Raw genomic sequence first — 72,089 nt, 5'->3', positions numbered from 1 at the left:
GGTGTCCGGGGCTGTCAAATTATTTATTTGAATATTTATTTATTCCAAACGTGTTGCGCCTTCTTAAAAGTCCCCCCCCCCCGGGAGGCATCATCATCATCGTCGTCGCCGTCGTCGCTTGTGTCCACAGACTTTTTCATCATCTCTCTTTTTTTTTTGCTGGAGTTTCGTGGTGGGGATTTCTTTTTGTATTAGTTGCTGAGTTCGTCAAGAAGACTGCAACTAACAAGCGAACAACATGACGGTGGAGAAGGAGAGAAAGCGGTGAGGTTTTAAAATAATGATGAACGCACGCGTACGAGCACATTAAGTCAGAGATGTGAGCCGCGCGTGACCAGCTGTTGCTGAATGTTGAATTGGGGAAGGAAAAGTTTTCATGATAAAAGTGAATAAAAGTGAAATGTGTTAAAGCGTGCATTGAGAGAGGGCCACTTTGGCATCACGGTGCCGTGTTGCTCTCCGCTAATCCACGGTGCTCACTGCAATGCTATAGACTGCACGGGCAGTACCTGCACATCGAATAATCGAGACAAGCTAAACACACACAAACGGCGTTTGTACAACGCCGTGCTGCATTGCACACCGCTGTGATGTGCATGCACAGCCACTGCTGTTGTCAATCAATCCACTGCTGGATGAGGGCCTCCCTCCCCCACGGCTTTGCGCGGGGGGGAGGGGGGTAATATTTTTGACCATACTTCACCACGCTGGTCAAGTGTGGTGTGGTCGGTGCTCATCGACGAGCCGGAGACGCTGCCAGCGGTGGCACAGTACAACAATGTGGATGTTAAATTTTGATTGAAAGCTTTCGTGACTGCAGGGATTCATGTTCTTGGTTCTTTCGGTAAAGTCACGTAGAAGGGAAATAATAAAATAGTATAAATATAAAACAGTAAAAATTCTCACGACGTTTCGACTGCAACACAAGCAATCATCATCAGGTGTAAAATCCACAGTGTGTGTTGCAGTCGAAACGTCGTGAGAATTTTTATTGTTTTATATTATTTTATAATTTCCCTTCTACGTGACTTTACCGAAAGAACCAAGAGTATGATGTGGATGTTGCTGCACTTGCTTTATGTGGACAATGTCGTCTGCAACGCATCTACTGCGTCGTTCAAGTGGCCGCCAATGCAAACAAGCGCCACCCAGGCTGAAACCTGCTGAGCTCCCAAGGTCTTGACTGGCCAGTTCAATCTTGGCCATGGGGCCATTACTTCTGATGCAATACAGTAACTGTGTGGTGTATGTAAGAAATGTATCTGTGCATTGTCAACATTGTTACCATTTGAATGGCTCGAATTATTTTTTAAAGCCCGTGCAAGTTCCGTGGCTTTGGCATCTCCGTGCAAAGTTTGCTACTCGTGACTTCAGAAGTGTGGCAATTTCACCTTCAGCTTCCTCGTTGAATGGCTCAAAGAGCAAAGCAGTTGTTGTTGTTGTTGTTTTCCTCATCGGTTCAGTTACGGCAACAAACACTGCTTTAACACATTTGACAATTCTAGGTGGGATTAAGTAAGACGCATCACAACACGTGCGCCCGTTGTCGGTGAAGTTACATGAAACACAATCTCATCATATCTGTCAACCCATACGGTTTACCCTTATTCTTGTACAGGGAAATTGTCAGGTCCATACGGCGTAAAGCCGTTTCAATACGGGAATGTTATTTGTCTATTCGTTTGTGTGTCTCCCTTTTGATGGAACTTTGTCGGACGAACGTTGACATTGATAGGGCACGGGGTGACCAATACGGCCTGACTTGGTCTGTAAAAAGGTAGGCACCGATACGGGGTTGACAGGTATGCAATCTTTGCCGTAAAATACTTGGGAGAGCGGCGGGGAGGGGGGTGGGTGGTTAAGGATTCAAAGTGCGTATTATAATCCGGTTGATTCGATCACTTGTGAGCCCATTGGCCAGAGGCGCGTGGCGTGATCTGTCGTGGGGAGTCGAAGAATCGTTGATGGCGAATTGACAGCCGGCATTTGCCTTTAAAGCGAATGAGGTCTTAGGCGCAACACCGAAGTTTCTACCGAATTCACTGAATTAACCACCTGCCTAGATTGGCCCAGTTGTTCGCATTTGCGGATGAGAGCAAAATCCGCGGCGTGTGGGAAACACGAGAAGATGTAAATGGCAACGCTAAGTGTGCGTGTGTTTGCGTGTATGTGTCTTTGTGGCATCGCTGTACATTGGTATGACATTTTCATTGCAGGGTCGAGGTTGTTTTTTTTCGTCTTTGTCTTCCACTTGAGTGAAGTATAAACACAGCACTGTACATCGTATCAACCACTTGTCCAGTATTTGATAAGCTGTGGAGCAATACTTCAGCATCCAGCCAACCAAAGCAGGCAAGCAGGCAGGCCACTGCAATTATTTATTTAGCTCATGGGAAAAAAACACATATAGTGGTCTACTTTGTTAGCCTACAATACACGACTGTACTTGTGCAAACAAGCATCTGATAGGAAGCAACATCTTTTTGCACGCAGCAAAATCTCGCAGAACTCTACAGACTCACTCGGACTGCTGCCTGGATGTTTTAGCTCTGCTGAATGCGGTGTTTGTGCACTTACTTGCACGACGTGGCGTGCGTTACGTGGTGGGATTCTTGGCGTGTAAAAGTTAGAACGCGAATGCTGGCTTGACAGTCTCATGAATTCGCGTTTTTCTTAAAAGGTTTTGGAATTCGTTATACTTTGCATAGGGTGCTCCAGAACGACATGCAGTAGAGTATTTTGCGAGTGCTGGGCTGTGGATATCGGAACAGTTTTAAATCGTTTGGTGATGCAACTGCATTTGGTGATAATTTCATATGCGTTTTGATAAAATTGACGATTTCATATTTGATACTCTACAATGTGGATCACCAACATAGTCTTAGTTTGGAAGCAGAATTGTTCTTGGCAGTTTTACATGTGTCTGTGTTTTTTTCCCGTCAATTAATAGAGACTGCCTGTTGTACATGTCTATTATGTTGTCCATAATTGATTACTAATGTCAGTCTTTGCTGTACATAATGACTACTAATGTAGGCATTTATATATCCACAGTATTGTCATATTTCCTGTACTGAGAAGGTGTATTGGCTATATTAAAAAAAACACTTTTTAAAGTTAACTACAGGTTAGAAAACGGTACTGTATTTTCATTCCCAGCTTTCCAGGGTTTAGCAGGTGTTGTAGACGTGGCTATGTGAGGTTGCCGGGAGATGGCAGTGGCTGAATATTACCCCTACGTATGGTTGGAGTTTCTCCAGGCATTGCGGTTTCATCACACATGCCAAGCTCAATGGATTTGGCCAGACATTCCAATGCTGGACCATCTTGAAAAAATATATATCGGGACTCCTGGGTAAATAATCTTGATTACAGTGTTATAAAGTTATCAAGCTCGACATTTAACTATTTCACCTGTATTTCTGTTTTTGACTTGTGTCAGTATTTCACAGATTGTGTTGCAGTGCTGTGTTGGATTCCGCATGGCTTTTAGCGTCATAAAATATATTATGTAACCTAGCACACTGTTGTAATAATCTAATTTTAGTTTACATGGCCACGTTGGCCCAAACATTCCTCCATTTCAGGTGGCCCCTGTGTATGTTTGAAAACAGATCAAACTGTACTGCTGTACAGTACCGTGTTTTTCATATCCTGTTTATTATTGCAGCAGTGGAGAAGTGGTGCAAGTTGTTAGCCCATTGCACTGAACCTTACTACTCGAGTTGTATTCCCTCTGTCGAGGAGAGGGGATGGGATAGGTCTGGACGAGTCCAACGTATATCAAAATATGAGCCAGCCTACATCGATTATAAAAGAGCCACACAGTTTTTGGCCAAAGCATCGAATTGAATCAAGGCCATAGCCATAGAGTCAACATTGGGGCGGGGACCAAATCTTCCAGGGGGTCTAAATTTGAAAACGAATTTCCTGCCTAAAATATAAAAAAATTAATTCACATATGGGATGGACTTTTTATTTATTTTTTACAATAATGTCTATAGTATATTGTATTACATTGCTTTGTTTTTTTTCTTCTTACCTTTTCTTGTTTTATTGTATGTAATGGCAGAGATTAGGGATTAATAAAGTACAACCATAACCACAATCATATAAACAGAAATCTATTTTATAGCGATATATTGGGGGGGGGGGGCATTTTTAGCATCTTTGAATACGGCCTTGAATTGAATGAATTTAACAGTTGACTGGATGTTGGTTTGACATTTCATCTGAAGTCAGGACTTCATTCAGCACAGCGTCCCTCTGTACTGTGCTGAGACATTGGTTTGACCTCTGACCCAGAAGGCAGAATGGCCCCTGCTGGGCAATGAATAGATTTTAGTGACGCTCATTCCAAATATTACAGTTGAATAATAGTTACACTATTCGTTCATCTCCAATGGATGATGATGAGAAAATTACGCATTTAAAGTAGGTCTCGTCCCAATTACTGTACAACACCGTAATTCTGAAAACTGGGGCGGTGCAGTGGTGGTGCTGTCAACCTGGTGACCTGAATTTGACCCCAGCTTTGGGTATCATTAGTGGCGAACGGTATCAAAACCGGTCCGTAAACCCCACCAGCATAAACTCACACTGACCAGCGTGAAGTATGACAAAAACGAATTCCACAGGAATTACACGGCATGAGGAGACTTTCATCCAGCAGTGGAGTGACAAACTGTACATTTTATCTCAGTACTGTACATATACAGTATTGTGATTTTATGGAGTCTATAGTGAACTGGTAAGTATCCTATACAGTTTCCAATACCCATGAAATAATAAGTATCCGAGTAGAGCAGCTGAAGTGCATCTTTGAATACATTGGGTATACAGTACTATAATGTGTTTATATGTCGGCATTAACATTCCAATGTATTTTTTTCCACAAACTCATTTGAGGACAGCTGCCAGTTTTTCAGGGCTTCTACTTTACCAGTGGAGGGTCTGAAGGTTTTATGGTTGTGCAAATAAAAGAGGAGTTATATTCTTCTTTTTAGCTGATCTGTCAGAATAATTCGACGCTACCATTCAACTGTATTGTATAATTTTAATGTGCAATGGGACATTTGTTTGCAAAATCGCCGACGAAATGTATTTAATCGAACCTTTTTTCCCCTTGTTAAGTTAAGATAATAGGCACAACACTGTATATACGCACTGCAAATATACGTACTGTAGATTTTTATCAAACAACTGGACTTGTGGCGTAAGTTCATGCTTACATTCCTTCTAACCAAGTACTTTAAATACCATTGCTTAACAATAATATTTGTATTTCTTGTGGATCGCATGATATTGTAAATAATTTCCCCCTTTACAGTGTGAAACATTTGTAATAAACAGTTGGTTTATTTTGGAGTATATTGCTACTGCTGTAATTTCGTTCTATTAATAGTTAAACTTAAGGTCATTTTTAACCCACGTTGTTTACTGAGACCTCCGATATATGTACTTTGTCACCGAACAAGGTGCAACGCGTTCCCACAGCAGTTTCAGCAAACCCTAGTATTTTGACGTTAAATTTCAGTCTTGAGAGTTCGAATGCAACCAGTCAGCTTACCTGGTCAGAATTTGATTAATGTGCATCGGTACGTAAATAAATACTATCTTTGTAAACGTCACAGTATTGTCCAGTGGTGGGTAAATTAACATGAATATTGGCATAAAACTACTTACTGATGGTCCTAACCACATGCCTGTGTATTGGTAACATCAACCTGGATTGTTGGCTTTATGTTGTCGCGAAATCGCGTTTCTTACTTTGCGTTGAGGGATGGTGCAAACAATTATCAAAGCTGGCTGTAGTTGGATCACTTTTCAAAAAGTTTAGTCAATCACCACCACTCTGGCTAGAATTGTGTTCTCTGGTGGACAAGTTACCTATATTTTTTTCCAACAAAGCTACTCAGAATATACACTGCAAAATGCAGTATTGCACATTAAATACATCTTCCCACAATACTTTTATACGAAGTCCCACTGAGGAAAAAACAATGATGGCAAGATCATACGATCCGCATTATCTGCTCCACCGCTTTGCGTGTTGATTTTACTCAGATGCCCCCTCAGGATTATGACAAAGGGTTTCAGCACATTGCAGCACAGCTTATCAGATGACCTATACATGTGTACTCTTGTGCTTGTGTGTGTGCGTGCAGGGCCACATCCGAACGACGCAAAGAGAAATCTCGAAATGCGGCGAGATGCCGGCGCAGCAAGGAGACGGAGGTGTTTTGTGAACTGGCCCGTGAGCTGCCATTGCCGCAAAGTGTCAGTGCCAGTCTTGACAAGGCGTCTGTCATGCGCTTCGCCATAAGTTACCTGCGGATGAGAAAACTGCTCGCCTCTGGTACGTGACCTAAGCAGAGAGGGAAACAGGACCCTGCGGGGTGGGCTGGTAGGAACGAATAACCAAAGAATATAAACATAATGTATTATTACACTTGTTTAGCCAGGAAAGCCCCACTGAGTCGAAAGGTTTTTGTAGGGTCCTGCCAAGTGTTTGCAGTAGGGGGCGATGTTGATACACGGACGGACGGACGGACGGACAGACGGACGATATAATCTATTGGTGGTCTGGTCCACTTCGTTCCTACCAGTATAAAGCAGCATTATAGCAGAAAAGAAAACGTGCTACGTAGCTCTATGTGTTACGGTTATGAAGATATAATGTATTTCTTGAGTAAATGAAATTGTTATTTGTTGTTATTAAAATCCACTCACTATACTAAATAGTTAAATTTGGAAATGTAACAAAATGCAGCCTTGATTTTACAAGTGAAGTTATGGCTTCGTACTTAAAATATTATCGTCTTCGCATTCACCGTAAAATTGCCTGCATTAAGCACGTAACTTTTTTTTAAACTTCACATCCATCGATTGGCAAGTGACGTGTGGTGTGGGTAAAAACGTGGGTATTCATGCTTCTTTCAAGATGTCCAGCCAATGTGGAAAAGTAGGCCAAATACCCTCGAGTGGGGCTCTCGAGAGCTCTGCCAAGCGGCGGCCTTTACCGGCAGTAGTGGCGTGAACGAGCGAGTGTAGGACTGCACCTTTGCGTAATTTTATTTAAAGTTTTTTGCAAAGTGCAATCATAGTATATTACGAAACATTTTGCTGGCTGGATTCCTGCCTGTGTTCCCGGCCGGCACGCGAGCATGGTAGTGAATCCCCTGTAGCCCACAGCGTGGAGCCCAGTTCGTGCATCGCTCTGGCGTCACGCCCGCCCACCCTCCACCCTGGCCGTGTATCCCACACGAATGCGATAGAGGAGGGAGATTAGGCAGGGAGATAGAGGAGGGAGGAAGGGACGGAGAGGGGTGGGGAGAGAGTGAAAGGGCATAAAACAGAGGAAATAGAGAGTGCAAAATGGAAAGAGGAAAGCGAAGGAAAGCGACTAACAGTGGGACGGAGGATTTGATGAGAGGCAAGAGAGATTGAGATATAAAAGAGAGCGGTGGGAATAATGGGAGCTAGGGTGAGAAGGTGAGAGAGACAAACAGGGAGAGAGGATAGGGGGAAGAATGTGGGTGAGATAGAGTATCAGAATCGGAGACAAAGTGAGAAGTCGGATACATTGGGATGTACTGTACAGAAAAGGCAAGATAACGGTGGAGAGAGACGGGGCTCAATATGAGATGAAGCAAAGTTTTGCTGGCTGGCTGGGAGGACGGATAGACGGTCACATCCAAAGGATGTGCGGGTTGCTAGTTATTTTAAAAGCTAAATCCGTTGAGCGCTGAGGCAAAAAAAAGTGTTTTATTGCAAGGGAGACCTGAGAAATCTGCACAGCGGGGAAACAACACAACAATAAATACATTTTACATCCAAAGAACACTAAGGATGTCCTTAATATACAGAGCAAGCCAAATTTGGCATTTGACCCTTTGATGCCTAAGTTATGGAGGGCGATCTCCTTTCAATGCGGAGACAGGAAATGTCTCAGTGGCAGGATGTTTATGGAATTTCTGGGGACACTGTTGGTTTTTCTCATGCGTGTAATTTTAACCTCTTTATAGGATTTTTGTTGTTTCCCTTTACTGGAATAAAGTGAGCAGTGCTTGTTAAAAAAATATTGAACATGTTTATATGTTAACATCAACTAGTTTAGAAAAACAATCGATTACTCTTCAGGAAATCTTAACTTGTTTTATGTTGTTTTACATGACATTTAAGCATATGAAAACATTTCATCATAAGTAAGCACATTCGGCTATTAACTACAGACCTGGTACAATCAATTACGCCACTCAACACGGACTAAATGACATTATAAAATGTTCCGATCGTAAAAAATGGTAGATAGCATAAAAAATATTTGTAATAGGCATTAGTAAACTTAAAGCTCACCAGTACAGCCGTCTTAAAACCAAATGCAACGGTTTTTGGAAGTGCAGTTGTGGATTTTATTAAATGTGGAACAATCTATACAATAATTTAGTTTTAGTTTGGCCCGGTAGCTGTGATGAAGAGCCATTTTTAGTGGAAATGTCTCTTATCTGTGATTAGGGTGGTGGACGAGATGGATATTCATCCTGTGACTTGTAAAACTACTTTCTGTGAGAAGAGTGTGTGCCGCTATAATCACAGGTAGTAATAGAGCGAGTTGACCGGGTGTTGGTCATCGTTTAACATATTACCTTTTGGTTACGGCGGTAATATGAGATCGCCACATTGAAAAAAATCCATCATCCGCATCGTAATTATCTGTTTTGTCCAAACATCATTGATCATCGAAGTATAAATGACCATCTTTGTCAACCTTGTGTTAGCGTTTGATTGGGTAAGGGAACTTGCAGTGGTTTGCTGTAGTTCCATTCCCATTATTAGCCTCTTATTAGCCTCTTATCTAGAGATTAATCGCAGTGAATGTCCAAAGTTCACCTTGCTTGTGAATCTCCTAAAATGAAATGTTGGGTGCCCCTTAGTTTCACTGTGTGTCCAAATAATTATGGACAAAATTCATACTCAGCTTCCTGTCGGGGTTGCATCTTAGCCGTTATCAGCATACTGGACGGATATTAATAATGTTTTCTTGCCCTTCCTGTCGTAAAAAATTAACAGTTAAAAAGAAGGGTTAATCCACATAATGGAATGAAACGCGTATTGATAAGTGCTACTTTAAAACGTCATCCTTAAAACAGGTGTACATAGTTTTACAACAGATCGCATGAGAACATGGCGTACTTTGTAATTCAATCAATGTCATTAAGTATGGAATGTGTGGACTGCTGTTGCCAACTTTAGGAACAAAGTTTGTTTTTCCTGTTGCTCGTCAGGGACCTTGTTTGAGACTTGACTCCGTCATCAGGATATACATTGGAGCCAGACTAAAGAACTACACGGAAATGGTTGCAGTTTTCTAGAAAACAAAGCCTGAGACAATAGTGGGGTGGACAATGTTAAGAAACACAGTTTGCAGTACGTTATGTCCACTTATGTAAGCAGTAATATTAAGTTAGGGTTTGGTACACATTCATACGAACAAAGTGTTGTGGCTCGTTCGTGTTTGATGTGGTCAGAAAATCTAAATAGTAACCGTAATGAAAGGTCAATTGTCATTTTTTAAACTATATCCTGAAAATGAAAACGATTTGGGCCATGATTGACATTTGTATTGTACTGTACGCTCTTTAACGCTGACTCAAGAATTAGTGGCAAGCCATTTTTCATCCCATCAAAGTAAGTGGCTTTAATACCTGACTGTTGTTATTATACCGTATTGTGAATATTCCTGTTATTACACCTTACTGGTATAAATACAGAACCTGTACTCCAAATATACTAAAAATACAGCAGGGTAGTCTATGAAGTGTGGTTTAAGTCTATATAGAGTGGGTCACCACTACAGTGTACAGTATTTTATTTTGTCTACTTGTGGATGAACATGACAAATAACATTGCCACTATGTGTCACATTCCATGTATTTACTCAACGTTTAGTCTTAACATATTTCTGTCATTGTCGGTACATATAGTGTGGCCATGTTTTAAGAATGTGACACATTCCTCATTATCGTGAAAGTTCACATTACGTTGGAATTTATTCGTAGGTATGTGTGGATGATACATTATTTTAGTGTAATAACTACACGTAATTAAATACATTAAAGATGCTCATTGGTAGCTGTAATAAAATACAGCAGTTTCAAATGATACATTGGTTATCGTGAATTAAATGGCCAATAATTGTTTATGCACGAAATCATATTACATTTAATAGGCATTTGGTTAGGATTTTCACGTCACCAAAGTTATGAGTGGTAAGATAACTGTTATTTGGCTTGTTGGGTTTTTTGGGGAAATAATGAGACACACTTACAAAGGGATCGTTTGCATATGTTTCAAATACAGTCACCAATCAAACACTTTTACAATGGCAGGTTCTAACAACGGTAGCATGTCCTTTTACAACCGAAGGATGTTCTACTGGACATCTGTGAAATAGAGCTTCATAGCTCATCGGATTTCTCCAGGATAAATAAAGATTCTGATTCTGAGGTTCAAAAATATAACGAGTCATATGACAGAGCAATGTCTAACTTCCCTCTGCCCGTATGCTATGGAAACAAATAGCATTCATTTAATTATGCTGTGAGATGGGATTTTTTTTATTTTTGAAAGTATGTTATACGTACCGTGTTAGTACACTGTGTCCAGTACATGTGCATACTTTTAAAATATAAAGCAATTATGTGTAAACTATCAAAATGACATGTGATCATATATAATGGTCAAACAATAATTAATTTCAGAATGCTTCAATATATCAGTATTTTTTTCAGTAGCATCATTACTTTGAGATGTTAAGTTAGTTCTGTTAATGGGTGGCTTACATTTATTTGTAAACGGAGTACCAGGAATAAACCCACACATTCATGAAGGCCACAAAAAAGTGCACAAATTAGCTCTCAGCACACTTTCTGTACAGCCATCTGCTGGCTGCATTGCAGGCCAGCGGGTTTAGGAGTCTCCCAGATCTATGCGATCACCCGAGGGTTTGGGAGTCTCCCAGATCTATGCGATCGACCGCCTCCTTGCCTCGAAAGTGCTGGATCACAGACATGCACTCACACACCCGGCTCTTTTTTTGTTGGACAAAAAAATGCTTTGAATCGGTATACGTGTACAGACCACTTAACCTAGTGTGTATTTTCACCTGAGAAATCCTTATCCAGCACAATAATTTAACTTATCAGGCAGGTCTGAATAGTAAGTCGAAGTGTGCTTTCATAACTTTTTTTTATTAAACTGCATTTGAGAGTGCAATGTTTGCAACTTTTAATAATGATTTAGTTTCCAAGTAAAATGCTCCAGTTATTGTTGCTGTATGTTATCCGCGTGGAACATAAGCAATATGCACGTTCCAACCTCTCTAATGAATCTTGCAACCTCCAGCTGCTCATGAATTGTGAATAGCTTTGTTTAACATGCAGAACGCAGGGAATAACACCACACGTTGTGTCCTCTGAAGTACAACACAAGTGAAAGGCATACCGTAGTAACGAGTATCAAGTATCTCAAGAATTATTTAAATGGATATGCCCATCTATAAGGGGTGTGAGGGCGTTTTTTTGATCTTGTTAAATATGTTATTTGTATGTATGTATGTTAAACTTCTTCTGCTCAGAGATGCGGGGAAGGACAACATTTATCAGAGGGTTGCTTGAGACAATGGATGTTGGACAACAATGCATTTTAACTGAACCCTTTAAACAATGAATCCACATTATTTAAATGAAGTTAAATATTGCAAGCATTTCATAATTACTGCTGTTATAAGGACAGTCATACTACATTCTCCTTTGATGTTTTGTAATGTAGCGTTATGCTTTTTGAGACATACGTTTATTTGGACCAATGTTTGCTTCTGAGAAGGTTACAGTGAATTATATATTAATATTTGACTCCATAAGTATTGAAGCTTTTAAATTTTACATCAGTATATGTGGTTACTCTTCTGGAATGGGCATGACTGCTAACGAAGGCTAAACGCAACACTCCACGCATGTAAATCTTCAGGATCTTTTTCTGCTGCTCTTCTGCATTCCATAAATGTACCATTGTAAAATAAGTCTGGTTAAAATATTCATGTAGTCGGATAGAGCACTGTAATTTAAAGTTCTAGATGGCTGTGATCCACATGTAATACAACCCAGTAACAGCTGCTAAATACTTTTATTACTTTTAAATTTGCGTTTCTTTTATTGGCTACCAAATACAGTTTGACAATTCAGGTGCGAGACTTTAAAGAAATCAAATGCAGTACTGCACATCATCGCTTGTAACAAGATACAAAATTATATTTTCTGGCATTAACTTTACCTATTTAAATCCTGGTCTCCTTGGCAAACATACTCCTGGGTCAACGTGCTCCGGTTACAAAGGCTGTAAAAATGCACCTGTATAATATGTTACGGTGTTCACAAACAGAACTTAAGGGAATCTGTGGGAATTGCATGAGTAATTTGAAGCACTTCATTTTATATACGCTATGCGTGTGAACATATGGCGTATCCGTAATTTTTTATACATTGGGAATTGGTTTTCATTTCATGGTGTCATCCCTTTTCAGATGGATCCACTGAACAAATTGATTCAATGGGCGACATCGATCCAGCTTTTCTCAAGGCCTTGGAAGGATTTATCTTGGTCATGAATCACGATGGAGACGTAGTTTATCTGTCAGATAATGTCAGCAAGTACCTTGGAACAACACATGTAAGATGTACTACTTTTATTTTTACAGAACATAATTTATAATTGTTGCAGATTGTGTCTATATATCATGTTTGTTTACTATACCAATTTATATGATATTTTTTCTGTAGGTTATTATTAGTTTCTCTCACAGGGAGATACTTCTATTCAATTCAGCATCTCATATATGCTGTATACAGATATCACATTCTTCTTCATCTGCACATTGTCTACAGATGTAAGGTTTATACCAAATGAAAAGTCTTAGCTTCTAGTTGTCACGTGCAGAAAATACAATATCCAGCACATGTAATTTGTTCAAATTTGTGATTCTTAAATTTCCATTTTACACTCTTAATGAAAAGGGAGAATTTTCTAAGCGACAGTGCCGCATAGTGGTGATGCATGGGAAGAAATTAACGCGAGACCCGTCAAGCAGAGAGCCAGCGTACTTACACAAGCTACATGAAGAGTGCAAGAATTGTTATGTAAAAAAAACGACAATACCTTTTCAGCCATTGCATTTAAGCACTGTATTACTGCAAGTTGCCCAAGTCACAGCAAACATTGTTTAGGGTTCATTAGGTTCAAATCCAACAGTCTACGTAAAGAATATTATCAAGGCTACCAAGAGTAGTGGAAGAAATGCCCAAGTCCATTCCCAGTTTAACATTTACTGTTCAAATATTTTGCAGGTGGATCTTGTTGGGCAGAGTATTTTCGATTTTACCCATCCATGTGACCATGAAGAAATTAAAGAAATACTCTCATGCAAACAAGGTAAGAGTTTACCAGCAGTATTTCTATAACTCTGGTTCATAATTAACTCTGCAGTGGATCTCCAGAACTCTGCGGTTTGACGGTGTTTGTAATTCTGGATAATGACATAATAGAGCATGTCCTCCGAAGATTATAGATACCAAAATTCCTCGCTGCGTTGCTTGTTTGCTTTAGATGATTCCAAAATTATAAGGTCATACTTATCGTTGCCAAATGGGGAAAAGACATCATGTACGACAGATAAAGCAGGGGAAAATATCCAGCGGATGGTTTTCTCTCATGGGTATAGATTATACAACGAATGGGGATCAATGCGATTGTTGCATTGGAAATACTTTGCTTGTTACTTAAAATGTATACGGCATTAATTTCTATGCATGCAATGATATTAACACATTGCACTTGTACAATGATTAAAATATGAGAGCTTGAATGTTTAATGCCGCATGTCCTGCCTGATCATTTTACTTAACAGTGCATACGTTGCTTAGTTACTATTTTTAGTAAAGGGTTAATTCGCTGCAATTGCTTGCTCGCACAACTGCCGGGGGGAGGGAGGCAATCCACGAGAAGATATAATAAAGTCGACTACAGTGGCCGAACATCTTGGAAGAGGCGGCAGGAGCCCTGACTTTACTCCATCGCACGGACCTGCGGATCAACTAAATCTTCAACACTGTTGACGTATAAAAAAAAAGAATACCCTTATACAGCCGTACTGTTACGTAGCATGCATCTGAAGTCTTGTCTCAGATGAGTTGTTGCATTATACCCACTAGGACGTTTTGCAATGCGAATCTCGTTTAAGCCATCAAGGCTTTTGTAACTCCCAGCAGAAACACATTCATTTGCGATTGCGAAACAGGTGGCGTCGAATTTGTTTTGCTCTCTGCTCATTGTTATAGAATACACGAGCTCCTTTGTCAGTGGTGTCTTTCTTTTTTAATGTTTCTGTTCACAGAGGCCTTGAGGCCCAAAACACAAAGCAGTCGGTGAAACAAAGCAACATTTAAGTTGAAATAGATACTAGTTACTGCGTTTCTTCAATTGAGTGCATCAAAATGTGTCAGAAATGTCATATTCAACTGGTATGCACATGTGTTTTGGTTGATTTATATAATAGAGTAAATGTGCATTATCTCCTTTGGTATTCTATAAAGTGGCATGGGTATGCCCTCATCCAGCAGTGGATTGATAAGAGGGCTGTACGTGTATGTTATTATTGTATTGGTTGGAAATGTTGGATAAAAAAAATCCACTTTCATTTCCCCCAGGTTCGGCAAAAAAAAATAAAGAGACCCCAACAGAAATTGACTTTCTGATGCGTATGAAGTGCACTGTCACGAGCCGGGGCAGAACTGTCAACCTGAAATCTGCGTCATGGAAGGTATGCTCACTCCACAACGCACAATTGTATGATATATATATATCACACAATTGTATGATATATATATCATACAATTGTATGATATATATATCATACAATTGTATGATATATATAATTGTATGATATATATATCATATATATATCATACAATTGTATGATATATATATCCACATATTCCTTAAAATACCAAAAACACGGATATATTAGATTTCCTGGAATAAAAGTCGCTTTAGAAAGTAAGATGCATACCAGATTTTTGCCCGGTGTCAATATAGTTATCCACATCTGGCCCCACAAACACACACAAGCTTACTGGATTCTAAGATGCACTCCCACTTTTTTTTTATTAAAAATGCCAAAGGGGGATTTGGGAGGGGGGAGTTTGTATTTTAATTAGGAGAACACGGTGTATTTTGGTTTAGCCTTCCATGTCCAAATACGTAATTTTCTTTTCGTAGGCTTGTGAACAATTAGTATGTGACCTAAGTTTATGTATTTATGATTCAAGGTGCTCAACTGCAGTGGGCACCAGAAGGTGTGTGGCAGCAGCAACTCGACACAAACGGAAAGTTCCCGTGGCTTCAAAGACCCGGCACAAACTTATTTAGTCCTCATATGCCAGCCCATCCCACATCCTGCCGAGTTGGAGGCTCCTCTGGACAGCCACACCTTTCTCAGCCGCCACACCCTGGACATGAAGTTCTCCTATTGTGATGACAGGTTTGGAAAGTTCGAGCGCTTCATGCTTTGTTGCCATCTCCACCGATTGTTGACATGTACAGTATGATGCTTGGATGTTGCCCAAGGATGACATTGCAATGTGAAAGTAACTTGTAAGAAAGTATGTGGGTATTGCAGATTATGAGCTTTGGATATTTACTGTAGATACTGTATAGGATCATTTTGGCCACAAGACAAATTTCCATCAATATATTTTTACAATTTTGTAACATGTGAGATATAGATTTAAAATTATACAGCACTGGAATGGAATGAGAGAATACGTAGTTAACTAAAGTAGGCAGCTTACCTTCGTTACATTTTAGAGGACTTGGAGGTTATTTTTGTTGCAAGAATATGTACTGAACGGTTTAAAATGATTGCTTATGTTATAGTCTGGGCACTATTTCCATTTTAAAATGTTTGCCTTGCAGACCCTGGGAAATACCCTCATATTCTCTTTCACCAGTGCCAATGGTCGTGTTTGCACGTAATTCAGTAAATATTGTATTCATGTAATATTAGTTCATGTAATCGTCTCATATTTAATAATCATTGTGAAGCTTTGTTTAGCATCAGAATGTGAATGAAAGAAAGTGAATAATGTAACTGAGCATATTGAACTTTGCATTTTTAACATATAGTTTGATGAAATGTTTTCTTTTTTAGAGTCGTTGACCTGATTGGATACCGTCCAGAGGAGCTTTTGGGAAAGTCTGTGTATGAATACTATCATGCATTAGACTCTGATAACATTACCAAAAGCCACCATAGCTGTAAGTATTGGATTTTCATTCATTTTGATGATTAAAATGTTGAAGTCAAATGACATATATCTCCCTGCTCAGTATGAGCAATGTTCTGGTGGTCATCTCTGTTCGTGGCCCTGACCCTAATGGTGATTTCACATTCCTGTGGCCGTGGTTTCTTGTTAGTTGGGATGACCATTGTTGGCTTATTACAAAATAATCATTTCCAGCCCTTTTAAAATGTACTTCTGAATGAAGGCATTCACATGCGGTGTGGGTCAATGGGTTTGTTTTACCATACTTCACCATCCTGGTTAGTGTGGGTTGATGAAGGGGGAATCAAACCCAGGTTACCAGGATCAGAGTGCAGAACACAAACCACTATACCACAGCTCCCCGAGAGATGATTTATTAGCTGGATTAAAATCAAAGCACGAAACATTGCATGTGTGTTTGAACATTTTTCCACATTTTGAAATGGTGCAAAATACTTGTTTTGTATTCCTTTGGATAGGCTTTCATATCATATACAGCCTAATAAGGGGAATAACTTAAAAAAACAAAGTAATGGTTATATTTATCTTCAGAGTGACATTTTGTTGTGTAATGTAACTTTATATGTACTTCGTTTTATAACAAATGTCATTGAGCATAAACTGCATTTCATAAAAATGTCTATGTAACCTTGTGGTATTGCTTTTTTTTGTATTGTCTCAGTGTTTTCAAAGGGACAGGCAAAGACCGGGCAGTACCGCATGTTGGCCAAACATGGTGGCTACGTTTGGGTGCAGACGCAAGCCTCTGTCATTTACAACAGCCGCAGTGCTCAGCCGCAGTCGGTTGTCTGCATCCACTATGTGCTAAGGTACGAACGGATGTGTTTCTTAGAAATTACACAGCGGTGATTTATAGCGAACGTTACAGTAAGTCAAAAAAGCGATCATTCATCACCTTGGGAATTATCACGTCATTGTGTGATAATTATAGGCAACAGTATTCTCATATCAAAAGTAATAAAGATACATTATCGGCTTGTTAAAATTATGCTTGTCGCAAAGTTCATAATTGAACCGTGTGTAATTTGCACGCTTCTCATCTCCAGTGGGGTAGAGGAGAACAAGACCATCTTCTCTTTGGAGCAGACGGAGCGGCTCTTCAAGCTGCAGGACACAGCGCAGGGGGCTGAGGGCGAGGCGTGCCCAAGAGAGGCACCCCAAACAGTTGACAGTGGCCGGCTGTACGCCATGCTCAAGGAGGAGCCCGATGAGTTGGCTCAGCTGGCGCCAACTCCTGGCGACACCATCGTGCCCCTTGAATTCAACAGCACCGGTAAGGTTGACATGCTATCTCAAGGGCTTGCATGACTACATTCAGGTCAAAGTTAAAAGTACGTCTCTGCTTGGGTGGAATGGGGTAATACTGCCCTCTACTGTGTGGGTCAGAGGTCACGTGATAGGATCTTTATGTACATCTGTGATAGTTGCTTGAATGGGCTGTTCCCACTCCTCTGCAGAAGATCTAAATTGATGATTTGTCTTATGATATGATGCCAATAGCACAATTGGAATAGAATTTGAAATATTCATATACACATGTATAAAGTATGTCTTATAAATAGGTATTTCCCTATTCCAGCGAGAATGAGATAATATAGTTAGTTGGTGGCTCTAGGCCAATGGTGGAAGTTTCTTCTTCCTAAGGCCTGGAGACATTATCTCTGGCATGACCATCGTTGACTTCCAACAAAGTGATATTCATTTCATTGAACCCAGTCAAGTTAACTCTCAACAGATATTAAAACTGTCAACCTTCCGATTTCTAGTCTTCAGGTCTGGCACTATAACCAGTGCCAGCTTAGCTAAATACATTCTCTGCTCACAAGCCCAATGGATTTGTGAGTTTGACATCTTAATGAGAAGAAAATAATGAAACAACTTCTGAGAGGGTTTTGTGTATATGCACACAAAGTTCAGTATTTTTCAAATTAATAACTCCTAACTTGAATGCATATCGATGTTATGGTGAGGTTAATTTGCAAACTCATTGATTTTCAACATGAGGCTGTTAATGGTGTGGCAGAGAATGTTCTCAGCATCAAAATGTTTTTACAGATGTAATGTTGGATCTGTTGCACGTAAAATACTTCACGGATAAAGTAGCCCATAGCATTTAATAAACGGTGTGTTTGTGCTTGTCATGCAGCAACATTAAACATGAACCGATACAATGTATATACCTTAGAAATAGTTTTAACTTAGCAGGAATGTGCGCGTTGGACTGTGTTGTGTCGCTTTTTGCCGCACACAGGTTGTGGGTTACAGAATTACAACCCCGCGCCTCTCTGCGACGACGCGACTCGGTGTGGCCCAGACACGAAGAGGGCCGCCAGGCCGGCACCGACTGACTCAGGAGACACACAAGTGTCCGCTTTCACCGCACACCAAATGTCAACTCGCACATCAACGCCCAGCTCATCAGAGACGGGAAGCTCCTGTGTAAGTTCTAGATTTGAAGCTTTCGTGACTGCAAGCATTCATACTCTTAGTTTTTTCGGTAAAGTCACGTAGGTAAAAAATGAAATAAAAATTAATAAAAATAAAAGAATAATAATAATAAGTGACAATCACAGTGAGGTTTAATTTTTCTTATCTTTAACGTTACATGAGGAGTCTTTTTTTATAATGCTCTTATTTTTTTTTTTTAGCAAATCATATCCTCAAACCCGAGGATATAAATTGTTTCCGAAGATCGTCAGGGTTTTAGGAAAGGTTTCTCTTTCATTGACCACATACGTACAAATTATGAATCATATTCTGGGAAAAACTAATGACTTTCAATTGACCATTTTGCCTAACCTTTGTACAATATGAAAAGGCATATGACTCAGAACAAATGAATGCAATCATCCATTCTCTCACAAACCAACGCTGCAGATGTTTATAATAATAAATTCTTATTAGCACTTCATGCTAGGTACCACTGGAGGCACTGTACATCACTAAACAAATACAGTGGTCCCTCGGTTAACGATATTTATTGGTTCCACAAAACCATCGTTAATTGCAATTATCGTTAATTTAATATAGGAAATACACGTTAAAGGCTTAATTTGTACCAACATGTTCGGAAGTTGACCTTTTTCACCAACAAAAGCATTGATTCTAATATTTCAACATGCATGTTTAATCAATAAACGTTAGAAGAACAATAGAGGGTTAATATTCTTACATTAGGCTAAGAACGTTTATGTAAAAAAACTCATTACGTATTCAAGAGCTGCTTCCATAAGCAACACACATCACACGTTCAAAAGCTCGCCAGTTCGTCTCAAAAACATTCATAAAAGGGTGTTGCTGATTGTCTTAGGTCTGCCAAGTCCACATAGGAGTTTCTCCGATTGGCTGAAATGGACAGCCATGTGACATCTTAATCGAAATACATCATTAATAGAAACGATGGGACCCTATGGGAGGCAGATCGTTAATCTAAATATTGTTAATCAATGGCATCGTAAACTGAGGGACCACTGCATATAGTAGGTCAATGGGCACAAACAATGATGTCAGGTGTTTGGACCGATGATGGAGGAGTGGCCGTCGAGGAACGGAACGTGTCTGAGAGGACATCAATGGAGGAGATAGATCAATGAGATCATCTCGTGTGCAGATGCTTGGAGACGTATATTTCAGGATTGTGAGACATGGTGGCAGATTGGGGAGGCCTTCATCCAGCAGTGGATTGTTACTGCTGCTGATACATTTTTTCAGGACTAATAATGTGTTGTGCTTCACAGCCAGGAAGCCCAGAAGATTGCTATGCCAGCTGCAATGACCTGCGTGTGGAGTTAGTGGAGAAACTTTTTGCTAAAAGTACAGACATACAAAACTCTTACACTCAGGTAATGAAATCAATATTGACATTTCTGAAATGAAACTGTTGAAAGTTTGTCTGCACACATTTGATGCTGTCAGTGTTTGGGTAAAGCGTTTATTACATTCAGGATAATAATAATATGATTGTGGCTGGTGGAGTGATATGAGAGTACATTTTTATATGCTGGATATTTAAAAGGTGTGGTGCAGTGGCACAGTGGATAGCACTTGAAGTAGGCAACCTGAGTTCGATTCATAACCATGGCTTGAATTATATCTGAAATGGTCCTGGGCCCCCTTACCCCAATTTACACTCCCCGTGATGGTGAAACAATCCCGATAGTCAAAACAACATGGGGAAGCCATCATTCTGCACTTCCGATCAACACGGTTCGCTACATACGGTGCAAAATAAATAAACAATACATACATCCAGCAGTGGATTGAGATAATCCCTTGAATTATATATAGATACATATATATGTATGTAATAGAAACATTGTCAAATTGAGATAACAGTAAGCAATATGCACACAATATATTGTCCATTTTATTAATTTACCATTAGCTGTAATACAACCCTGTGAATTGGTATATAGCTTAAGCCAGGTATATGTCATTCAGTGTGCATGCCACGAGTTGTTCATGACCTGAAGAACAGAACAATTTGTAATGTAAAAACGATGTCCTTGCTTTTGGTTTGAAGCCACTGTTTTTTGTAATATTTCAATTGGTAAAGACCACGATTCTAGTGACGAATTCATTATGTCAAAGCAGCTGTTAGTGGGATAAAAGGCTGAACGTGCCCCATGTGGGCTGTGGGCCAAGATGATAAGTGAGCTGAGAAGACAACAGTAATGGGTTGGTCACTTCCCCAGAATGCCAGATGAGAAGGACCTTCCTAAGGTCACAACAGCAAACCTTTTGGGATACAAATACATGGTCCACAGCATAAGATATACGAAGAGCTTGTTTTTGTATTCTTTGTGGAGACTTTGCTTTCCCTATTTTGACAATATAAAATACATATAGCTATTTTTGTCAATCCACTGATGGATTAGGATCTGCCTTCCAACAATGCAAGTCATGGGGGCAATTTAACCATACTTCACCACTCTGGTCAGTGTGTATTGGTGAAGGTTATAAGCATATGATAATAGATTATTCCCCTTTTTTCTGGCACCAAAACAAGTGTTAAGATGTTAAAACACCAAACTGAAACCTTTTACAAGGAATCATGTCTGCATTAACCACAATGCTTGTGATCAGAATGCAAAAAAACATACTCTGATAATATATGCATTGTTCTTGAAACTGATTGGTCCACACCAGAGACAACTTTCTTTTGAGCCTCGTTTCAAACGGTGTTAGACAAGAGGACGCCAAAAGGCGTACATCATATTTTGGTACTGGCAAAGGAGGTCCCATGATGTGATGAGCATAGCAACAGCAGTGGATCAAATACACTGTAAATGCACCATCTTTCCGAGGGCATGAATCATTTGAAAAACACTCCGCTTAAAAAGGTATGGTTAAAACCTAATATGTATGTTTTTTGTGTTTTTGTTTAGGACGACTATAGTACAGTGGACCTTGAGATGGTTGCACCTTATATTCCAATGGACGGAGAAGATTTCCAGCTGTGTTCACTAAGCCTTCAGGAGCAAATGGCCACACCGTCACCCATGCAGCTTTCAAATGCATCACCAAATCCCCTGTCAAGAATGTACCAGCACTGTTGTCGTCAAGGATCATCCATAAAACTGCAGATACCATCCCACTCGCAGCAGCCACAGGCTGCATCCAAGCTTCCAGATGCATGGGCTTCGCAGGGCATCATCGTAACAAAGCCTGCCATATATAATGACAGCAGTTTCTATGGAGCCACAGATCAAGGCTTGGCTGCTGCTGGGAAATGTGGCAGTTCATGGCCATACAAATCAAACTCTTTTAGCAACTTATATGATGGGAAGCATTTCCTGGATGGTGAAAAAGGATTTAAGCGAGATGCTTCAGTGGCTGCACAGATGCAAATGTACCAAAGGTATAATTAAAATGTTTACATGTTTCATAAAAAATATTTGTATATTATTGAGGCTGAAGATAATTATTGAAAGTGCTTATTCTTTCTGCAGATGTTTGGGAAATCGCACACAGGACTTTGGACCTTGCAAACTTTCTCCCGAATTAAGTAACCTAAAGCGGAAGTGGCCTCTTGATGATGGAATACATTTCAAAAACCCGTATTCAGTAAGTTATAACCACATTGCTATGGTGTAATGGTGTCAATAAAACCATATGAATGCCAATGAGCTACAATTTTAATAATGCTTCTGCTGGTTGCCTTAGATTCAAGTATGTGAATGCTGTTTAAAGAAAATATAGTTATGCATATAGGACATTGTGAGGGAAAAAAACATCGTAATTATTCGACATTATACAAATCAAAATCAAGTGGCAAATTTCATATTTGTATTATGACATTTCAAGAGGCATCTTTGAGTATGACGTTTAAAAAAATTCGACAAATAAATTCGCTCGTGGCTGGAATTGGTGTTTCACATATTTGATTCACGGTAATCGGTGCCAAATGACAACTCCAATTAATTTGAAACTTGTTTGCAAAAATATTTAGCACATGGTGTATGAAGATGCAGCTGCCACCACATTGTCATCACACCCCCCGTGGAAACGCAGCAAGGTTTGGGATGACACGAGTGGAAAGGGAGTCCCACAGGCAAAATCTTTGTCATTTTCAAACATCAGAGGTAAGGTCACATTGCATCATACACTTTTACGAATACGATGCTGTAAATGAGCAATAGATGTGCTTGCATCGTTGCACTGTTCTGATTACATGTGTACATTTTCTACATTTTAGTGCCTTGCGACAACAAAACAAGTGACCAAACTGGCATGAGTCAACTGAAGGGCTTCAAGCCAACGCATTTGACCAGAGCATGTCCACCACTTCAACAGCAGTATTTGTCGACCTCAAAGCCTACAGGTTAGTTGTTACACTTATATCATATTCATGTGGAGCAGGATAACTGTGTATAATGACAAAGTGATTAATTGTGTGGATTTTTTTGATACCATTTGACTTAGCTGTTATACGTTTTCCTTCCTGCAGGATTGGCAAGTTGCTTACTTGGAAGATCATTTGAAGGTGTACATCTGCCAACGCTCACAAGTTATGAATGTGAAGTCAACGCTCCTGTCCAGGACATCCAGAACCTTCTGCAGGGAAAAGACCTTCTCATGGCTTTAGACCAGGCAACCTAAAATCATAGCCCGAAAATATGACGGAAATGAGATCACGTTTCTCTAACTTGCCATAACATTTCATAAGAACGCATTCGTATTTCACACTTTCAACGTGCTGATCCCAAGTATTTTCTTAGGCTGCTGGACATGCTTATCAAATATTCCATGCATATTAGGATTGGCTGTTTATTTTCAAGGGAAATAACTTGTTCCAGCAATGGGCAAGATTTGTTTAGTGCTTTCTATTTGCAAGACATCTTTACTATCTTTGTGACGACATTTATTTGCTGGTTTTAGGATATATTTCATTGTGTGCTATTGATGTAGGCATTAGTTGCGTGGCGCATGAATGACATCTGCCATCAATATACAGTAGTTACACTGATTGGCGCCATTGGACTTGGAGACGAAATAGGGCTGCTTTGCAGCATGTTACTCTAATGTGGCTAAGTTATTTAAATGTATTGTGCCTTTTTAAACTTCGTAACGTGGTCGCTTTTATACATTATGTTTGTGGAAATTATGTTAAAATTATGAATTCTATATTTAAGCTTTTCGCAACAATATTAGAATGTGTGCTACGTAGCGACTGTAATCACCTCGACTTCTTTTGCTGCAGGAAATGCTCCCAGTTAAACATTAGAATATGAATTTAAATCATATCGGTATAGCCTACACAAGGCTGCAATGTGAAGGTACCATTGGGAATGCCTTATAATAATTTAAGTTGATTCGAAAGTGGTGGTGGTTATAATCCATCACGTAGGCTTTGTGAGTACAGTAGTGGAGGAAGCATTCACTACTTCCACACTTCGTCTGCACTTTGTGCTCCCATATAGTAAAGGGTGCGGTGGAGACACTAGATTTGACTGACACACTTCACTACACGTAGGACAAGTCGAATTAATGTAGGGTTTTGCAATATGTATATTAATTTCCCCTCCCCCGTTTAAAATTTATGAACATCAATATCAGTGATTTGACTTTTAAATGCTAGTTGAGAATGTATGACTTGGTTTATTGTTTGACATGTTAACATGCACACTGCTCGCAAAGATAATTAACAGGCATTTATACAAGTTGTATACTGAAGCAGTAGTGGCGATTAACCTGGAAAATTAGCATAGCATAATGAATATATTTCTTACCTGCCATATTTACTTTATTTATAAAATTACACTGGAAGCAAAGTAGCTTTCAAAGCCATAGTGTTGAGCAGAAATAGGATGCATATGTTTTGTTACATCAATACAGATTTACTTACAACTAAATATAGAAAATTGCTTTCTGTATTGTTCAATACCGTACTATAATTCTTTAATTGTTTGTATTCAACTTTTGATACATCTGTGCCTTAAGGTTTGGTGATTACCGGTCAGTATTGGCCTTTATTTTAAAGAGAAGTTGCTGTTGTCACAATATTGCAACTGAAAGCAAGTTGTATTTTTTCCCACTAGTGTGTGGCAGGTTGGGGAATCTGGAACTTGGTGGTTCATAAGAGCATTATCATGGGAATTTAGTTTCACATATTAAGCCATTTATCACGTGGTCACTTTTTATAGCTGTAGTTTCAATGGTTAATATAGTATACATCATTTGCGTTAACACTTTGAATGTATGCGAATACAACCTTTTAAGAACAGTTTATTCAGAGACCTCCTTTACCAGTGGCAAAATATAGTGATAGGTTTTTTACCCTTTCAACTGGTACAAAAACTGACACCTTTATACCAGGCATATATATTTTGCTATATTTGTGCTATACTATAATTTGCCACTGGTAAAGGAGGTCTCATATTGTAAATGCTTACCCCGAATTCTCAATACTCTGATAGTGCGCTGTTTTTGAGTTGTACGCCTTTGGCGTCATCTGGTCCAACACCAATGGAGACTAGGCTCTAAGAAAAGCTGTCTCGGGTGTGGACCAATCAACTTCAAGGACAGTGCATATCATTATCATCATCAGAGTTGTTTCTTTTTGTTTGCATTTTGACTGCTTGTGTTGTGGTTATTGCAAACATGATGCCTTGTATAAAGGTGTCAGTTTTTGTACCAGTAGGAAAGGGTAAAAACCTATCACTATAGTTTATTCAGAGTTTATTGACTGTCATCTTAGATTTTTTTGGTGGGGGAAATATCGCTCTAGGTCATTACTGTCAGTTTAGTCCTCTTTGTTTTCATTGCTCTTGTGAAAATACTGAATGAGTTGAGAAGGAGCTTCGAGAAAGGACGTGAAAGTGTTAGAAAGATTCGGTGTCTAAATGTATTTAATAAAGCAATTACGTGAAAGGTTACAGGCAGAATATAACAATATATATATTCTAAAGTTATCTACTTTATATGTAAATGTCTCATTTGTAACTAAACACTGTTTTGTTGCTCACGCTTTGTTCACGACTATATACTACTTGTACATGTATATGCACTCTTCACACATCGGAGGCTGTGACATGCTATTGACTGACAAATGGGTTGTAACTTTGTTGAAAATTAGATGAGTTGGTTATCATTTTGGTTGAGGTCAACAATTTCAAGAGGTGGCAGCGACTTGTGGAGACCTTCATCCAGCAGTGGAATGATCATGGCTGATGATTAAGCTGTATCCTGTCAGAATGGCTCGTGTGTGTTTTGTGGGAGCTGGAGGGCGTCATCAAACTCATCAATGAGTGTTGTCTTTGGGCTGCTTTCCTGGCCAATACAATGTTAGTCATGTTTAACTCGCCAAATAAAAAAAACATTTTCATCGTTTGTGCAGTTTAATAGCATGCGTATATTTGATTAACACCTGTCCCTCATGTGCAAGCAATCCAATGTCATCCCTTTTTATGAGGCAGTACATATTTTATGTAGTTGCTTTTATGTGCAATCGTCCCTGTGTGCAAGAGATACACGGCATTGAGTGCAGCTTTATATTTGTATTGCAATATTTCATTAATATTTCTATATACGTGTCATTCTTAATGTACACTACATTGAAACAACCTGTATGGTTAAGGTGTCTATAACATGTTTTCTGTGTACTAAATCCAATAAAAAAAAACCTATGTTTACTGGAGTTTCTCATGTTCTTTGCAATCCAGAGGTCACCGGTTCGATCCCTCCCTGCGTAGCAGGTGAAACAATGGCACGTTTCTTACGTCCTCCCACCTACTCTCCACCCGCCAGTATTACACACAATAGCTAATGTACTGGCAGGCCGCATGCCGTGGGGTAAAGTGTAGCTATGGTACTCCCACTTCTTCTAGATTTTAAGTTTTCGTGACTGCAAGGATTCATACTCTTTGTTTTTTTCGGTAAAGTCATGTCGGTAAAAAAATTTAAATAACTTAAATCACGACGCTTCGGGCGCAACACAAGCGTCCTTCTTGAGGTGGGGACAACTTAGCGAAAGCACAACCGCTTAAGTGTGTCTCAGAGGTGGCTGTGACGAGTAATTATATAGTCGCGGGGGGATGTGGGAAACGTCGTGATTTAATTGTTTTTTACCTACGTGACTTTACCGAAAAAAACAAAGAGTATGACTCCCACTTCCAATATATCAGGCCAGCATTGAAGAGTGGGCTAATACCAGCCACTAGAGGGAGCTCTCTACATTGGCGAAATAAATCAATTGGAGGGCTCCAACTTATAATGTATTTATTTAAACTCATTAACGTTGGTATGCCAAGTGAGCACTCTAAATTCAGCATCCAGATTCAAGAATCCATCGCTCTACTGCCATCTCTTGACCGCCTTGCACGAACCAGGCTCAAATGTGCTTAGCTTTCGAGATTTGTGTGACCCTAGATTCATTCAGGGTGATGTGACCGCTTTAAATGGGTACGCTTCTCTAGTAATGAATGAGAATAAAGAGATTGATACACATATGCAAACACCGGTTGAAATAGAAAGTATAAAACGTACATGAAAGATATGTACTATTTTGCTTATACAATTGTCTACCAATGGTCGGTGGCATAGTATGACCTGTACCGGGTCATTTGGACTACATTCTTCAGTACAATTATGCACCAGTTTCTGCACGTTTTTATATATTTTTTTAATTTAATTACGCGAAATTACTACACAAACTGCACCATGAAATATGTGTACCATTATAGTATATCGATAACATTGTGCTTGGAGAGGTAGGTTTTCAAACACTGCTCATTGCCAGCTATGGATATGGATTCGAAATAAATCCACTGAGATGAAATAACAGTTGAAAAGTGTGCACATAATTATGAAGCTATTATGCGTGCGTGGGTTTTCAGAGAGAGACAAAATAGAGCAGATTGATTAGGAAACATACATCAGACATGACTCAAAATAATAATTCGCTCCCTTAGCATCTTGAAGGAGACCCTGTCGAAACTTGTCCAGAGTTTGTTGTCTTGCAGCTGATGGTTCGCATGTGAAATATGTTTTTGCATGTTGAGACATATGTAAAAGAGACATTGCTTATTTTGTTAAATCAGACATTGACCTCTCAGATTTGAAGCTTTCGTGACTGCAAGGATTCATATTCTTGGGGTTTTTCGGTAAAGTCACGTAGGTAAAAAATTAAAATTAATAAAAGTAAAATCAAATAAAAAATCACGACGTTTCGGAGGCAACACAAGCCTCCGTCTTCAGGTGGAACCGTCACAGCACGCTCGCTGTATCAAGTAAATGAGAAATTCCAAGAGATCCGACCCCATTTATACTGGTTGAGGGGGGGAGGAGCCAGGGCAGGCCCCTGGATAGGAATTTTTTTTTTATTAGAAAAAACCCAAGAATATTGACCTCTCAATTAAATTTGGCAGAGTGCATTGCAGAAGGGATGTTGGTGATGGACGAGACCGGAGACAGAATGGCAGCTGAAGGAGGGAATTCTCACGAGATGATGCCCATCACTGTGGAGATGGTGCAATGAGATCGGCGCATGGGCGGGAGTGAGATTAATTGTGGCAGCACAGGGACCGGCAGAGACTGTGACAGCGTGGGGAGGCATTTATCCACCAGTGGGTTGAGAGTGGCTGATGATTATGATGAATACACAGGAGTGAAATGCGTGTCGCTTATCCACCACCTTGGGCTTGTAAATACAGCTCACTGCACACTGTGATGAGTGTTTTTGATACGAATGTTTTCTGGACAAGTAATTTTCTATTTTCTAATATCCTGTGTTGGTCTATGGGGGGCCCATTGATTCACCATCATTTAGTTTCACACTGTTACGCTTCGAATGATTGAATATCATCAACACGGCAGTGTATACGGGAGTGTGTTGGAACAGACCAACACTGGATATTTATCATAAGCTATCAGTAGCCAGTGCTCATAGATGTTGCTGGCATAGTGATCAAAAATTGGTTGAAGGTTTAATAGCACTTTTGTGACCACTTTGCACGACATTCAATACAATGCAAATAGTGATGTAGCATCGTGTTAGATGCGGAAGAAGTGGCGATATGAATCTATATATTGTGCTACACTCTGCTGCAGCACAGTCGTTGAAACAATGGTGGAGGTTTCTTAAATTCCTCCACCTCTGTCCACCCAACGGTACACATTTAGTATCATGAATAGCGCTGGGTAACACATTCCTGCGGAGGGAGCTGGTGGGAACGTTGGGTTGCTCGGTCAATGGCCAGGGTCAACGGCGGCGTGGTGTATTCCGCAAATATGCCCGACTGTGAGGGCGGGCACAAGCCGGCGTGAGTAGGTTAAACTTAGTGACAGTGCATATCATTATCATTATCAGAGTTGTTTCTTTTTGTTTGCATTTTGACTGCTTGTGTTGTGGTTATTGCAAACATGATGCCTTGTATAAAGGTGTCAGTTTTTGTACCAGTTGAAAGGGTAAAAACCTATCACTATATTTTGCCACTGGTAAAGGAGGTCTCATAGTGTGAGTAGGTTAAACGTTGAGTTTTATAAGGGCACCACGGGGTGACCAGCCCCTCCCCACCCAGCCCCACCCGTCCGACCCCCCACCCAGCCCCTCCCCACCCTCCCCACCCAGCCCCTCCACACCCTTCCCAACCCAGCCCCACCCTCCCCACCCAGCCCCTCGCTGCACGACGGACGGACACAATAATCATCTGTGGGCTGGTGTAACCAGGAGGTTCCTACCAGTAAAAGAGTGGAGGGTCTTCTGCCAGCGGTGGCAAGAGCAAGTACCTGCTGGGCTGCCCCTTTACTTTTTTTTACGAAAATATATATTTAGTTCTTAGTTTGGCACCAAGGTTTCGTTTTGATTTTTTCAACGACCAGTTTGAAATATTAGTTTAAATAAATATATATATGGAGTGATTCATGGAGATTTTTTTTTCTTTACACGTGTTACTTTGTCACATTCAACAGATAAAACACAAGGAGTTTGGGATTTCAACCACTGTCTGCTAAGGCTGCGTGGGTTTACAATGAATTAGCATAAGGATTGATGGCGCTTGATTTTTTTTGGCAGCGTCAGCCTCCTAATAAGTCTATTGTCAGCCATTAAAAGAAACACAAGTTGGTTCCCCTTTGCATAAAAATATGCACAGACGAGATGAAAAAAAGTTTGGCAGTCATTTTCATTTTCACACAACTTTGAATTTCAAAGTAATGGGATGTATTGGTACATTTTTATAATTTTATAATTAGATTATCATATTGAAGGAGAATACATTACACACACGTATATGCTATGGCTATGGTTATAAAAAAAATGTTTGACTTTTCATGGACTGGAATGTACATGAAAAGAACAAATCATCATGCCAATAAGTTTAAACAGTTAATCGTGACAAAAGCTGACACTCGTATAATCCACAAACTGTCGCTCATGAACATGGAAAATAGCAGTATTACAGAAACGGTATACTGGACATATTTTGAGGATAGCTCAGGTCCACAGCATTGTGTTGCTTAGAATACATTGAATGAAGCGCTTTATATTGCGACCAGGCACTGCTACGCGTGATATTTGAAATTGTTGCAAGCAGTCTTTGGAAACAATGCTTCAAATTACATATGTTAATGGTGCCAGATGCAAGGCCCGCATGTCTTCCGTACACAGTACATCAACATCAGCCACCATTCGCCACTACTGTATATCACAAAGACAAAGATCCCCCCCCAGACTGTTGAGGCCAGTGCTGCTAGCGAGCACTTATGAAGGCTGGCATGTCACACGAGCGGGTGAGTGGCCAGCACCACGCACGGCCGCCTTTGTCTCCCTGGCCGCGCTGTTTACACACCGCACCAGGTACTCATTTGAGGCCGAGTCGACCTAGGGACTGGTTCAGAGAATCGTCAGTGGTGTTGTCCGTGAGCGGGAATCGATCGCAGGTCGCCGGGTTCGTAGATGGCAGCGCGCTAACCGCTACACTACCGCTCCCATTTACACACGCACAGAAGAAAGGTAGGCAATATGTCTACTCATGCGCTTTTCATGCATTTATCCTCACCCACAGTTTTTTTTTTCCCAACTGGATATTTGTATCTCCCCATCTTTCCTTATTTTCTGCCATCACATTTTTTTGCCGGTAGATTCCCTTTAACGTTGTAGTCTTCTCTGTATCTCACACTAGGGGCCGTCCATAAATGACGTCACGCGATTTTGGACGATTTTTAACCTCTCCCCTCGTCACACGGCGTCACAAAAAGCAGACCCCCTCCCCCTCAAATTTGACGTCACAAAGCTCTGCCCCCCCCCCCCAAATATATAAACATGCTTCAAATCGCTTTAAACTATTGTCATTGTAGTGCGTATTTAATGTGGCGCTGCACTCTGATGTTGTAGGAGAAAACACGTATTAAAAAAAGTATATTTAATTAAGTAGAACGTGTTGTCTATATTTATTTAAAGTTGCGCATTTTGATGTGACGTCACATTTCTCAAACCCCCCCCCCTCGTCACACATCGTCACAAATATATGACCCCCCCCCCCTAGGTGCGTGACGTCATTTATGGACGGCCCCCTACTTCCCATACTCATCACAGAAGACAGAACTCCCCCGAATCATACTCTTAGGTTTTTTCGGTAAAGTCACGTAGGTAAAAAATTAAAATTAGTAAAAGTAAAATATAAATAAAATAAAAATCACGACGTTTCGGAGGCAACACAAGCTTCCGTCTTCAGGTGGAACCGTCACAGCACGATTGCTGTATCACCAAATGTCCCTTCTTTCATCATAGCACCTCCTCTCAACTCCTGACCTCATTCCCGCCCACCTCCCACCAAAGCTGTTAGACTCATTCACGAAAGTGTATCGTCATTCATTTTCTCGCCATTGTACTAGCCACTGCATGAGGTCATCTGTGCACATTGCACTGCTGTAAGGGTTTTTAATTCCTAAATTTTTCAGAGATAACTGGATATTTAAAAAAAAATGTGGGTTTAGTAGCCACGCACAGATACAATATACAGGCAGTACTCCTCCTCACCCGGGACCATTTTACCCACGACTTCTATTCTACGCGGGAGCTGTTGGGTTTGCTAAATCTCCTAATATGATTATATCCACTTTTTTTTCAAAACTACAATGCAAAATGGCTTATCCGTAAGTATTTTTTGGGGGGATAAGTGGAATAAATTCGCGGATAAACATGCGGACAATCGGAACCACAATGTTCACCCCCTACATCACCACAGCTAGGGGAAGTTCGACTAAAATGTTAAATGATTTTCGCTTTTTCTTTAGTGTCACATTTAATGGTATGAAAATCATGAGAGGGGAAGTGTGGCAAAACGTATCTTTCGTTTGATGGTAAGCAGAAAATCACACATAGTGGCGAATCATACAATTCTCATTATTTTTGGGTCTTTCGGTAAAGTCACGTAGATAGGTTCAAAAGGGACCCCCACCCCTTTTCCTGCTGACGACCGCTTGTGTTGCCATCGAAACGTCGTAGTTTTTTTGTTATTTTTTTTATATTTTCTTTGAACATATCTACGTGACTTAACCGAAAGACCCAAAGAATATGAATTCCTGCAGTCACGAAAGCTGTAAGTCAATATTTAATACAATTCTCCCCAAAGATTAAAAGTTTGCCACACATGGATAAATCGAAGATAGTTGGAGCACCACAACGACACAGTTCAGAAGACAAACAGCAACAATCTATCGTATAATTAAATGGTTCACAGATTTGTACCAACAGTTGTTCAAATTTACCAAATGTGTTTCCCAAGAAAAGCCAACCACGGTGCCACCATACTAGAGGCCCTGCTTTTGGAAGAAAAAAAACTAAATCCCAGAAATGTTCCCACAGGCCCTCTGCTGGTGAACAGCTCTGCGCGTGGCTCGCCAAACAATCGACGCTTTGTACCCCAACTCCCATTGTGCAAGCCTCCGAGCCCATTGAGAGCGGCAGAAGTTGCTGGAGCTTCACAAATCTGAGGCGACAGCCTGTGCATCGAAAACAAATCCAAGACCACAGTGGAACAATGGTGCTGGACAAATGCCCTCGCTTGTACAAAGACCAGAGCAGGGGCTGCTTGGAGGAGCAGTTGAGGGAAGCTTTGAGAAGACTTGCAAGTGGTCCCAGGCTCGCAACTTCTATACGTTTGTGGTTAGTTCTCTCATTTTTTGAAGGTATGAGTTGCTACTTCATCGAATGGCTTAATCAGTTGTGAGGCCATAATATTACGGTGTTATGTTTTCAGGCTCCTTGAAAATTTTTTTTGTGCAAATGTTAAACGGTCTCTTTTTAGTGTTCCAAATGCTTTACGTGTGTGCATAGCTTGTTAGAAGTTTGGAAAATGGACTAAATACTTCAAGATCGAATGCTACGATTACTTTTTAAAAAATACGTAATGAATAAGCACAATGGTGTTTGTTGTTTAATGGCAAATTTTAAACGTACATTTAATATTCAATTCTCATACACATCTTCAAAGTGAATGTTATACGTATAGTATAATAAAAGCATATCACACTGCAGTAATATTAAACATTGCTTTCACGTGCACTTGCATCAGATTTACAAATTATAAACCGCGTTTTGCAATTTGAGCATATGCACTTAGCAAACTGAATAACATTTAGTTCGTGCAACTTTACTCATCAAAATTAGTGAATGGCTCAACCCGCTTGTTAAGATTGACGTTTCACTCAGTAGACCATGCATCATTACAGCAACCCACCAATAGAAAGTTTTTATGTACAAATGGAAATGTCACATTTACAGTGTATTAATTGGGATATGCAAAATTGTCAGAAGCTGTAACAGAGAATTTCAAATCGCTCGTTGTGGGATGTCCTCTCAGGCTTCGAAATGTATTAGAATATAGCACAGTGGTTACAGGGTGACTCTTAGCGATAGACCAGAAAATGATGCTATGAAATCAGACACCTTCTTGACCCAGGCCTCAAAGATCATACACGACATTAATGCATTGAACTACTTGGTCGGGAATGTTGAAAAAGCTTTGGTTGCGGTTATTTTAAGCTTAAAATAGCGTGATGTCCCTTGATAATGTGTGATATTATTTTTGGGGGATGAATATGGTATTGAACAAACATAAAACAGCACTGTTTGTAATATATTCATACCATCTGATGCATGGTGCAAGTGTATGATTAATGCGACTATAAAATGGCAGTAGAACCTGAATTTTAACAGGCTTCAACTGTATTATATTGAGTAATGAAAAACATTTCCGTCACTCAACATATTAGCATGTGTGTGTTTAATGTGTCGCTTGCAAAGCACTATGCAAATTAGAGTGATGATATAGGTAAGTAGTTTTGACTCAACTGGCTTTCATTCTATGTAATTTATAAATGGTTATGTGGGTGATTGAAGTGTTGATATTGGCAAATGAGTCCAACTCTATGGGGCCCTTACTGATGTTTATATTTTATTCTTCCCAGCTTTGTTTGAAATCTGACTTTGTTCTTCCACAACCAGGTAATTAGGCACCATGGAAATGAGCCACATAATTCAACCGGGATATAATTGATTCAACGTGCCTGTCATCAGCGGAGCATTATGAAAATTGTGATTTAAATACCAAAATTGGTAATAACGCGTTTAAATTGACTACAGGTTTTCATGTAATTATGCAAGTGCAGAGTATGTTAACGTTTTTGCCACACATTTGCATGGACATTAAGGACAGTATTGTGAAGGTTAGCTATCTCGAGACATATAGGTTGGTAGAAATAACTCGAATGCTGCATTTGAGGCTAATACTCAATAATAATAATGATTAACAGACCTTTCATCAATCCACTGCTGGATGAAGGCCTCCCCATAACATTTGCATTGTGGATTTTATTTTGACCATACCTTACCAGAGTGGGTTTTTCAGATATCGCTCACCACTGATGCTAGCCACTGTGCCAGAGCTCAACCATTTCCTCAATTCCTTTCGGTATATGTCTCATAGAAAGTAACAAAAAAACTCATTAACATTACTCATATACTGTAAATATAAAATGATCAACTTACCTAAAATAAGAATTATTGGCAGAAGATGTTTTCACACATGCCAGGAGAGCTGTATGTCAGTCATATTCTGGACACACCATGCCATGCTCGATGGTTAATGTAAATCAACCAATTAAGGGAGTCTGGCTGCATATGGAATATTAATGTGATTGATGGTGGGGTAAAATTCAAGCACAGCTCGGCTTTCACCAAACAGATTAGCAATATCATGATGGAAATACTGTTGCATCATGGCACGAACATTTCTCCCGAGGGTCTTCATGTTTTGTTATTTCATTACTTATATATCGGTGACGCAAGAAGATGTTGTCGCTCGTAAATTGTCAACACACACCGTGATGTACACGATATACACGGCGTGTGTTGCCGGATGCGTGCGTAACACAACAGCGTGCCGTTACTCGTTTACAGCGGTGCAGCGTGTGTGTGTGTGCGTGTGTGTGCGTGTGCGTGTGTGTGTGCGTGTGTGTGTGCGTGTGCGTGTGTGCGTGTGTGTGTGCGTGTGTGCGTGTGTGTGTGCGTGTGTGCGTGTGCGTGTGTGTGCGTGTGTGTGTGCGTGTGTGTGTGTGCGTGTGTGTGTGCGTGTTGAGAACGTGGCAACGAAAACATTGGCTCGTACAGCCACTTTCACGATTCGATGGGTGGCAATCGCAGCGGTCATGCAACTTCGTTATGAATCCGGGCAACTTCAGTTTGAGTCCACACCTGCATCGGTGGCGCGTGACATCTGAACAGCATCTGGCCCTTGACCAATGTGCGATAGAGAAAGAACCAAAAGCAGGCAGGGGTTTGAAGCACGGTCACTCAAATGGCGATGTTATGATGGGTGCCTTATTCACCGGCGGTGGATTCAAAAGGACAGACATCATTGTGAATGGATCGCTTTCAAAATTACGATCGCCTCTCCGACTGTAAGACGTTTTTTTCTTTGCCTTTCTTGCGAGTGATTCGTTTTTCGTCAATCTCTGCGGCCAGCGTGCCCTGCATACACGTTCGCACGTACTCTGCACCATGGCAGCTCTCTCTCTCTTGCACTCACCGACCAAAACAAAATTGATGCTCCATTTCGATTTAAAGCTTTCGTGAGTGCAGGGATTCATCTTCTTGGTTCTTTCGGTAAAGTCACGTAGAAGGGAAGTAATAAAATAATAAAAAATAAAACATAATAAAATGAAAAAACATAATAAAATGAAATAATTGTGAGAATTATTTCATTTTATTATGTTTTATTTTTTATTATTTATTACTTCCTTCTACGTGACTTTACCGAAAGAACCAAGAAGATGATGCACCATTGCTCAAAACCAAAACCCCAGTCACCCCAGCATCAAATTTATTTTCTTTTTTTAAATATTGCCTTTGGCATATGTGTGTATAAATAAAGGGAGATCGTTTTCCTGTAATTTAGAACCAAGTGCCATAAAAAGCACCTGCTAAGTAAAAACTGTTCCCCTTCCCAGGCCAGTTTGACAGGAGGGAACAGTGTAAAAGTAGCGCTTGCCTGGGTCGGCACGGATGATCGTTTGGCCGTGTGCCCGTGCTGCGTAGCAAACAAAGTTGGGGGCACTCCGAGGTGTGTCGAGTTTTGTTTGAAAGTCAACAACAAGCCGACTGCAGGGAGCCAGTGTCGGTGAGTAGCGTCTCAGCAATGTACCACTCTGGCTCGGATCTAAAGTGAGATTCGAATTAAATCTGTTTTACGTACACGGGTTGCATGTTGGTGATGGGAATGGTATTGCTTCAAACTGATGAACTGTTTCATAGAAACGTATTTCATCGTGCAAGAGTTTATAATCGCAGAGAACAGGGTCTTCTATCTATGAACGGTCACTCAATCGAATATTATGTTTGTTTCGCGAAGAGCAATATATTCGGTAAAGTCACGTAGGTAAAAAATGAAATTAAAATTTATAAAATAAAATAATTATGTTTTATTATTCTATTTTTATTAATTTTTATTTCATTTTTTTTTACCTACGTGACTTTACCGAAAAAATTAAGAGTATGAATCCTTGTAGTCACGAAAGCTTCAAATCTAGAGCAATATATTGTTTTCGTTATGTGCCTGTTGTATGAAAAGCAAAAGGTCAATGTGGATGTTGCTGCATGTTACTGAGAGAGGAACTGCATGTTGCGTGATTTTAAGCCACTGAACAGTATGAAAACATCAGTTGTGAGGAAATACAGTAGCTGGAGTATTTTTTTGTTTTTTTACTTAAGCTTCAACATTCATTATGAAAAATAAACCGCTAATTTGTTTGTTTTTAATTGTAGTGCCGTTATAAAATACGGATGATCCTTGCCGTATGGAATATATCTAGCAATATTGTCAACATTGAATATAAGCGGCGTTTTTCCTGCAATACCTAACTAAAAATACTCCAGTTAAGCTGGTGGTAATAACAACATGTTGATCACTGGGTAATGTTGACATTGCGATGATAGGTATATAAAGTGTAGCCTGGTTGCATGTGCTAATGGGACACGTTTAATGACTTCAGATGCAATTCGTACTGTAAAACACCATGGGTGCAATTATAACGTGTGAACCAATTACTCCCAGAACATATCTATGTCTGTGCTTTTATTACACTATATTGGAAAAGTAAATCATATTTCTTTACAATTTACAGGTCCCCAGAAGTTACTGGAAGAGATAATAATGAAAACAAACTATTTGGTGTTATTAGCAAGAATGTAATTATGGAAGGCATTTACATTTGTTTTCATTAAACAGTTTGTGTACAGCTGCAAATGCCATCATAAGTGGTGTCGGATAGGTTCTGAGAAAATTATTCATGCAGAATCCGGCTTCTGTTATCTCACCTGGAAAATGTTAAGGAAAATATTTACACAGACATAATATAATTGTAACTAGTAATATTTTGGTATGGCACACCATATGACAATGGCAGATAATGATTGTGACACTAGGGTTATAATAAACAAAATCACAGGTGTTGTGGTTGATTCTGCATGTAAATAAAATTTTGGAGTTTGTAAAGATGTGTAATCTATTAGGCAGCTGCTGTTTCAGCTCAGAAAGCTTTTGCTTTTTCCCATTATTATCACACGCAAGATAATACATCTTTCACTTTGGTGATATAGTTTACAATGAGTGCTTTATGAATGTACGCTGAAATGTACTGCACATGTCAAATAGTGTACGCCTTGTAAACATTACAATCTACAAGGCACTTTTTGTTCGAAGGAAAATTGCGTTCGCTATAAACCATTGTAATACAATCATATTTAGTCTATCAGCCTATTACTTGTTTGAATAAATGCTGCTACATAACAGTGTAATGGAGAACCAAGAGGCTGATGGCCTAAAGGAGGATTCGTGTTTGTGTGGAGAGATGCATGTACAGAAGAGAATGTATGCTTGTTGAATTTATTACACCTAGATCCTCCACAGCAGCCCATAATGGGTTGTTGCATAATATCGCTGAATGGGCCTTCATTGTGAAGATGGAATGCTCTTGCTGATAGCATCTGAAGGCCCAGCAGGACATCAGAACTCCTCTTGTCCACGGTGATGTGGGGACGAACAATATAGATCCTACTATCTGCAATGTTATCTGCAAATTTACTCCAGTTTTTGCATTTTTTTTACGTGAAAGCATATACTATGATGCATTTTCCAATCATATCCATTTGTCTTCAAACATTTGTTTGTTCGCAATGCAGGATAGGAGAGGATGTGTGTAATAGGAGTTTTCTCAGACCCTACATCTGTAATAAGAGTCACAGGTAATCGAGTGGCAGATCAGACAAACTCTGCTCATGGGCCCAAGTGGTCAAAACCGGCACTCTGTTTGCTAGCTCGAACAAACGCTACTGGAAAAAAGTATTGGTCTGAGCGACCAATGGACTCAGACTATCCTTGTGTCTTAAGTTCTCACCTGGTTAAACAAAATAAATAAAGCTCTAAAAATGTTTGGTTTTGAGAGATGGATGTACAGTGTATATTTCACATTTAAAGTTGTCCTGCCTCTCCTTGTTACTTCCTAAGTTGTCATGGTGTTTGTAAAGAACTGTCGGTCAGAGAAGTTTGGGCTATCTGTGCACGGTTCTATAGAGGCCCATTTGTTTTGGGACTCGATCTGCCAATGCTAATTCGTCACATCCACATTGCTATTTTAGCAAGAAAGCGATGTCAACTGCAACGCACAACTACGAGACTTCAACGAAACATATGCAGTGTACAGGGAATTGGAGAAAAGGCAAGAAGTATGTTTATCAAGGGATTTTTTACCAGTGAACGCCAATAAGTTAGGAATGGTGCATTTTCGGCTAGAAGCCTCATACATACTAAATGTCAACAGGCTCGGTGCATGGCATTTAAGAAGGTCAACGCTTGCGTATGGACCTATCCAACATCTACTACGAGGATATTAAACAGCAGCGTGTGATATATACGGCATTCATATAGTTAATCCAAATTAGCGCTTTCATAACACATTTGAGAAAGCAATCGTGATTTGAACAAAAAACTAAAATAAGCTATTTGTTGGGCGAGGGGGTTGGGGGCTTTGAATGAAAACTGTTTGGGAATATTGCCCATTAGGATAACTTTATGACTGTCCGTGGCAGCTGCTATGGAAGAAAAGGCACAGGGCCAACGCGTGCAATGTGTTGGCCTCGACGAGAAATAGCAGCCTTGTGCAGCATGCACAATGAAGCGTTGACATCTGCAAGGGTTTAATGTTCAACGGCAATGTGATGCTCTATATGCGTATCTTGATAGATGTTTTTTTTTTATGTAAACATATCCTTAGGTTCTTGCTGCTCTTTGCAAAGTTGAGGTTTCAACATTCGTCTGGGGTGTGGATTAACTCTGCTTGTGAAAATATAACAACGTATCTTTACCCACCCTGGTTTGATCGTTAGCTGCTCCTCACTCAGAAATGGTCAGTGACTCAGCGCCCATGTTTCTCGTTGGCAAGTAAACAAAATTACTTTGGAAGTCAATAAAGAACAAGATGGTGCAATCTATATCTTCACCCCCATTCCAGCGCAAGTAAACAATACATCTTTTTATGGTCTAATTTACATGTGTTTTGCATTATCTTCGTTTTGTTGAAACTGGGCCACCCACTCCCCCCATCACCTAAGATGGAAAAAAACTTTTCTCAGTATCATCGTGACACGTCATACATACTACGAATAGAATGCAAAGGTGTGCTTACAAATAGCAGGAAGGCGCGACTCGATCATGCATTATGTGCACGTTGCTGATTGCTATGCTATACTGCAATTTGCGAATTTCGACAATGGATAATAATAATTGTTATGGATTACAAATGGGCCAAAAAAGAGCTCATCGTGATTTTCGGAGATTTAATCATCTAGATTTTAGCTCAAGAAACAGGCGTAAGCAATCTAAAAATGCGACACGGAGATGGGCGTGAGTGAACAAACAAGTGTGAAAGTGCTGCGTGGGTTTGCAGTGTGGTTTGAAAATGAGTCACGAACAGATGGGGCAGTCTCACAATGCTGCTCTTAAAAGACAACAGCAGATGGGTTGCGCTGTGTGTGTGTGCCTGCCAGGGCATACACTGCGGCTTCTTCAAGTTGTTTACAAGGCAATGGGAGTAAAATAAGAGATAATGGAAGAAGAAAAAAAATAATGATAAGTAAACTGGCTCTTGGAAGTGATATGCAGTATACCTTACCAGGTATAGTCCCAAACACAGCAAAGTATATAACACACAGCAAAGTGTGTAACACACACTTTGTTGGTGCTGTTTCGTGATAATAGGTCATTCGCAGTGGTGCACAAGTCCCAATAACTAGACAAAAACTCAACACATGCATCGATAACACTGTCTTAAAAAAACATGACTGTATATTGAAATATAAGCGACCTTTCGTGCAATGGCCCTTCTTTATAGCAGAGATGTAGATTTCGTATTCAAGCACAGGCAATAACATCGAGCCCAACAGTAACGGGTCGTGTGTGATTAGACATGAGTCATGACAGGCAGCTGTTGTGTCGTGGAAGGCGACTCAGCTGGTTGTACTGTCTGTACATTCTACATTGAAATGGCTGCTGGCACCAGATGGGAGTGAAATAGTGCAAGGGCGTCCCATGTAAACACGTGTAGTATACAATAATTATTTACGGGGAGTGGTGGTGCAGCGGTTAGAGTGCTGCACTATGAACCCGGCGACACGAGCTCGATTACCAATCACAGTCGACTCAGCCTCAAATGAGTACCTGGTGTGGCATGTAAACATTGACACTGGGGAGATAAAGGCGGTCGGGTGTGGTGCTGGTTACCCACTCCCTCGTGTACCGTTCATAGGTGTTCGCTAACAGTACTTGCCCTTACAATCTATTCAGGGCATCTTTGTCTTTATATACTCTACATCATTTACACGCACACACACACACGCTTTCACACACATACAGGAATGAGCTGCACTTTTTTTCTTCATCGACCTGGTCAATGCCTATGGCACCATTAATCGACCCGTGCCATAGACTGTTCTGCATGGCTTCAGTGTCCCCGGCTGTCATTCAGAACCTCTGTGAAGGGCACATATCTGCCTGTGTTTATCCACGCCGAGCTGCGTAGACTTTTCTGTTGGCTGATGAACACTGGCTCCTGACGAAGAAGCTCCACGGTATTTTGTCGGGTTTCCCCCCCCCTACCTGTCTATTTTACTCGTCAAACCAGTTACAGCAACAGACGAGAACCCAAATATTCTCCCAGAGACCACATACCACAACAGTAGCAGATATTATAAAAGGCTAAAATAAGCACCGTAAAATACAGCACGCAGGGTTGTTCATATCGGTATAATCGATAATGAAAAAGTTGTAATTTCACAGCGTTTTGAACTGCATGGTTGAAACGTTGCAAAATTTTCCCGGTTGTTTTCTGTACAACTGTGTTTCGCACAAGTACTCTGCAACAAAATGGCATCCTTACAAGCGAAAGGAAAACGTGTCATGTTTTATGCAAAATGTTATCACTGTACTAAGATAATTAAAAAAATTTGTTTGGCAAAACAACTCAAAGATCACAGAGCGTTTTGTGCCAATGTCAGAATTTTCATTACACAGGCTGCATTTGATATGGAATTGCATATCGGCAGGCCCTCCGTGTCAAACACATCCAAGTTGTTGTCAAACACGTGGGACCCTCAATTATCAATGAGACGTGTCATTTTGTTACAAATGCCGTGACTGATATGTGTAGATTTAAAGTGGGATGAAATTCATGACAAAATCTTCACCCTAATAAGTGTATGTGTTGATTTGAAGCTTTCGTGAGTGCAGGAATCCACACTCTTTGGTTCTTTCGGTAAAGTCACGTAGGTAGAAAAAATAATAGATCACGACGTTTCGATCGCAACACAAGCAACCGTCTTCAGGTGAAAAAAAGGGGCAATCTGCTGAGGCAGTGAGTTGAGGAAGGTGGTCACCACCTCATGTACAGTGTTATATTACTTACCGTTTAATAAATAATGTTGCCTCCAAGCTGTGTGTGTGTGCACCTAATTCGAACTCACTACACTGACCACTGGCCTCACTGAGCTCCAGCCCTTAGAAGGATAACGGAGCTTGGGGTCCAGGGTCCTAACTTCAGCCCAGGTCTTCACTCTTCGGCTTGGAGGTGACTGAACCAGACCCTTGAGTGGTCTGGCTTATATACTGGTTCGTGGCTTGCTCCGACCTTGCCATGCCTCCCTTCCAGAACTTTCTGGAAGGTGACATCATCGCCCGGTCCCCCCCTCCCTGGGTCCCGGGGAATGTGTCCCGGGATCTGTTTCCCAGGGATTGTCGTTGGCCCCTTTTGGGCCATGGTCATTCGCCCTCGTGTGATAGCGCTTCTGCCCCTTATTGACGAGAAGGGAGAGCTACCAGCCCACAGAGTGGTGAGTGCCGATTATCCCCCTACATTAATGTAGGAGCGAGCAGGAGAGAGCGAGTAGGAGAGAGAAATTTGATTGTAAAAAAGATGTGTTAAAGAGGACTCGTGACGTGTGCCTTAAAGAGCGGGACAACGCATGGATCAATTAACCCGCAATACGAGGGAACACGGCAAGAAGGAGATGTAAGGGGCACGACGGAGGAAGGGAACAAACGCCACAACCCTAGACACTCCGACATTCCCGAGCACTCCAGAGCAAGGATCAACGGATCCGCAAGCATTTGGACTGAGTCCGCAATGTTGGTCCATCAACGGGGACGGCCTCCTGCTCCCGGATTGACCGGAGGTGCAGATTGCGGCACAGGAGGCACAGGAGCAGCAGGCTCAGCAGCAACTGGCGCATACTTGATCCCGGTGAGGTCCCGAGCCCCGTCCACGGTCACAGGCCCGGATGCTGTGGACGGCACGACACAGTCCTTCCGAAACACACCCTCCGGACACACCATCCCCGGCCCGTCGGACAGATCAGACACCGGCAGGCCAATCGTTGTAGATAAAGAGGCGATACATGGAGGGACAAACAGCTTCAACCAAGAAGGATGGACGAATCAATGACAACGGCCCACCCGGATACACACACATTGTGGCCGTTTCACCTCGACCACTTCCACGGGTCCTTGCCAGGGCTTATGTAACTTTGGAGATGTACCAACCGGCACCTGGGGGCAATGCAACCATGCCTTGTCCCCAATGGACCATGGCAGCACGTGATCCCGCTTCCTCGCATTACGTTCATTTTGGCTTTGTTAACTCTGGCCGCCTCTCGAGCAATAGAAATATGCTGTAGTGAAATTTGCACATGCTCAGACAATCTGGACTTCCCTTTATCCAGTGACGAACCCACTTGAGCATCTATAGGGGGCACATTCTCCCTCCCATACATGAGAAAAAAACGGTGAAAACCCCGTGGAAGTATGAGGGGCCATCCTATACGCGGCGTGTACACTCGGCACATGCAAATCCCAATCCATCTGCCCAGCGTCGACCGCCTGACAGAGCATGGAGGTCAAAGTTCTATTCAGGCGCTCCACCATCCCATCTGTCTGTGGGTGGTACAGCAACGTCCTAATTTTCCTAGTACCCAAAGTGTCGCAAACTCACGCAGCAATTTAGACGAGAAATTGCGCCCCTGGTCAGTGAGCAGTTGCTCCAGGGCTCCCTTGTCTATCACATAACAGTACACAAACGCCTCCGCAATGGAGGCCGCTGCCTGGTCAGGCAGCGGCCAAGCCATAGGCTATTGGTAAAAATATTCGACCCCCACTAAAATAAATTATTCCCCCGTGGAGTGGCCAGGAAGGGCCCAAAGATATCGAGTGCTACCAATTCGTTAATACACGAAACCGAAATGGATTGCAGCGGTGGATGGGACTTCCACTGCGGCGGTTTCCTGTGCATGCATTCAACACATCCTTGGATCCATTTGGAAACATCGACTGACATCCCTGGCCAATAATTGTCACGCTGTATTGTCAAGAGGGACTTCTGGACACCGAGGTGCAACAGCTCATCCTCGTGCAGCACGCGAACCAAGTCACCCTGGAGAGCAGTGGGGACGACAAGCCACCAGCGATCCAACATATCCTCTTTCCACATTAAAAGGCCGTCATGAAGGATCAATCGGGGCCCGTCAACTGACACAATAGTTTGTGTACCAACTCACCTGTTAGGTCTTGATTTGAAGCTTTTGTGACTGCAGGAATCCATACTCTTTGGTTCTTTCGGTAAAGTCATGTAGCAGCAGTCGGTGACGGAGGGCGATTCTGGCATCTCCTTGCGAAGTGCCCCGGCTGGCCGCAGCGGAAACAGGCCAAAGGTGGCCTCTGCAGCACCCAGTTCTCACATTGACATGGTCTCCAGCTCCATCAATGATGCACAGCATTGCCCTGTCTCTGATTCCACGGCGGAACCGCAGCAGCGACGTCCCCCCCCCTGAAGACACATCACCGGCCGGAACTACCACCACTTTGCTCGGCAACCATCCCTTCTGTTCCCCGTCTAGCTGTGGTCCGCCATCCACGCCGCCATCTGAAACTAACGCTGTAGATTTTCGTGGGCCTGAAGACACCTGGAGGCCCACCAGGATGTTTGGATGTCTTCGTCACACACAGGTAAGACCACTCACATGTCTCTAGCCAGTCCCAACAGGGGGCTTCCGGATTCACACCAGGGTAAGCAGCACCCGCTAACGCCAACAGCGCGCTGCGATAGGCGAGAGGCGTCTCCTCGCTTACATTGAAGAAATTTGTGTCGCGTGTCAGAGGCGGCTCGTACACGTCCACCTTCTCAGCATAAGCACCCTGAAGAGTGGACTTTTTCTCAGTAGGAATAGCTCTGAAGACCACAAGAGTGTCGTCGTCCAAAACAGTCGGCAGGGCGACCAGCGTCTCCTCTTCTGTCAAATGTACTGAACGAAAGCCGCCTCGAATCGCCTCCAGTCGCCATCTGCCACGACGAATTATTTACTTTGAGGAAGTCTTCGAGTACGATCGGTTACAATTCGCGCATCCTTAGCGGCGGCCGCTGTGTCTTGCGCACCACGCGTCTCTTGTAAAATGGCAGACTCCGTCCGCGCCTCTCGCGTGCCTCCCAAAATGGCGGCGTCGGACTGCATGCTTCCCTTTGCACGCGTAATGGCGGCCGTCGCGCCTGTAGATGAAACCCACCGAAACTTCCACCCCGGAGCGCCCCGCCACCGTAGAAGCAGTGAGGAGCGACACCAGCTGCACAACCACCGCCCGCAACGAGTCCAGTTGCTCCGTCACCCTCCTCTACCAGGGCTATTGTATCAGAGCTATTGTTACCAGGGCTATTGTATCAGAGCTGTTGTTACCAGGGCTATGTTATCAGAGCTATTGTTACCAGGGCTATGTTACCAGGGCTATTGTATCAGAGCTGTTGTTACCAGGGCTATTGTATCAGAGCTATTGTTACCAGGGCTATGTTAACATATATATTACCAGGGTTATGTTATCAGGGATATGTTACCAGTATAATGTTCATTATAAATGTTTTTGGGTTAGATCGCATAAGTATGAATGTGTCGTAGCTCTCCACAACCCGACACAGCGAGTGAGGTTTGTCACTTAAACAAGACGTGCCAATTAGTAAACTACTTCAGCCCGCGGTCAGCTGGAGAGTAAATCAACAACATTATCAGGGCTATGTTACCAGGGCTATAGTGGAGTGGTTATTCGAAAACAATGGGTACTTTACCGGAATAGTGCCTGCAATAACAAATGCTGTACTGCCACGTATAGTACTGCAATTTAGATGTATTTATGCAGTCTGTTTTGGCGTCAGTCAATGGAGCTCACACCACGTAAAGAGTTAATTGAAGTTAAAATTATAAGAGCGCAAAAATGTGTCCTTGAAGAGTATTATTTTTAGATACAAACCATGCTACTGCACGGTAGTTACATACGTAGCCGCACCGTATACACATTTTCTTGTCTCAATTAATTTCGGAGATATCCACTGAGATGTCACGCCCCATTTTCAGGGAAGGTGAATACCCTTGGCAGGGATATTGTTTTGCCCTATCGTGATTAGTCATCGATAGTATATGTAACTGAAAAACACCGCTAAATAAATAACACTCATCATACCAGTATCCTTTGGGGTGGCACGGTGGCTAGATACAGTATTACACAACTCGCCTGATATACAGGCGGTTTTGGGTTCGATCCCAACCCTGATGCCTGTATATTTGGAGTTTGTGTGCTCTCTTACACTGTGGTCTCATCGAGTTTCTCTCCGGTTTTCCCTCCACGTTTAGAAACATGCTTTTAGATTAGTTGCTTGCGATAAAATTCCACATGATTAGCCACTTTGTTAAGCTATTATTTGCGGCCAGGTCACTTCTGAAAAAGTGCTATATACCTCAGTGGGCTTTACCTGCTAAAATCAAAATAAAATTTTAGTTTTAACTTAAAATTTCATCATCAATTTCAAAACAGGACTTTTATATTTTTAAATGTGTGTGGCTTAAATGCTGCATGTATCAAGGCAAATACAACAGTATAAGCACAACTACATTATTTTTCTCCACGTGGAAATACAAATGTTTTGGTCTTTTGGTTTTACAGACTGATATTAATCCAGCAGCACTTGTTTCAGCATGCAAACTTTGGATTGCTTTCAACCTTCATAGTCTCATCATCAGGCCAGCTTGTTCAGCAAATGCTGCTGGGTTGCTAGATGTTTTTGGCAAGAGCACTCCATGTATATTTATTCTTTTAAATGATAATGCAACTGAAATTGTGAGCATTTTTTTATCCTAATGAATGTACCGTGTTAAAATTAAATACTCTATTGTCTAAAGTAGTGTTATCCATTCATATAATGAGTAAAGTTACTAAAGACTACCACACTTCTCTGTTATTCTTAAATTGGTAAGCGAGTCGCTAAAATCTCTAAATATGCCTTCATATAACACAATAACACAATGCCCGTGAACAAATGATTATGACCGTGCTTGCAAACTGGAGGTGTCACGTTACCATATATATTACAAACTCAACCTTTGGAAGCAGTTAGTGAAAGGGGCTTACTTGTTGTAAACTCGTTTTTATTATAAGTGAACATGGCTAGTCACAATAATAAAGTCAGGATTTCCATAGAGTGCAATGAATATATTAGTATTCAAAGGATATAAACATCAATGCCTGCACCATATTCCCTTTCTGTGGTACTCTGTGTCTCATTTTAGGTTCCGGCTCCAGACTCGCGGATGTGATGCATTGCACGGCAGCCTTGGGAGAGTGAACACAACCGTGCCTGTCCAGTGTGGGCATCATGACTGCTGCTCATTTTTCAGAATGGGTGACATTTGATGAAGAGCCCGGGGTCCCAGAGTGGGAGAAAGTCTCTTCCTCCGATGCTAATCAATGCAGGGCCAACATTGCAAATGGAATTGTCAATTCTGCATTTGACTCGCACTGCTTAGAGGGGGAATCTGAGATACGTAGCTACGTCACTGATTCTTTGAATGAGCCGCTCAATAGTGAGACAACCTCTTCGCCAGAATGTACAACCATTTCTGAGTATGAATCGGAGCTGTACACTCCACTGCATCCAACAAATCCTTTTTTGACGAATCTGCTTGAGCCAGCGCAGACATCACCAGTTAACCCTTTTCATTCATACTGTGAGCACTTGGAAGATGTAATTTCGAAACCTTCAGGGGAAGGAGACTGGGGAAATAACCTCTACTCATCATCAGTCACGTGCTTTCCCACTAACGAGGTTGATGAAACCAAGCGAAGCTCGGGCTTCTCTGATGGAACGAGCAGCCAGATAAGTTCAGTGGAGTCTGGCCATCAGGAAGAATGTGCCGTGAAGTTGACGCAGAGTCATGCCGTAGACTCTCACAGCCTCAATAATCTACCATGCTCTTCTGCTGTTGTCTCATCGCTGTGCGTGCATTGCCCCGACTATGTCGCTCAGAGTGAGGGTTGGCATCTAATGCTGCGGATCCCTGAACGGAAGAGCAAGATGTCATCTCGACAATGGGGACCCATCTATCTTACTCTCAAGGATGGGCTGCTGCAGTTCTACTACGAAAAAGGCTTAGAGAAGCCTTTTAAAAAGTTCACGTTGCAAATTGGCCATGAGCTTTCCGAATTTAGACTGGAGCATTTTAACGAGCTTGGCAAAATTCACACTCTACGAATCGAGGCCGTTGCGTATAAAGAGAAGCGTAAATTCCAGGCAAAGCCAACGCTCTTGTTTGCTGACAACAGGTCTGAGCTGCTGAAGCTTGGCACGACCGATTACGGTGACTTCACCAGTTTCGTGCAGTCGGTACAGGATGAGCTGATGAAGCTGCCATGTCCCGTGGAAACAGACGTGGCATATATGGAGGATATGATGCTGGTGGAGGTCTTCGATGAATTTCAGGGCATTCTAAGTGTGGAGAATGACCTCGTACAACATGCAGTTACTACACATATTCAAACGGTTGCCTTTATTTCTGGAAATCATGATTGCTGCCTCGACTTTCACAATTGCCACACAAATTCGACGGAAACTGCATTCACCGAAATTGACAGCATGGCTTTCTATGGCTATCAATTCCATTCCTGTACCAAATTTGTAGAGTTCAACACATCCAAAATGGTTAAATTCACCCCGCCAGATGCTTGCAAGATTGAGCTGCTGCGATTCCGCACAATTTTCCCAGAAAAGGGGCTCCCGTTTCTGATAAAAACCATAGCTACTGTTCAAGGAGCCTTTATTGAGCTGCAGTCTTGGCTGGTGATGTCAACAGAGTTCTCATCAAATCAGAGCCCCCACCTGCTTGTCCCATGTGAGAATGTTATGGTGCGATACCCAATCCCGGCAGACTGGGTAAAAATCTTCCGCACCGAGAACCTCATCAAGCAAAAGTCACTGACCGCTAAAGTGAATAAGAGCGCCAAGTTTGGCAGTGTCAGCTGCACCGGTTCAGAGCCATTGATGCAAGTGACCATCGGATCTGCAAAATATGAACATGCGTTCAATGCTATTGTGTGGCGCATTGAGAAGCTACCAGATAGGAATGTTGGTAAGTGGCACATACATACACACACACACAAAAGACGATAATTTATATACCCATTTAGAAGTTAGCAAAGTGGGCTGGCAATCCAAAGGTCACTTCTGTTCTGGTAGTTGAAACAGTGAGGCAAGTTTCTTAATGCCTCCCCCCGCCCCCCGCCTCTGTCCACCCTGCAGTGTCCTCGTTAATTGGGGTACGCCACGCTAAGTAAGTCTCGTGTTGTGGGGTAAAGTGTGGGTACTTCCATCTCTTCCGTGATAATTTTGGCCAGCGTGGAAGAGTAGGCCACGTTGCCTCTAGAGGGGCAATCTCTTGAGCTCCCTTTCTTGGGAACCCGTCCGGAAGCAGTGGCATGAGGAAATTATCGCAGGGCTGCACCCACTAACTTTCGTTTCCCTTTTCGATAATGGCAATAAATTGCAATTCCAAATACATTACTTTAGCAGTAAAGCAAATATGGATACAAATATACATGAACATTCAACACAAAGGCCGTTTTAAAAGCAACTGTATCTCCATAACAGATTTGTCCAAGTGTCGAATTGTCATTTTGAAAAAGAAACGCTTTTTTTTCCTTCTCCCCTTTTTTTCTTTTGAAGCTGCAGATCACCCTCACCGCTTCTCGTGTCGCTTGGAGCTGGGATCAAACAAGGAGCTTCCTTGTGCATTCTTCCGTTCCGTGGACGTGGAGTTTGACATGCCAGCGGCGATGGCTTCCAGGACCGTGGTGGGCTGCGTCAGCTCGCCTGCGAATCCCAACCTGAGCAAATGTGTCACCTACAAGTCTCACTTTCACTGCAAGGTAAACAATGACACGTCGAACAAACCGCGCGTGTCACAGCGAGCGAAAGGAAGTGAACTTTGATTGTTGGTCGTCAATCAGTTCAAGTGCTAGGTGCATTGATGCATCGCAGGATCGTGGCAGGTGGTGGTGGCTTGGTGAGGCCTGAATCCAGCAGTGGGCTAACCATGGCTGCTTCTGCTGCTTCTGCTGCTGCTGCTGGTGGTGATGATGATGATGTTATTAAGACTGCCACATAACAAAAAGCTACTGTTGGGCAATCTTTTAGGCAATTAATTTTTTTTATCTTTCAGCAATAAAGACATTGTCAGAAATGGTAGCTTTGATATACTGTACTGTATACCGGTGAAGCAAATGTGTTGCAATATTTTTTTTTCTTTTACCAGGTAAAAGCCCACTGAGCTATATAGCTCTTTTTCAAAAGAGACCTGTTCACAAATTAATTATAGCTCAACGAAGTGGCTTATCATATGGGAATTTATGGCAGCCAAATACAGTAAACGCATGTTTCTAAATGTGGAGAGAAAAAACGGTGGATCCGGCGACCACGGGGAGAACATGCAAACGCCATATATGCAGGCGTCAGGGTCAGGATCAAACTCACGACCTCCTGTATACCAGGCGATGTAGTTAATATCTCGTCAAGTTGATGAAGGCCTCACCAGGTTGCTGTCATTGCTCAAAGCTCATCGATACACATGAGTTGATTTCACCAATTCATCTCCACGGTGGTATTTTGTTACATTCAGGCAGTGTTAATGACAGATAGGCATTTTCTGTATGTCCTTGTGTCCTACTGCCAATGGATATTCTTACGTTTTCACTTAAATCTATAATCATCCGCAAGTGGTGATGGATTCACAGTGACCTTATTCTCCCCTAAGGTCTTGCCGATGTTCGTGGACATGATAACAACTGATTGTGCTTTCATCTTCAGTTACAAATTACATCCCAGATAGTGGCCAAGTTAAATGCTTTAAGCGTTGGAGTGAATGCTCTATAAACTGTTTTAAAACCAATCTTGCATTGCAGGTGGAAATGGAGCGAAGGTGGTTGCATCTGGGAGATACTGATGTGGAAGAGAGACCTGCAGCATGTGCACTGCAGTGAAGGCAATAATGACTATTGATAACGGATTGAATAGCAGCAGGACTCGCTGAAGCCGAACATCAATGCATCACAAAAGTCATACAAAAGGCATGGGGTAATGCCACGCGGGTCGAGGGCCTCATTTTCCACTTCAACTAATTGAGGCCTAATGACCCCTGAAGCCATGTGATAAAGATGTATCATACCTTGATGCGTGTGATTTACACTCCATTAAACCTGAGCTAGTTTTTTGTCCCTTTGAACACCCCCACATTTTTCAAGAAAAAGCCATAAAATGTGACCTCGTATTTCTTTATTTTTCTTCCATACTTCCTCTGCTAAGGTTTGACCAGATGTGTTGTTCAGCAAAGTTTGCTTCAGCTCTTGTGAAGTGTCAACAGGGAAACTAAACTCAGCGATCTCTATTGATTGAACACAAACTCACAGTGTGACACATCCTTGGATAGGTCTCCCTGTTCACACACCATTACATTTTTATAGAAAATCACAGTCACCCCTGAAAGTTAAAGATGAGGATCATAAAACATTTGAGTCATCCCCATATAGTTGCTAAGGGAACAACATGTATGATTGATGTATGTATGTTAAATTTAAATTGTTTGATGCTGTATTTATCAGTTGTGTATCATCTGTGAATGCATTACATTACATGAATATCTTCCAAAATCTAAATGGAAAATGTAACCTTACAGTAGTTCAAATTGAATTTTAATGCAATTTCTTTTTGTTGTTGACAGGGCTTAATTTCTCATAGAAAAATTCTCTGGAACTCACAACCCTCCTTAGAGGGGGGGCGGTGGATGGATATTTTCCAGAGCAGAGCTTCAGTTAGAATTAAGCCCTGGTTGTTTATGACTAAATACAATGTGGAGTATAAGTAGAATGTGAGACTATAATCCAGTGGAGCAGAACAGCTCTGTTGTACAATACTGTGTACTGCATGGGAATTTGCTGTCTATTCACTTGAGGGTAAAAAAAGGGATACTATGAATCACCACCTCCAGGGTGCATAGAGCATCTGTAGTGACTGTACACTTTTTTGTGGATGATACAAAAAAAACTCGCTGCATACTATTTGGAAATTTAAAAAAACAGTTTTTGCATGTACCAATAACAATGTAAATCTTTTCATTGCTACATCCCCATTGAATGTTTTCTTTTTTAATTCTGTATAGGAGGATCTTTTTCTCACGTGGCAGATAATATTAATGAATGCCATCATAGTCAATTATATTACAATTATGCATTAGAGAACAACTTCCACTTATCTGAGGTGATTTATGGATGAAGATTGCTGATCTCAATGATCTGCAATGCTACCTTCAAATCAACTCTACTTGTCCACAGAGGGCTGCAAATTAATGTATGTTTGTTGTTGATAATAGGGTCCACAGACTATAGGAATTACAGATAATAGGGTCACATATAAGAGGAGTCCTACTCTTCATCCTCAACAAAGTATTGGCCACGGCCTGTAATTTCAACCCGTAGAAGTAAATATTCACGAGGTCTCCTCGTTTTGCTGTGTGCCTGCTCTGGTTATGACCTGCATGCGCTTCTAACCAGGCAAGTGTTATTTACACATCGTCACACTCAATTAATGCGTGCTCTTTTTTTATATATATGCTGTAATTTATTTGTGGTCAGTGTAATCTTTCTTTGAAATGTAACTTTTCGAAGAGTTAAATGCAAAAGTGCACGTATTTTTTTGCATGTGTATTCTTTACAAGTATTTTCTGTACACAATTCTAGTCGTGATGAGCACAGGTCTAGTGGTGATTATTGATGGCAAGTACTCGATCGTAATGGATTTTGGTAGTGTTTAGTACAAAGGAATACTCTGTGTATGGCAATGTCGTGTTAACGGAGAGTTGTTGATGTGGCAACAGCGGATTCATCCTTCAGAATGCAAACTCAAGACTTCCCTTCTCTGTGTCACTCTATTTGCTGTTTGTAATCTCAGTTATACCCTTTAGCCATTTCTTCCCCAAACCACATACAGTACAAGCCTGCTGCTCACCCTCTTCTGTTTAAAAAAAAAACTCTTTTGTCTTTCATATTTTTAATTGTAAATTTTATTGTGGGTTTTTCCTATTATTATCTTCAATTTTTTTGTTTTTTTTTGGTTTTCTATCTACGTGACTTTACCGAAAGAAAACCTCGTTCCTGATTGCCATTCGCCATGGCTTCCACACCCACATTCATGTGCTGTACTACCCTCTGCAGCCTGTTGAAATTGACCATACAATATATTTAGCCACCTTATCCAAATCTATGCCTTCGTGATGTGTATTGATGCAGTTTAGTATTGAGTGGTTTATTTTAAAACCATTATAATGTCATGATAACAGTATTCAATGCAGTCTAGTGCATTGAATATATTGAGAGAACAAAAGGCTGAATCAAATGTTTTGACTTGTAAAATTATGAGCACGGGAAAGTGGATAACGTGCAAAAAAAATTAAGACATTTGAACAGCTGGTTGCAACTGAGAGGAGTATCCAATGCAAAGCTGGTGAGTAATATCACGGACAGAACTAAATTGAACAAAGGCCACACTCGCCGAGGTCTTCAAGAAAGGGCACAGCACAGAGCAGTTTAGTGTGGGCGAACACAAGTGATACACACAACCGATTTCCATGGTTCGTTATTTTTGTAAGCCCCTAATGGGGCAAGAGCAAATTAATCGTTGTTACACCCGAACTATCTGGCCGGTGTCATTACCTGGTGAGCTAAAGCTGATCAACTAAATGTGTCTTTAATTTGTTAACTAGAGAAAACTCTTAAATCACCCCACTCTCACCCAGCACCTGAGCGGGTTGTGTTTAAGGGCATTCTAGCCATGTGTAGTATATAGTATACTGTATTTATTGTCAAAGTTATCACTTATTACAAGAGCATGCTGCTTAGTGCTCATTAATTTGTACAGACGTAGAAGGCCCCGTTGCATTGTTTTCAAGAGAATCGTATTATGGTATTGTTCAATGTAATTTTCCACGGTAAAAAAAGTAATTTTAGACGTTGCATTATTTTAAGGATAATTATCAAATATACTTAAACGTCAGTTATTGTATACATATATTACTGTATAAAAATAAATGAGCCGACAGTATTGTACATTTATATGTCAAAAAACAACACGGAATACATATTTGCCTGAGCTCATCCCTGGACAGCTCTAGCTGAAGTTAATCCCTGGTTATAACACAGTCGTGTATAGAATATAGTCTAACACACTAGTGATTGTTTTATTTAGTTAAATACAGATTTGTTTTAATCAATATTAACACAACAGCAGCACATCATTATTTGCAAAAAACAACTCTTAACAATGCCATTTGTTAAATGGAAATGTTTGAATTAATCCTGCATCCTTTTTCATATACACGGTGGATTTAAGTTTTTAGAAAGCTCAAAGCCGTTCATTAGCCTTCTAATTAATGTTAGATCTTACAATGTACTTTCCTCAAAGGAAATAGGTTCTGGAATATGCGTTGAGTAAAGTTTGTACTTTATTCAGAAAAATGAAAGTGTTAACATTTTCAACGACGAGATGTGTTATTTCATTAAACTTTACATTGATTTTTTTAGTTTAAAAAATGCACAGGTAAGTTGTGCGTATTGACAGTTTCCCATCGGTAATGTGGTAAACAGATCAATAAACTAATTTATCGCAATGCAGTACCTACTAATAAAGGTTGCCCTGTTTCCAGTCTGTGGTTGTCTGTTAATTAGTTACTCTTTTACACTTCACTTCAAGTGACAATGTGCAATCAATGCTAATCATTGCACACCGTATGAATTCGTCATTTATTGAATTCCGTGGAAGTTTTTCAGAATGATCGCTGCATATCAACGCAGTGCAGTACAGCACATGGTAACTCTTATCTCTGGTGGTGTGGCAGACGAACACGACACATCCTATTATACGGAACACTATCCTCAAATTAATTTCACTCATCCGGTTTTAAATTGTGCGGATATTTGAAGATAATAAGATGCATTTCCCGATTAACTTCTCTTATTTGCAAAAAAAGGAACATTTTGCAAAGCAGGACTGGAAAAACAACCGTGGATAATAGAAACAATCGTGGATAATAGGTGTTTTCTAAGACAATTATCCAATTATTGGAAATAATAGGATTTGCAGGTGATACGGCCACGGGATAAGAAGAGTTCTACCGTACTGAACAACACTGCGATTATGCAGGTTGCCTCCGAATTGCATTTTACCACGGCGGATATCGCTACAATTACTGTTCACAATCGAGAGATAAAATGATAAAGCTACAGCCCTGAAATTTCTTGCTCACGCCGATTGATGGTGGAAGGGTTTCCACTCTGGTTGAACTCGAGATAATCCCTCTTGAGTGCATTCGTTGGTCTACTCTTCCATGCTGACGAGACACCTTGGAAGAGGTGGACAATGCCGACACTTTACTTCACCACACACGACCTGCTGGATGGGACAGAGACACAGCGATTATTTTTTTAAATAAACAATCCCATCATTTCATCTGCTGGTGCTGGGAGATTGAATCGAACCACCGACCCCTGGATTGCAAGTCCAGTGCACGAAGCATTACACCACAGCAGCATCCCAATTCTGTACGACTCTGTAAATGTGTGGAATCGGCGAATGCTGTATCCACTACACGTAAACCATTTTAGAACCTCCAACTTCCTACCCTTTGTTTGTGAAAATACAGAACACTGACACTTTTGGACATTTGAGCGCTTCTTTATTGTGTTTGGGATAACAAGATATGAAACATCGTCCAACGAAGAAGTTACCAAAAAGCCAGGTCTTGTTGCATCCTTCAACCTCCAGAAACGTCCGTCCCCCATGGTCTCGTTTCCCGTTGCGATCAGTCACCTCGAGGTATAAATTAGATTCCCGTCTATTGCCTTTCTCAGCCGATTGTGTGCAGGTGTCAATTGCATGTTTTTTCTCATTCTCAAAATGATGGCTTGACGTTGGACCTTGCAGTCTGGGAACAATTCTTTCGCAGTGTAAACATACTCGAGGGCGACTATTTTCACTTTGGCTTTCATTCGTTAATCACATACAATGAAAGCAATATAAAGGTGCAAGCCCTGAAATTGCTTGCTCAGGCCACTGCTGGCAGAAGGGCGGCCAATAGAAAGCTCCTCTAGAGGGTATTTGGCCTACTATTTTACGTTTGGTAGACATCTGAAGAGATGGAATTACCGACATGAGCCGTCAATCGATGAACTGGTGTAAAAATGCAATTTACAGCACGCAATATTTAACGGACGTAAATGACCGTGAAACTTGCGATGCGGAGCTAAGTTCGGTGTTGCTTGAAAGCCAGGCGATAGAAGTGGCCGTTTAAGCGTCTATTAAAGGTAAGTGGAGATTGAATGCTGCGAATGTGCAGAAGGATAGTGTTCCAGATGGAGGGGGTTGCCATTGAGAAAAGATACCCGGCAGTGATGGTCCTGGTCCTTGGTATGAAGAGGAGGTTGTGAGTTGCACTGCGGCTGTTCTACCATGAGCTGTAACATCGGGTTTCGGAATGAAAAAATATACAACGGACAACCAAAAGAAGAGGCACCGTGGCAGAGAAAAGTGATCTTGTAGTTGAACCTAGCAATATTTGAAAGTATTTAACTAAATTATATACTTTATTATTTTACCAGGTAAGACCCACTGCGCTATATGGCTCTTTTTCAGAAGCGTCCTGGCCACAAATGATAGCTCAACGAAGTGGCTTATCGTGTGGAAATTTCAAAATACTCTAAACGCATCTTTCTAAATGTGGAGGGAATAACCGGAGGACCTGGAAATGAAATCCGCACGAGAGAACATGTAAATTTAAAAAAATGCCACAGGTGTCAGGGGTCGTGATTGAACCCAAGATCTCCTGTATAACAGGTGAGGTAGTTCACTTCTTGCCACCATAGCGCCCCTTACAGCTGTGACCATTTATAAAGGCAATGGGGGGGGGGGTTAACAAACTTGCACTGGGAGATCTAAACTGATGACCTCTGGAACGCAAGTCTGGTGTATTAACCAGTAGATCACAACAGCTTGTCATCCATAATACTGTAATGTGAATGAACAAGGCTCATTGGAATTGACATTATGGTATTTATGTGTCGTCTGCCAGGCCCTTTCCGTTAATGCAATGCACAGCTAGCGTTGAGAGTTCCAGAATGTCTCTTATTATGACATGTGGCTGACAACATTGAATAGTACGGGAAAAATGGTACTGTGTAAATAGTAAAAAATAGTTAAGTCACTTTTCACATGCATTTTATCAAGATAAGTTTATAATTTACTAATAATGACGTTTTGACACTTAGGATTATAGCACTGGTGCTCTCATGGCCATAGTAACCACCTGCATGGGCAGTGTAATGGGGTCCTGGCCTCAGTAGATTTGCTTTGGGTGTCACTAATTTGAGTTTAGCCTGGCTACATGATTTTGTAATGCACTGCAGCATCCTTGAGGGTGACATTTGATAAAGGGGAGTAACCATGCTATAATTGTATGCCATATGAGAGTTATTGTTGCCTCTCCTTATATTGTAGTATCTCATCATCATTATCCTCAGCCATGGTCAAGCAACTACTGAATTAAAGCCTCCCCACATATCATATAATCGAATGTTCATATATCAAAATTAGTATGTTTATATGTATATACGTAATAATTTTTTTATATCTTTCATAGCTCACAGTCAACGTCTACTCAGCAAGAGGCCACTCTTAATCCTCTGTTGCTCCTCCTGGGGGCTTGAACTCCCTGCAAGGACAGGCTGAAGACGTCTTCTCTGCCTACACCTGAGCACACCTGAAGCAATCCTCGGAAAATCCTATTACACTATCCATGTATCGATTCTTCCTCCTGTCCGCGCTTGTCTGCCAATAAAAGAAGTAATCTGAAAGTGGTGGCACCGTTATCCCATTATCCACAGATGAGTCACCTGGAAGTGGTATCCCAGAAGCTCCAATTTAATCGTATTGTCTGAGCCTTTGGCAAACACGAGGACTGGCCCAGAAATGGTGGGAAACTCATCCCAACGCCTGCGTTTACCCGTGCATAACCATGCAGCTGAAAAGTGCAGAGTAATTTGTGACTAAGGCAAGAGACGCGACCCAACGGTAGCAGATTTGCCGGTTGTTGCAGAGGCTCACGGTTCGATTCCAGTGGCTACCCTGATTAACAATGCGGGTGTAAGAATCATACTAGTAGCGCCGGCTGATGGTGGACAGACAATACACACGCACCGGTGAGGGCGTGCACGGGTGTAGGTAGAGGGAGGAACTCGGGTAAGGGTCACAGAGGACCCCGTCTGGAAGCCCCTGGAACCTGCTAGCGGGTTCGAGAAGGGAGGCGCGGTCAGGGCGGAGCCAGGCCGCGCTGGGAGCATAAAAGGAGCCGAAGGTGGGAGCTCGAGGTTGCCAGTTCTGGGAGTGGACTCGTCTCGTCGTTTCTGTCGTCTCGTCGCCATCGTCGCTTAACGTCTCCTCTAGATATTGCGCTGCGAAGGAGAGTAGTAGTCAGTCAGCGCCGTCAGTGTTAGACGGCTTGTGTTGTGTACAGGCTGGGCTGAGCTACTGTGGAGAGTGTGCGGACGAGACCGTGAAAGTTGTTAATAAATAAAGTGCCTCCTAGAAACTGTGTCTCTGAATCGTTGACACTACACTTATACTACGCGCCATCTATTTCACGGGGACCCTTAAAATACCATGATGCCATTCAAATTTATAGGCCGATGTGTGCCAGCGTCACCGTTTAAATTTGCCAAATGTAAAAAAAAACTAAAATGACTCATTTGGAATTATACGTAGCAATTATTGCCCCATACAGGCAGACTAATGCACTCGGTCACAATTTTTCTAATTAGATTGTCCTTGTTATCTTGAGTTCCCACTTGGTTAAACAAAATAACTTTGCAACCTTAAACGTGAAAAAAACCGCATCCACATGATAGTGGCTTATAATAGATCTACTGGGACTTGTATGAATTTGAACTTCAAAACTGAAGCAGTAATTGAAGCAGACAGCTTAACAGCATCTAACATACCATTCACACCATTTCATTGTAACATTTTCACTCCACTTGATTTCCGTATACTCATTCAGAGGGCATTACTAAATTGCATGTTGTCTTAAAGCGTGTAGCTTGTTACGAAACGAATCATATACTAAACAGTACTTAATATGAATCCAGATTATCTTGATGCAATATAATATATATTTTAAACGTCACGCAAAATGTATGGAAAATGATCTTATGCCTTTGTATTACAATTATAACAGTATTGGAGCTTATCTGCTTTATTTTAAATTCTGCACGCAGTAGTCAATAGCTCCTCATTTTAATTTTTGATTTATTCATGTGCTTAAATTTTTTTGCTGGGTGTCTAAAGAAATGAAATATGCGCTTATAAATATGGTAATTGGGACTCGAAGTAGCTTCTGGGACAGGATGAAAAGATTTAACTCAGGATTCAAAATACGAGGCAGCCGAAGAAACGCTGCTGCTGTTCAACTGTTTTAGTTCCCCCACTTCCCTTTCATTTACTATTTTACCGATTCATTATCTATGCTAAAACGTTCCCCTTGTTGGTATTTAACCTCGGCGCTGTGTTTTCGTATCACAAAATGAAAATGTAAACTAATTATAGAACTTAAGGGAACACGAAATTAGTGGAAAATAATACATTTGTTTATAACGATAACTGTCCACAAGGTATTGTTCAATCATTCTGTACAATGTGCTGATATTTAATTTCTCGTATGTGCTCCGTTTTGCAGGGATTTTTGGACACATACGCCAATGTAATAGCGGGAAAAAGCTATATGTGACTCGATGGAGAAAACAGGGCCATTTTTTAAACAGTAAAGTTGAAAAGTATGATCTTAATATATGCAAGACAATCTGAAATATTGCATTTAACATACACTGTCCAGTACGGAAATGTAAAAGATTGCTCTATCACTACACTATTCAAAGATAAGGCCTAGAAAAAGGGTTTTTTTCAACACAGTATCATCCTGGAATGTGTTTTTCCCCCCACTGGTTTTAAATGAATGCAATTTTTTCTGCACATTCAATATTGTATGAGGTAGAGACATGCTTGAAAAATGTACAAGAGCTTTGCTATTACAGTGTAAACTGTATCTGAATAGAAATGCAAGTGCAGGTTTTATACGCTAACGGTATACAATATATATGCCCAATACAGCAGTAAGCTTGACAGGACTGTAAATATCATGGAATCTGAATTGTGAGGGTGTCCTTGACTTGTTGAACAGTTCCAGACCTACTGAAAGCAACATACAATAGTCATGTAGTTTACAATGTAGTTTACAATCAGTCACTTAGGTCGTGTAGAGTCAGACCCTGCATATACAAAAAAACAACTTGGCAAGCCAGTCCATTCAGGGAGGCTACATTTTTATTTATTCCTAGGACATATCCTTTGTAATAAATAGTTGTTAATGTTCATGTTCATATATGATATCATCGTTAATGTTGCTGATGTTGATATTATCAGATTATTGTTGTTGATGCTATTGATGGAAGTGGGCCAGAGAGTGTGATTGGGAGATGCATGAAGATAAATCCACATTGCTTACAATGCACTTAAGTTATACCCTACGCAAATGCGTGATCAGTGCTAGTTTCATGATATCTGAGGAACATTACTCAAAACGACACACCACATGCAACAATGTTGTGAAACTTTCCCGAGAATACACAAGGAATTGGCCGTACAAATGTTTTTTTGCAGAGTACCACACAAAAGCAGTGATGGGTCACTGACCGCACATGCTGACAAATTATATGCCTGCGAACAAATGCATACATAGCTGTACTTTACCATCATCAGCCATTATCTATCCACCCACAGGATGGACCAAAGCTTCACCGAGTTGTCGCAGTCACTCACGGTCTCGCACCAATCTAGATTGCTCATGTACCTGAACTTATTTTGTTTTCCTCAAGAGTCAACATAGTGTCTCTCATTCATAATTCTGTCTCTCAGTGGAATTCCCAGCGTGAAACCCTCCATGTGTCTATCCACACTTTTCAGCTTTTCGTTCCATTTTCTTCGTCCGTGACTATGCGTACGATTCATATCTCATATCCATCTATGCGGATTGAAGACACGATTCTCTATGGTAAGTTGTTATCATCTCAACAGCAGTAGTGAGTGACTGACACGGTGTGGTTGAAGCCTTGATCCAGCATTGGTTCGACAAAGGACATTAACATATTACTATTATTAAACATTATTAATACCAAGTCAAAAACGTCCGATGTTTTGACGCACACTCTGCGACGTTAACACGAGGAGGGCTTTGTAATAATAAGGAAGTTCCGTGCGATGTAAGAAATTGGACTCGAACATTTCATGGAAACATGCTGAAACAGCAATACGAGGGAGCTGCAGGCAAAATGGCCGCCTGCTGATGCCCAGCGGAGGTGGGGCGCTGCCTACTGTTGATCAGGTCCATAAATTATAAATCCAGAAACATCTTTGCTAGTACCTTCACGAACATCGCACGTTTGGGATGATGGATACGTACCCACCGTGGGTGGCAAGACGCCGTGCTGCATGCAGCCAGAGTTTTGCCTTTATACTTTGTGCGATTAAATTATCTGCAGAGGTATGGATAGCAGCCAAATCATTATTAATGTGTAGTGTTCCTGCATATAGTGTGGAATTTAAAATGTATGTGCTGCTCATGCTGGGTTTAAAAGCTTCAATGGCCAGCAGCACATTATACGGTACGTTTTTTTTTACTGTATGACCGTTCATCTTAAGCAGGGGTTCACTATACGTCTCTGAAAGATGACAGTGTAAAATTTAATATCGTAGAAATTTCAGTTACTAATAGACGGAAGCTTGTGTTGCCTCCGAAACGTCGTGATTTAATTTATTTGTTTTCTTTTTTTACCTACGTGACTTTACCGAAAAAAACGTAGAGCACCCCTGTAGAAAACCGGCCAAAATGATCGAAAGAGTTGCCCAAAACTCGGGGATAAAAAAGTTTGCGATAAATAGATCAGCCTTTTGGACCAAGGCAGTGGCACGACACAGCAGGCGTGCTGCCTCTGCTCCTCAAACCGTCATTCCATCACAGCTCGTGCGCTGTCTGACATCACCTTGTCGTGCTGCTCAAAGAGTAACGTCATTACAGCACTGATGATGGTGTACTTCCTCGGATAACACGTACTAAGAAGCGTCACAGTATGCGTGCATTGCATTACTTCCCATCCTTGGTTTTTTCTGTATGGAGATATTCAGCAGAGTGCAGGACAGCAAATCCATTGCAGAGCGATGGTACTTATATTATTACACTGCCTCACCAGTCCAGCGTGATGGAGTATGGTGAAAACAGTCAAAATTACCCATATCGAATGGGACGGCCCTCACCCAGATGTTGATGGACATGTGTGTTGTTTCTTTCCAGTGTCTTAATGAAAACAAATATTCTGATGCAGGGCCATCCTAAAAGTCATAATACTCAGTGGGGCTTACCTGGATCAAGATGAGCAACATACACGCAATACGTATTATTTAAAGCTGAGCAAAATATCAAAGAGTACTTGTTAAAACGTGGAAAAATCAAATGTGTACGAATATCCGCTGTGTGTGTGACTGCTGTTCTGATCGGATGATCGGACCGACCGTGCGTTCATCGAACATAACCTGATCAAAATCAGGTCAGGTAATGACCAGCAACAATGCACATCTTCTTGGTTCTTTCGGCAAAGTCACGTATAAGGGAAATAATAAAATAATATAAATAAAACATAATAAAATACAATTCTCACGACGTTTCAGCCACAGACAGCGTCTCATTCAGACGCTGTCTCCCCAACAGCCCTGTTCTTCACCTGAGGACGGCTGCTTGCGTTGTGGCCGAAACGTCGTGAGAATTGTATTTTATTAAGTTTGATTGTATTATTTCATTATTTCCCTTCTACGTGACTTTACCGAAAGAACCAAGAAGATGAATCCCTGCAGTCACAAAAGCTTTAAATCGGAACAATGCACATATTTACTTTAGAGAGAGAGAGGAAGTTAGTCATAGGCATCGTAAAAAAAGGAATGTATTGTGCCTGGACTTGAAGAGGGACAGGAAGTCACCATCACAGATGGCAGGGGGGAAGCTAGCGAGTTTCAGACATAAAGACGGTCACTGCATCGCGCGCTTTCAGAGGCGCTGCTGCGGCCATCTGGAACGCTCTTCCTTTCGATATTAGGACGCCACTGGAGCTGTGCACTTTTCAATCTAGACTAGCATAAGTACCCGGCGTTGCCCGGGTGAAAAATATATTTCTTAATAACCTTACATATATACACACCCTCACCACTCACCACTCACCCTCACCATTCACCCTCACCACTCTCCCTCACCACTCTCCCTCACCACTCATCCTCACCAATCACACCCTCACCAATCACCACTCACCACTCACCCTCAACACTCACTCTCACCACTCACCCTCACCATTCACCCTCACCACTCTCCCTCACCACTCTCCCTCACCATTCATCCTCACCAATCACGCCCTCACCAATCACCACTCACCACTCACCCTCAACACTCACCACTCACCCTCACCACTCTCCCTCACCACTCTCCCTCAGCACTCTCCCTCACCACTTATCCTCACCAATCACACCCTCACCAATCACCACTCACCACTCACCCTCAACACTCACCCTCACCACTCACCCTCACCACTCAACCTCCCCTCACCACTCACTAATCACCACTCACAATCGCCACTCACAACCGCCCTCACCATTATATTTTTGCCCCAGTCAACGCCGGATATTTCCCATTCGTAGCAGTTTATATCAACTCTATAAGCAACTTATATTAAACAGGAAGCGCGATCCTAAAGTAATTTACAACCTTCGATTAGTCCTTTGTGCGATTCAAAGAATCGATTCCTGGCATGTTGGGGGTTTACATTTTGAATGATAGAGTTTCATTTTCATTGTTCTTTTTTTTGTAATTTTTTCAGGAGTTTTTTATTAAATTTTTGCCCCGGTCAACGCCGGATATTTCCCGTTCGTAGCAGTTTATATCGACTTTAACCAACTTATAGTAAACGGGAATCGTCCGAATCAAAAGGAATCTACAACCTTCGATTCCTTTGCGCGATTCAGAGAATCGATTCTTGGCGCGTCGGGTTTTAAAGTAATTACATGGTTGTTTTTTCATTGGAATGTAATGTTTGAAAGTTTTCATAAGATTTTAAATGTATTTTCCCCCCGGGCAACGCTGGGTATATCGAGTTTATACCACAAAGTCGTCGCTTGACACGGGTGGGGTGTCGAGGCCTAGTACCGAGCAGAGCCTCCGGCCTCGCCTAAATTGCCCACTCGGCTGAGGCTGGGTACAGGGGCCGTTACCCCCCCCCCCCCCCCGCGCTACAATAATACTGTCTAATCGCTATAATTTTATTATCTACCGACCCTATAATAGTAATTGCACACATTGTGGTGGGGGGGGGAGTGAAGAGGACGTGAAACAGTGATGAATTTACCTCAGAGTCGCGTGCTGGGTGTCGAGGCCTAGTACCGTGCAGAGCCTCCGGCCTCGCCTAGATTGCCCACCTGGCTGAGGCTGGGTACCGGGGCCGTTACCCCCCCCCCTCGCGCTACAATAATACTGTCTAATCGCTATAATTTTATTATCTACCGAGCCTATAATAGTAATTGCACACATTGTGGTGGGGGGGGAGTGAAGAGGACGTGAAACTTTGATGAATTTACCTGAGAGTCGCGTGTTAATGCGTGCGCATATTTTTTACGGGAATTAAAAATGGCGTCCACCCCTCAGCGAATGCGTCGCTACCCGTTGCCAGGGGCAACCGCCGTCCAATGAAACTGCGTATGGTCCGGCGACACACAGACACACAGACAGACAGATTTGCGATTTTATATATATAGATTGAAAACTCGTGTCTTTAGAACTGATATAGTAATAGGGTTTCCCCCCTTTTTTCTGGCAACAAAACTGAAACCTTTTTACAAGGATTCATGTCTGCATTAACCACAATACTTGCAGTCAAAATGCAAACAAAAAACATACTTTGCTAATATATGCATTGTCTTTGAAACTGAAAAAAGTGGAAAACCCCTATTATTATATTTTGGTACTGCCAAATGAGGTCTAATGATGATCTTGAGAACTGCTTTATGTGATAAGTTTGTTGTCCTTCTCCCGCACCTCCGATTCGCACGGTTGGTTATGTACGGTGTGAAAGAAGTTCAACATACATACATGGAGGCAAGCAGAGGAAAATGAGACTAGTTTTACTGCGTCTTCCACGAATAGCTTTGGTTGGTTGCTGGAGCGGTATGGAAACTACCGTAGGAACAAATACGAAATGTAAATACTTGATGCATGTCAAGAGTGATTTTTTTGGTAATAATTATCGATTGATTAATAGATCATTGCAACCCTCATACATACAGGACGTTATCTCCTCTCTGTTTCAAAGAACAAATTTTACCTAAAGTCTACACTCATTTACCAGCTTCATTTTCCCTATTGCTGTACATATACTGGAGGAAGGGCATTTGCTATTGATGCCCCCAGGGTCTGGAATGCTATTGCAAATAAATTGCAACTTGAGTCACTACCTATGAGATCTTCACTTAAAACTGCTCTAGAGGAGTTGTACACCCCTAGCTGCCAGTGCTATTCAGTGGCCTAAAATAAAATGTTTCACTCCGGATGATCGCTGAAAAGCATGACCTGTGTTTTGATTTAGTGTGCTGATCTTAAAGGTGCATTGAAAAATTATAATACTCCGATTGATGCTCCTGCTGTTGTGGAGTGACTCATGCAGCCAACTATGGCTGCAGGGTTTTAGTAGTACATGTTGTTTGTCGTTTATTGTGAAAATTCCGTCACAGTTCCTATGATCACTGTTTCATTGCTTTATTTTGTTGATTTCGAAAAGTTTAATGGTTTGGCAATGTTTGTTTTTTTGTAGTACGGAGTAAGACTGATGGCCTTAATCTAAGTTGTCTTGTGGTTGTTGTTGTTTGACTTGCATCCCACTGGGATTTTTGCACACAGCGTTGGTGTACGGTGTTTTTTCTGCAATATTTTGCTGTCTTTTCTTGGATTTTCTGTTTGCACTTAGTCACATATTCACTTTAAGATGTTTTCTTGTTCATGTTTTTGTTTTTTGTTTGTTGCGGTTGCACCCGATTCAAGAGCCGAATGGCTCACAGGGCTATACCTAATAAATGAACTTGAACTTGAACTGGGGTTGGCATGATTCATCCCATCCAAGTTCCAGTGATTTTCTTTCCAGGATTTGTGTCACAATTCTATTCACAAGACCTCGTTCTGTGATCTGTAATTATCACGGTAATTATAAGTTATGTTGATGCTGATGTGCATGATGATAACGATGATAGATACTAATAGATGATCATTTTGATACAGATAAAACATAGGTCATAAAGGGCAGCAGTTGTAATGTTCCCAAACATAATTTGACATGAACTATTTACATATATGATGTAACCCAGGTCGCCTTTGCAAAAGAGGCAATGCTTCATGTATCTCAATGGTTTTATTTAATCTCTTGGTTTCAGAAATAGTCCTGAACAAACGGCAATGCTTTTCGAGTTTATTTTTTGTTTTCAGGGACACACAGGTCTCTATTTCCCCTATCGCATTCGGGAGTGAAACAGCAAAATGAAGCCACTACCTTTATTGAACACTCCATAGCTCAACACACGCATTTCGCATGAAACGTGACTCCTACGAAAAGCACCGTGGGCCGAACGGTGACAGACTTCGCGAGATTCCCACATTTGCCACTCGATCTCACGCTCTTCGGCAAGCTGCTCCACGTTCTCCCGACAGCGGCGGCGGCGATTCTCGGGTATTTTATGGGCAACGAGAGTCAGGAGAATTGACGCGTGATTTCTCCACGGCGGCTCTCGGCGCTGCAGCCGCCAGTCCGACACAAACAAACCCACGGGTGTCACTCCTGCCACCCCCCACCCACCCACCCACTGCCTCTGTCATCTCCTCTGCTGCCCCCTCGGTGGTCTCGTGCCGCCACTGGGTCGATCTGGCGCCGCAAAAGATTGCGTGGCGATGAAGGCGAATTTGAAAGAAAGACACAAAAATACACCGCCGCCTGTGTTATTCTCATTTTATCCACAATACACCGTCGCATAAACTGCTTGCTGGAATATTTTTTTTGCAGTATACTGTATGCGTAAAAAAAAACACGTGGTTTAGTGTAATGTAACATGCGTACAGTATTTCATTCATGTTACACTGTTGGAAACCATGGGATACCGATTCTCATTGTAATTTACCCGAAGGGAAATGAGTGCTGAACTTTATTAGACAGAGTGTGAGATTGCTTAAACCTGAGAGCAGTGTGGTGTAAACCTGAGCCGTAAAGGTCTTGCAATGCAGCATAAGGGACACTACCAATGGACTTGATTTTCCACTTGAATAGATTTAATTATTTTCCCTGCTATGGCTACACGTGATTACTGATCCATGGCAGACAGGTTGAGATGTGTGTAGCTGTGTCCACCCTTGCATGTTCCATTCATTTGCTCTCTCGCTGCCATTTGGCAAATCGGTCATCTTGTCGGACCATATTTGTACTGCAACACCACCAGCAAATGCTGAACAATGAATAATTCTCGTATGCATTCAAATAACCTACATCGAGTCATTATTATCATATTCCTGTCGACTGGAGATGCACAGTAGAGAACCTGCTTTTTTCTTGATCAAATAATAAACTGATGTACATTTGAATGAAGGTCGGCCTTATGTTGACCATCCTGTACTGACCAGCGTGGTGAAGTATAGTCAAACCACCTACCCCCTCCACCCCAACACGCATTAAACCTTAGCCGCTGTTCCTAGTCCCCAGGTTCGTTCTCTAATCTGTGGCTCCACCAGACGTGGCGTCAGCTGGGCTGGATGTGGTGGGCAAAGACCATGAACAACATCGATGATGTGCGAAAGCCTTAATCCAGAAGTAGAATAATTATGGCTGGTGATGATGATGGTGGTGAATGATATGCGTGTGAATGCTGTCATATGCAGTATACTCGAGTTCTCTTCTTTGTTAGGTGATGCATATTATTTTTTTGCGTTGGCAATGGATGCTAGCAGAACATACTCCTAGTTTTTTTCGGTAAAGTCACGTAGGTAAAAAATAAAATTAAAAGTTAATAAAAGTAATAATGCAAATAAAATAAAATAATAAATCATTTATTATTTTAAATAAAATAAAATAATACATCATTTATTATTTTATTTCCATTATTACTTTTATTAACTTTAAATTTGATTTTTACCTACGTGACTTTACCGAAAAAACCTAAGAGTATGAATCCTTGCAGTCATGAAAGCTTCAAATCTAGAAGCTAGCAGAACATGTTGGATTCATTGTACATTCAGCTCTATCATGTCTGCCACTGTGGAAAAATCCGATTTTCTAAGGATGCTCTCTTGATGCTGCATCAACCTCATCAATAATTCAGTGGGAAAAAAATATTTGTGCCTCGAATCTCATAGCCATGGGCTGAAAAAGATGTGGGTCAATAGTGGCAAAGCCCTACAGCGGTGGGAAATTATCACTCTACACTGACAGAAAGAAATTAACCGGTGCGGAATATCTGGGTCTGATAGAGTATACGTATACTGCAGTGTCATTTGTACTTTTATCCATTTACTGGAAATATGTGCGGCACTTTTTTCGCAAATGAAATTACAATGCTGTATAAAACTATTCCCATTTGTAAAATGTACCATTCTTATAATGTATTAACGGTGCCAATTAATAAATCACCACCCTCTGTCAAGCCGCCGCTGGATAAAGGTCTCCATATTCATTTCAGTCATGGATGATGTTTGAGTATACTTCCCCATGCCGATCACGTTGGTGAAGGGGGTGCCCAGGACACAGACACACACACATATATCTATCACTTGAGACAGATGTTAGCTGTGGCTGAGAATCAAACTACAGTCGGGTCACTGGGTTGATATTGCGGTGTGCCAGCGCATCGTGTGCCACCGCCTCCGTCTGTTATCTGAACATAGCAAAGAGTACGTGGTTTAAAATTGTTTGGAATACACAATTAATGTGCGGGAAAAAGATGACTTATTTTCAACGAATGTACAGTATTTCAATGCAATGAATTCCTGTTTAGAATGGCAACAAATAAAGTGTCCATGAAAATGCATGTTCGATGATTTATGAGAGCCTTTTTTCCCGTTGGAATTATGATCACGTGCACTTCCGTGTTCAGATTGTAATCATTGCTACGATGCCTAACTTTGGGATCCCGATTTTCATTTTGTGCAGGGCAGATTGCTGATAAATGCAAGTACTGCGTGCATATCAGTGCCATACTCTGCAGGATAAATTGTAATGTGCCTTGCTGAGTGTTGGTGGTGTTTAATGCACGTTACACTCAATTTAGCTATTCAAATGTGACACGATCTCTCTCCAGTGGATTCATTGTCATGAATGTAATAATTTAAATACCAGATTGGAACATGTTTTTACTTGCACAATAGCGCTGTTCGGCATAATAATACATTCCATTATTTTGGCGTTCCCTTAGGTCAATTCAATGTATTCTTTTTTTTTATCACTAATTGTGTTCCTGAACAATTGCTGTCTTCATGCTGGTGGAATGCTTATATTTTTGTTGGCTCCGAATGCTCTAAATATTTCTCTTGATATATACAAATTGTAGTTGTATTTTACGTGGCCAGAATTTCACTAAAGACTCTGTGTTTCATTGGTGTGCTGATTTATAAATTGCAAAGGTCCATTCCAAATGCATGTTGTGTCATGTGACGTAAATGAAAGGAAATTCCTCATTCAATTACGATTTACAGTCCAACATAACGAATATCACGACTAATCCTTATCTGGCTAAATGTAAATTACCGATTTAAAAAATATATATTTTACAAGAAATTAACTTTAGAAATACCTGCTGTAGTGTTCATTTATGTACAGTGTTGCCATAAACAATATACATCTCAATAACAAACAAAAACAAGTTGTTACCATAATTGGCAATGCTGTTTGCATCACTTATTGTAATAACGTCTTGTAAAGTATTGTTGGTTTTGTGACGTAACACATATCATGACAATCCAAACATTACTGGTAGGAACCTCCTGGTTACACCAGCCCACAGGGGATTATTTTGTCCGTCGTGCAGGGAGGGGCTGGGTGGGGAGGGAGGGGCTGGGTTGGGAGGGGAGGGTGGGGAGGGGCTGTGTGGGGAGGGGCTGATCACCCCGTGTGCCCTTATAAAACCCAACGTTTAACCTACTCACGCCGGCTTGTGCCCGCCGTCACATTCGGGTATATTTGCGGAATACACCACGCGGCCGTTGACCCTGGCCATTGAACGAGCAACCCAACGTTCCTACCAGCTCCCTCCGCAGGAATGTGTTTAACTGGGGATAGCCTCACTGAACGGCAAGACTCATTTTCAGGAAGGCCTTACATTTGAATATTTTGGGCAATTCCTAAAATTGGGCATTTAGCTTGCAGAAGGAAACAGTAGAACCAAGAGAAGACCCCACTCACACGGGGGATCAAAATCAACCTTGCCATCTCCTGGTCCTGGTTGCACCTATCCAAGTACGAGTTCAGCCCACCCTGCTTCGCTTTTGAGATTCGACATGGTCGGGCACATTTAGAGTAATTTGGTTGCAGGCAAATCTGGTGGATGGGCGGATGTGGAACTCGTGGTTTAGTGGAGCCCAGCATTTATATAATCGGAGCGTTAAGAGATACTATGCTGATTTAAAGTTTTTGTGACTGCAGGGATTCATATTCTTGGTTCTTTTGGTAAAGTCACGTAGAAGGGAAACAATAAAATAATAAAAATATGTTTTATATTTGTATTATTTTATGTTGCATATTTTTATTTTTTTATTGTTTCCCTTCTAAATAACTTTACCGAAAGAACCAAGCATAAGATTCTATACTGTCGTGTTTATTTACATGACATTATTGTCTTACATTTGAATATTGACGTGTTCCATTGTAAAGGAAGATACGTTCACTGGCATATCTGGCCACTTACAATAGATTATTCATGTGTATTTACCAAATCACCCATAATGCGAAAATTCTTCTCAGATCGAATAAGCTAAGCTGAGTTTGAGCCTGTTTCGCACTTGGATGGGTAATCACTATGCATAACCGGTCGTTATAGACTGCTGCGGGGCTACTTTGTGATTCGTTGATGACACTCAGCAAATCAATTATTGAGCTGCACTTTTGTACTCTCGCATCTGTGCTCCATCCTTTCCCAATCCGCACTGGCCAGCATGGTGAAATATGGTCACATGACCCATACAGCATGGGAAGACCCTCATCCAACAGCGGATTGACAAAGGGCTATACAGCACACGTAGGCAGTACATGATCATATAGATCTGCTTAAACCAGATAGAGTAGAATTTGTTTTTGAGACTGTTCAACCCTCTTCTTGGTTCTTTCAGTAAAGCAAACGTAGAAGTGAAATAATAAAATAATAAAAATAAAACAATAAAATAATTCTCACGACGTTTCAGCCACAACGCAAGCAGCCGTCCTCAGGTTCAACCCTCTTGCCAATCAACAGCTGCATTGTTTTAGACGTCAGTGATTGATGGTGCCGTATTTTGATTTAAATCGGTCCGATCTTGGATGCTTTTCGACGAAAAATAATACTTTTGTTTTGAAGTAATGCTTAACAAAAGCCACGCCACTG

The 72,089-nt window shown here is 41.3% G+C and overlaps 2 protein-coding genes across 5 annotated transcripts in view; both read left to right on the top strand.

Annotated features, from left to right (window-relative positions):
* The window catches only part of EPAS1 (endothelial PAS domain protein 1), a 26,664-nt gene extending 138 nt beyond the window's left edge, over window positions 1-26,526 (top strand). The window contains exons 1-16 of the mRNA XM_078858405.1: window positions 1-264; window positions 6,168-6,358; window positions 12,584-12,729; window positions 13,404-13,488; window positions 14,763-14,875; window positions 15,384-15,595; window positions 16,265-16,371; window positions 17,062-17,209; window positions 17,447-17,673; window positions 18,652-18,839; window positions 20,138-20,242; window positions 21,788-22,260; window positions 22,352-22,466; window positions 22,852-22,984; window positions 23,098-23,223; window positions 23,350-26,526. The exon at window positions 1-264 is cut by the window's left edge and continues 138 nt beyond it. Of these exons, the coding sequence (XP_078714531.1) occupies window positions 239-264; window positions 6,168-6,358; window positions 12,584-12,729; window positions 13,404-13,488; window positions 14,763-14,875; window positions 15,384-15,595; window positions 16,265-16,371; window positions 17,062-17,209; window positions 17,447-17,673; window positions 18,652-18,839; window positions 20,138-20,242; window positions 21,788-22,260; window positions 22,352-22,466; window positions 22,852-22,984; window positions 23,098-23,223; window positions 23,350-23,501 (2,547 nt within the window). The 5' untranslated portion in view covers window positions 1-238 and the 3' untranslated portion in view covers window positions 23,502-26,526. The remainder of the gene's footprint in view (window positions 265-6,167; window positions 6,359-12,583; window positions 12,730-13,403; window positions 13,489-14,762; window positions 14,876-15,383; window positions 15,596-16,264; window positions 16,372-17,061; window positions 17,210-17,446; window positions 17,674-18,651; window positions 18,840-20,137; window positions 20,243-21,787; window positions 22,261-22,351; window positions 22,467-22,851; window positions 22,985-23,097; window positions 23,224-23,349) is intronic.
* A 6,265-nt stretch (window positions 26,527-32,791) lies between these two features.
* Window positions 32,792-54,991, top strand: LOC144933527 (stonin-2-like). 4 transcript variants are annotated; one of them, XM_078858402.1, is made up of 4 exons: window positions 32,792-33,006; window positions 47,548-49,383; window positions 49,977-50,179; window positions 51,212-54,991. In XM_078858402.1, exons 2-4 carry the CDS (start codon window positions 47,634-47,636, stop codon window positions 51,287-51,289), a joined length of 2,031 nt encoding a protein of 676 aa, XP_078714528.1. In that variant the 5' UTR covers window positions 32,792-33,006; window positions 47,548-47,633; the 3' UTR covers window positions 51,290-54,991. The 4 variants fall into 4 exon arrangements, with proteins under 4 accessions (XP_078714528.1, XP_078714527.1, XP_078714530.1 ...); XM_078858401.1 differs by having other exon boundaries at window positions 32,792-33,029; XM_078858404.1 differs by lacking the exon at window positions 32,792-33,006 and adding an exon at window positions 34,177-34,347.
* Window positions 54,992-72,089: the final 17,098 nt, after the last annotated feature.

Source organism: Lampetra fluviatilis, chromosome 7, assembly GCF_964198595.1.
Source record: "Lampetra fluviatilis chromosome 7, kcLamFluv1.1, whole genome shotgun sequence".
Lineage (NCBI taxonomy): Eukaryota > Metazoa > Chordata > Hyperoartia > Petromyzontiformes > Petromyzontidae > Lampetra > Lampetra fluviatilis.
The sequence above is the reverse complement of the archived record's forward strand: the minus strand, read 5'-3'. Positions and strand labels throughout refer to the sequence as shown.

Coding starts and splice junctions, on each gene's coding strand:
- LOC144933527 (XM_078858402.1), top strand. CDS start 47,634: ATGACTGCTGCTCATTTTTCAGAATGGGTGACATTTGATGAAGAGCCC. Junction 49,384..49,976: donor GCTACCAGATAGGAATGTTG/GTAAGTGGCACA, acceptor TTTCTTTTGAAG/CTGCAGATCACCCTCACCGC. Junction 50,180..51,211: donor AGTCTCACTTTCACTGCAAG/GTAAACAATGAC, acceptor CTTGCATTGCAG/GTGGAAATGGAGCGAAGGTG.